This window comes from Sceloporus occidentalis, unplaced genomic scaffold (assembly GCF_023333645.1).
Source record: "Sceloporus occidentalis isolate IW3139 unplaced genomic scaffold, rSceOcc1.0.p SCAF_32, whole genome shotgun sequence".
In the NCBI taxonomy this organism is placed as follows: domain Eukaryota; kingdom Metazoa; phylum Chordata; class Lepidosauria; order Squamata; family Phrynosomatidae; genus Sceloporus; species Sceloporus occidentalis.
In genome coordinates, this window is record NW_028317012.1 from 3651579 (window position 1) to 3723667 (window position 72089).

Sequence of the window (72089 nt, forward strand, 5' to 3'; positions counted from 1 at the left end):
ATTTTAAGCGCAAGCTTAATTTGTTTGTGTTTAGGACCCAAGAGGGGATTTATCCATTGGGACCAGTATTAAATAGCGATGAAATGACGGTTGCCAGCAATGAACTCTTAAGCTCCAAAACCGCCATGCGTGAAGCCCTGCCTAAACCCCTTTATGACCAAGGTGTTTTTTCTGCTATAGGACCAGAGCAATTTTGTTTTTGTTATGGCTCTTTTCAACTGTTTGTTTTTTGTTTTGTTTTTTTAAAACATTCGTATATATGACTTTTTTTTTTATTTACAAAAACTTATTGTATTTAGTTTTACAGGTATATACATTAGCCGCAGCTAATTTTTTTTTTTTTTTAAAAAAACAACTATTTTTTAAAACATAGTTTACCCCCATCTAACTAATTCCAAAATTACATACACAAAAATCAGGGTCTGATAAAAATTATTAAAATACACTGGGCCTGGGCCTTTTTTAACTCTTCAAAAGGGCAGGTAAATGTAAAAAATACAGAGGGACTCTGTTTTCTCTAATGTTTCTGCATGTTCCATCATTGTACGTATACAAAAACTGATATCCTGTGGTTCTATTTGTATGCTTTGAAGTTTTACACTTAGTAGTATGGGGTACACCAACCTAAAGTAAAAAAAACAATTACTACAATCCATACAAATTCTATATGGGATGTCTTTTAATATGGCGTTGTGTAAGGCAGAACATGATACTTATTGGACCATGTTTATGGGAGCAGCATATTCTGATTTTTTGGTGGGTCAACAATTTCAATGCTTGATCGTTATTATTTGGCTTTATGCCAGGGACCACCAACAGATGCCCAGCCTGCTATGGCTAACTACGGCTTCAAAGATATTTCAGGGAACATAACCTGTCGGCTAACCCTGCGTAGCAAGATTGTCGATCCTTGAAAATAAAAGTATCTTGTTTGCTAGTGATGTGATTGTGATGGCTCACCAGCTGCTCGAGCCATGTTCAACGCAGACAGACAGTATTGGTATAAGTCACAGCACTTTTATTTTACATAAACATTCATATATTCTTGACACTGTCATTTTTAAGTGGCGCCATAGTCAATCTACTGGAGCACGACCACACTGCTTTTTATAGAAAGACAACCAAATAATTGTGTTTCAGCACTCCTTCTATGCCTTCTCAGTGCAGCTGGCCACCTTATGATCCTGCAGGCTATACTTGATGTGCACGGGCGTGTAACCGGGGCGTGTAACTGGGGAGTAACTGGTGCGTACGTCAATGCAGGATTTGTTTAATCAGTGGTTACAGGAAAGGAATGTGATGTCCTCTAGAACTGGAGAGGGCAGGTACGCAAAGGTGTGCAGGATGGTGACCATTTTATATATGTATTAGCAATGTCTGCGAGATTTAGTTCATACACATGCAAGCACCTCATGCCTTTTTTTTTTTTGTTTATTTTATACATAGTTACATAGGCTGAAAAAAGACATGCGTCCATCAAGTTCAGCCTTTCCTATATCTGTTAATTTGTTGCTGTTGATCCAAAAGAAGGCAACCCCCCCCCCCCCCCCCGGTTTCGCTCTTTCAAATTTTGCACTAACCAGGGAAAAAAATTCCTTCTTGACCCCAAAATGGCAGTCAGATTTCTCCTTGGATCAATAAGCCATTTCCCCATAATTAAAGATTATATCCCTGAATATTATGTTTTTCCAGGTATCTATCCAGTTGCAGTTTAAACGTCTGTACATACCATTTTTATGTTACTATGTTGCACATTTCTGTTGAGTGTCACTTTTTTACCCCATTAGTTATTCTGTCTCTAACTAATCCTTGTTCTCCCTCAATCTGCCCACTGTGGCTCACTGGCAGACTGGATGCTTTTTGACTAAGGGGCCAATTAATCCTACTGACCCAGATATCTGACTGCCAGTAGCCTTTTTTTTGTCCATAAGAAGAGGGTTGGGAAGGTTTATTAGGTTATTTGTCTAAGACAGCTTGAGACGATAAAGGACCAGAACTGCGGTAGTGCCTCTTGGGAGGTGTATTTCAATAATTTCTCTAATTACTGTAGACATGGGACAGTTATACTTCCCAGAAGGTTATACATTAGCTTTGGGCTCAGCCTCAATTTCCTGTGTGCACTCAAGGGAGAGTTAATGGACTTTTTACTCTGATGCTACAATGGATACAAATTCTGTTTTGTGTTGCTTCTGAAGACTGTGGAAAGTAAAACTGGCACCCTGATTTGTTTATGAATAAAAGGCTGGATAATTGCTTGTCAGCCCTATTTGAAGACCAACTTGTGGTGTACCGATAACATAACACTACAAGAAAATGACAGTCTACATGTTACTGTACTCAAGGGCTACCAGTATACCAGAGAAATTTGGCCACCTCCCATGGGGAAATAATGCTATGTCCATAAGAGAGTCCAGCCACCAGTTGATTTAAAGGTTATGTGTAACAACCTTACAACCCCCATAACTCCTGTTTCTATTTGTATATTATGGCTGTGTGTATGTGTTTGGTGTTTGTTAGAGTGGATGTGTGCAAGTATATAGAGTTATAGTCATTGTATGTGTATATTCTTGTGTAAATATAGTGTTATACGCTGTATGTATATGGAAGGGTTTGGAGTGTGTTCAAGTGAGTCAGGAGTAGGCATGCATCAAATGTGGAGGCAGTTAGTACAACCACCTGGTGGCCTTAAGTTTAGGCTTACTGTCTGCCACATGTGGGGTCGCTGGTTCAATCCTCCTTGCCTTGCCTTCAGTCTTGCCTTGACTGTACTGACCCCAAACTTAAACCTGGGTAGACTTTTTTGGGGGAGGATCCCGATTTACAGTTCTAAGATGTAAATCATTGTATGATTGGTGGAAAAATGGGTCCAACATTTAAGTTGTTTTGATTCAACAATTATTCTCAAAACACAATGTCTTAATTGTGGCATGGGTTTATATTTGCTTTCTTGGTCTACAATAAACAGCTAAAAACAATTCATAGGCAGGACTTCAATACCATAGAAATTAGCTTGGTGCCTACAATGGCAACCTCCAGATCTGCGGACCAAACAAACTTTATAGGAAATGCGGAACAAAACCCAGTCATAATGTGCTTGTACCTCCCTCATCCACTAATAGTATTAATAATAATACATGTAGTTGCTAATTCAGGATTCCTGTTGGCTTTGCAGCGTGTGCTGACCCATCAGAATAAGAAGCCCTTCAGTACATTATATTGGATTTCCAGTTGGGAAACAATACTTTTTGTCTGTATTTTGACTGTTTTATTATTATAAGTGAATGAGGTCCCATAGAAGCCTCCAGTCTAGACGTATCTACTAAGGTAGCTGTCTGACAGATGATGGTTCCAAGCATGACAAACGAGCAATATTCAAGAAAAAAAAAAGTTATTCAGAGCGGCGCTTTAAGGATATTTTCAATGGGAACTACTATGGGCACCATTGAGAATTATAATAGCTAATTTTCACAATATGCCATCAAAAAGCATTCATTTTTTTAATGATCAATTTATAAAAAAAAAAAATAATCAGCACTTAAAAAGTATTATATAAAAACTCCTGATTAAGGTTCAAATTCTATAACGTGCAAAGTTTATTTTTTTAGAATAAAGAATCTCGATTGAAGAAAATAGTGTTTGGGCATGCCCGATTCGTATTCGCTGGTGTGCAGATTTAACAAAATGCAGCATGTACAGAACATGGAATTTTGTCGAACGTGGACTTTTTGAGGCCTTACGCACACAGATGCCGTGTACAGCGAGCACAAACATGCATTCCCTCAACGTACCCCCCCAAGTACAAGTACATTTATGTTGTCACCTTATTGGTTTATTGTTACATAATGACAACAATCAGGAAAAAAAAGACTCTCCTCTTTTTCCTCGCTCTTACTTCTATCTCTCCCCCACCCACTGGAATCTCTAGCTGTCTGTATTTCACAAGTCTGTGCAGGGTAAATGTGCAAGAAAGTTAAAGAGAGAGAGAGAAAAAAAAGGGAGGAGGGAATTGGAGAAAATATTCATGGAAATCATGAGTGAGCAAGGAGCTGCGTATGCACCTTGCAACACTCTAAGGGTTAGTCACCCTGGGAACACCCTCCGGGGTGGGGAAAAAGAAAGAAAGAAAGAAAGAAAGAGAGGTTCCGGACTCAGTGGATCCCGGTGGAGAAGAAGGTATGTATAATATACTCTTATTATTATTATTATTGTGTTTTGGTACTTCTGTTTAATAAACTCACCTGCACGACTTACGGTATATATATTCATATGTTAAGATGACGACAGGTATACGGTAGCATATGTAACACATCTGTTGCCTTACCTGCAGGGCTTGGAGTTTTTGTAATTTTATATATGCAATGGATATACACACACGTACATATATATATATATATACATACATACATACATACATATACACACTACCGTTCAAAGTCACTTTCTAGCTGTAACACAATTGCAGAAGAGTTTTCAAATGATCAATTAGCCTTTTTAAACTTAAACTTGGATTAACGAACACAACGTGACACTATAACACAGGAGTGATGGGAGTGATAAAGGGCCTCTGCACAACTATGGAGATATTCTATTTAAAATCAGCCGTTTCCAGCTACAGTAATCATTTACAACATTAACACCTTCTGTGCTGTATTTCTGATCTTATGTTATTTTAATGGACACAATGGACAATTTTAAGTGACCCCAAACTTCGGAGCAGCAGTGTATATTATATATATATATATACATACATACATACATATATACATATACACACACACACATACACACATACATATACACACACACACACTTTATATGTATATAGTGTAGCATAGTGTACTGTACTGCATTGCTTGCCATCTATATATACTGTATGTTGTATGCAATACATGCATCACCTTTACATACATAGTAGAACATGTAATGGCATCTTGTTCCCCAGAGATGCGTGTTTTACAGAAACGTTGTAGAAGGAAGCACATTAACAGGAACATCTGAAATCCCACAATACAAGTCCAGTAGAAATAACACAAGAGATCTGCATAGAGTTCTATTCAGTAACTTTATATAGCTTGTAGATTTTAAAACATATCCATCTATACGTCCATATATCTATTATAATGGAACCATTATACTACAGATCTTACCAATTACGTAAATGTACAGTATGTTACATATACGCCGTAATGCATATGAACAATTGCCTTCAATTGCCTTCAATTTACAGTCTAAATGCACAATGCAGACAGGAGCAGCACATTAACTCCAAATTACCAATAAACCGTAGCATACAAGTATCGCAAAATAACTGTAATAAAGTTATGTGGGGGCTCGTTACAGAACATGAATGGTTCTTTGATCTAACCGATAATCTGTCTGCGTTTTATTGCAGCATGATCCTATAATCCTGTCCCTAAATTCAGATTAAGCGCCTTGTACAAAGGCTACATTAAAAACGGAACTGAAATTACTGGAATGGAGACTGTATCTGACCATTGTACTGGAGGGTATGTATTTTGTTTGTCTTCTGTATATTGTTCAGTATATATATATATATATATATATATATATATATATATATATACATACATACATACATACATACATACATACAGAACTTGTTTACATATATAGTTTGTATGCGTAAAATAGGTGCTAACTTGATCTGTGTCACTTTTTCCAACGTTATTCCCATTATTGACCTATTTGTAGTAAGAGCTTTATATATGACAGGGAAGGAAATCGATTAATCCTTAGATGAATCTCTTCCATCAACATCATTTAGTGAATTCCCTCTACATCTTCTATTCAAAATCTCTACTATGTACGCTGTATAGAACATGTCAGAAACTGCCCTAAATGCAGCTGTTATGTAGAATATGGGTAACATTCATTAAGCTAATTTAATAGTTAAACGAGAAAGCACAGTTAGTCTGTCTCAAGAGCTAAGAACACAAGAAACCTCAAGAATTGCAGTCAGAGCTGTTATCCAATTGCCGGAAAAATGTAGAGCTTACATCACTCTCCATTTAAGTAACGAGCCCACGATATTTGCTTAGTAGGTAGAATAAGCATGTTCACTGTTAATTTGTTTATACTTTTTATTATTATGCAATGCAGCTTATTCACTATTGTTGTATAATTGTTGCATGCATTACACTGGAAATGGGGGGGGGGGGCAAGTCCTCCACAATTTTTCCAGAGCATGGGAGGATTGGGAGCATTTTACAAGACTGTGCTACTGAAAGAAGTGTCGCGGCACCAGCTGGTTTTTATAGATCATCCATACTTATCACAATGTATTGTTTCTCTCTTGTAGCAACAATATAGTGGAACCTGAACCTGTGTACGATTATCCACATAAAGAGTCCTCCTGTTCCCCATCCCCAAGGGGTTCACCTACCTCCATTGGCATCACTGACCGGCTTCTCCTCACTCAAACAGTGTGGTTCCACCCAAGGGTCAACTCAGCTACTGCCCTTCATATACTACAGAGAGAGCCACCAGGGGTGAGTGTTGGGCATTTTGAAAGCATAGACAGACGTTTGGATTGGGTGTCATATCTATACCATGGAAATTCAATTGAGTTTCTTCAACAGCTTATTATGGTAGTCATATAGTGCTACAAACAGCACCATCATTGTTGGCATAGGTAGCAAACTGCAGTGGGGTGCCCAACCACTTTTGTTGAGTCTGCGTGTAGAAGGTCTGAGATGTTGAATGGCTACCTCTGTAATGTGGGGACCAAACTCCAACATGTATACTGGGCCTGGAATATTACTAAAAAAAACACTAGACAGAAGACTGGAGTATTATTAGCACTAGTGGGTTGCAAACTTTTTCCAAGGCAGTAAGAAAAAAAAAAAACGACCTGCAAACTTAGCAAAAAGTTCTGTGTACCTTGGCCACCACTTCTGTTCAACAAGCAGGAGGCTTGCTTAGAAACCCCATGGAAGGTACACAAAGACATGGCTGCATCCTAGTTGGGATTAAATATTTTAAAGATAGTTGATGAAATATTGCATTTGATTTGCTGCAACAGTGTTATCATTATCCGGCTTTGCCATTATTGGTGGTATTGGGCATTTCCAAGGTTGAAAAGCACTGATCTACAAAAACTGCTTGTTAAGCCAGTGTCACCAAGGGATACAGCAACTTGGACAAATAACAGTTATCAAATGTATACTTAATTTGGCATTATTATATGTAAATCTCTCCTGCAGACATTCCTGGTGCGAAAGTCTAGCACTCGGCAGCGAATGGTTTTATGTGTGCGATTATCGGATGACCGCGGACCAAGTTTTGTGCATCAAACTAACATACATGAGAGTTCTGCAGGTAGAAAAAGCTTATAACAAAATAACTTCTCTTTTATGTCAGTCTGTTGACTTAAATTACAGTTTTGTGAAATATAAAATCAAACGGGTCAGGCCAGCTCAAATTAATTGGCTGAAACTGATCAATTTGTCTATTAACTCAACATTGGTTCACACTGACTGCCAGCTCAGTCAACTGCCTATTCACATTCATCATAAGTCGAGTTGCTAATCAATATGAGGCATTCATATTCAATGGTTCCAATATGAGAAAAAATAAACCCAACAGAACGGGCCAGCCTGTTGACTTGACTGACTGACTTGAATGTTGACTATGACAATTCACTTGACATGCCAGTAGTTAACACAGTCAAGTTAGTAAATTGACCTAAAAGGCAATATGTTCAGCTGCAGTGCCACCTTGTGGCTTTTTTTTTTATTTTTAAATCCAGATTGGACACTTGACGCTTTTGTGTCTGTTTTATAATGCAGCTATGGACAGATATAATCCTAATTTAGCAAAGAAGAGGACCAATGCCATATCTGAAAGTGTATTAGCATATAAAAAAATGTGTGTCACATAGATTTATATAATTGGTAGTTTAGCAGAATTTCCTACAAAAATCATTGCTTTGGAAGACCTAATTCCAATTTTACATTGATTTTCACCAATGGACAGACAACAATGTTTAGAGTCCTTAACTATAAAACTTGGGAATGTCATAAGAAGGTTTTACAACAGGTTCACAGAACAGTTTAACAAGTACATGCGCTGGTCATAGTGGTTACAGGCAGCATAGCCACAAACTCTTAACACTTCACTGCCCAGCTGTAACACTCATACTTCCCCTTCATGTTTGATCTTCTAACCTCCAAATGTGATTAAATGCTCAATCCCTTTTTCCTCAAGCATGTTCTTCTGGGTTTCCCTGACAAACCTGAAGAGGGGATCAATCCATATTGCTATGTAACAAGGGTTTTCATAAGTGTATTACATATTTAGTAGTTTGATGTGTCAGTGTCACTCCTGGTCCACAATGGCTTGGGTGACGTCTGATGACACCATGGGGAGTCGCAGTGGCTTTCCACTAATCTTGCTGTTAGCCCATCTGACCTTGTGTTTTTTCTGTAGGTGTTTACCTGGAACAGTCAACACTAACATTTCCAGATCTTGTAAGACTGGTGTCTTATTACATTAGTGAGAAGTAAGTGGTTAGGTGAAGATAAACTTCACCCAAGGTCTGGTCCGCTTAAAATTTGCTAATCTTTAGCAAAGATAATTGCACATTTTGTAATTAATACATTAATACTATTAATAAAACATAAATTTAGAATGTTCTCTTAAATGTACATTTTTCATTTTAGTGTATGAATGTGATGACTGTATTCCCCCTATAACCAGCAACAAATATTGTGAAATGGAATGCAGCAAGGACAATAAAGCAGTATTTCAATTATATATCTTCCAATGCAGAGTATTTAAAAAAATAAATTACCAATTTGTATTTAGTAAAGGCTCTTCATGCCTATCAGTTTAAGCTCTAATCTTCAGTTTCACTTCTTCCTTAGTTATGTAGCTCTGTTCATTAAAAAAATATTTTTTCTTCATTCACCGAAACTGTTCAGCTTCACCTAAATTGTTATTCCTTCTATGCATGTTTCAGAGATGTTCTTCCTTATGCGCTTCGACTTCCAGCAGCTATAGAGAAAGTGACTTCACAAAAGCAGTTAGAAGCAATTTCCCACCTCGGGCTAGGTGAGTTAGCAAGAGACACATTGATGTTATTTCTTACAATAGCTACCTTTTCTTTTGTTATTTATTGGTAAAAATGATCTGTGCTCATTGCAAACAGGCTATTTACTAAATTGATAATCCCTATTATATTACTTTTCTTCAGAGTTCTGGAACTCATCCCTCAATGCTCGAGATCCTTCTGGAGTGTCAACTTGTTCTTACTCTACATCTGCCCTTCCTTTGACACCAACTCCCCCAGATCTTCCAGATCCAATCACTCCAAGTCTCCTTCCTACACTTAAAACCCGAAGCCCACATGAGGTTTCTACAGAAAGCAAGGAGGGTGCTCTTTTCTTTTTGAATCCTCTCTTTAAACCCAAGGACACTGGGGCTCTCAAACGTTCCCACTTTCAGAAAAGTATTAAGGTTAGGGTATCAACAGAAAACTCTGGTTCTCTTTCACCTCCCCTAGATCCACCTCCTCCAGTTCCTACCCAGGAGACAGTAGCAGAGGAAGAAGAGGTAGTGACTACAGTAGCATCCCAGGAAGTAGAGTCTGAACAAACAAAAGAAGCACCAGAAGACCAAGGGTATAGAAAACCTCGGCCTTCCCTTAGACAACGACTTAAGAAGAGCTTTAGCAAAGGAAGCATTGAGTTAGGATTAAAAAAAGTGCCCAAAGATGTGGGGGACTATAATGTCCCTGTGTCTGTCAAAAGATTACCAGACCCAAAGGACATGGGAGAGCACAATTCACACGATGTAACTCCTTTGGAAGAACAGGATAGTGGGTCAGTCAGCAGTGCAGAAGAAGGCACATCAGAGGATGGGGGGAAATTTTCTCCACAACTTACAAGAAGAAAAAAGAAAAGGAATGGACGTTCCTCTTTTCGAGCCGTTAGTGGGGCCTTTCTGTCTCTTCTGTCCCCAGAAAGGAAGATCCTTATGTTTATAGAAGAAATGGGGAGGGATGTTACACATGAGTTTGGAAAAGAACTGAAGGCATTCTTGAGGAATGTAGAAGAAAGTAGGTGTGTGGCTAAAAACAAGGAGACAGAGGTCGGTGAAGGTTCCCACAAAACGTTAACAGAGGTTAGAGAGTTCATGAACAAAATGAAGAATGTACTTAAGGGAAGCACAGAGTTGGAGCTCCACGTGCTTTCTTCTGAAGATGAAGGTAAATCAAAGACAAATATGGGTGCTTAAAATGTATGCTTCCACTAATAACACAGACAAAAACATGTCATCTTTTTATTGAACACACAATGTAAACATTTACAGTGCAGGATAGAAAAAACTGTCAACTGGTTGAGTGTCCTTTACAGAAATAACCTCAACCAAGCATTCTCCGTTATTCCAATCATTCACAATGGTCTGAAAGCATTTTGGACTATTCCTCTTTCAGTGCAGCAATATTCTTGGGATGTCACTCTCTTGAAATCAAACCGCAGCATCTTAGTTAGGTTAAGGTTGGGATTGGGCCACCCTAGATGGCATATTTTTTTCTGTTCAAACCACTCTGTTGTTGATTTACTTCCGTGCTTTGGGACCCTGTCCTGTTGCATCACCCAACTTCTTTTGAGCTTCAGTTGGCGGACAACCGGCCTATAAACTATTGGTTTAATTCAGGCAGTAAAGCAGTCTCAAACAATTATGCCCTTTTAACCATAGTTTTGATATTGTGTGTTGTGCCTTTTTCTCCAGAGTTGTGTGTGCCACCAAAACAACTCAAACTGAAGTTTGGTTTCATCTGTCCACAGAATATTATGCCACTAGCACTGCGGAACATCCAGGTTCTCTTTTTGGAACAGACATGCAGCAATGTTTTATTGGGACAGTGGTGGCTATCTCCATATTGTTCTTTCATTGATACCATTCCTGTTAATTGTTGAGGTACTGTAGACTTGTAAAGAGGTTTTAGCATGTTCCACACATTCCTGTAAGTCTTTAGCTGATGCTCTGAGCATTCTGTGCTGTGCTCTTGCATTCATCTTTGCAGGACATGCATAAAACGTACATGGGATAGGCGTAAAGCTACCATGAATAAAAGACATGACTAAGGACCGATTAAAGTCTGCGTCTTTACATCAGGGAAATGGGCTGACAACACGAGCTGAACACTTCTTACCAGCATTTATATGTGTTTCTATGTTAACCTTAGGTCTTCAGAGATCTATTTTATTTGAGGCATGGTTCACATCAGGCAATACTTCCTGTGAAGGGCAAACTCATTCTTTGTGAGCTGTTTTTTTTTTTTTATAGGGCAGGGCAAGTTCAAACTTTTTCTACCCTACACTGTAAATGTTTACACGGTGTGTAAAGACCTGGAAATATATAATTGTTTGTGTGATACAAGTTGATACAGAGTCTATTGTAAAAATTTTATATATATATATATATATATATATATATATATATATATATATATATATATATATAATATATAATATATATATATATCAGCAGAAGACACCCATATTATTCCTTTTCAGATAAATAATACACAAACTGTGCCATCTGATTATTCATAGGTACACAGAGAAAAGTTCAACCCGGACAGTCATGGGTTTTGAGGGGTTCTAAGCTGAGAAATTTAGAGAACCCTATTTGAATAATGATGCATAAACTAAGGAACACCATACCTGCCATGACAAGTTTTAAAAGAGATATACGGTATTATAGTGATGTAACATTATAAGGAATATTTGTGTTGAGAACCCTTCGATTAAGGGTGGTCCTTTGCCTTTAGATAGATTTAACTCTGGAAGTACTTCCACAAGTTTGTGCAGAATGTTACTATTCACTTTATTACAAGACTCTTTTAGAGCATCCAAGAGATTCTCTAGAGACGTCATAGTATTATAAATGTAAAATGTTCAATTCCATAATTAGCTAGTTAGCTTTTGATGGTTTGGTCACTTTAGGTCTGTCTAGTCTTACTTTGGATGAAAATGATTTGGTTTCAAATAAATATATAGTGTCACTACAGTTTTTACATTAAAGCAAATGCTGTGTGAAAAGGATATTCATATAAATTGCAATGTTCTTAACTGCATAGTTAGGTTTTGCTAAATAGAATGTAGATGTAAGTATACAGAAAATGAATATAAACATAGTACTTTTTTTCTCTGTAGACCGGATTCTTGAGAAGGCACTTCACCGTCTTATCCTGAAGCCACTGAAATCTCACCTTGTGAATGAAATCCAAAAAGGAATGGAGGAAAATGGAGAACTTGAGAGACTTGGTAAAAACATGCAAGCAGTACAAAGAGGGGGACCAACCCTTCTTGGTGTTTCTTTGGGATCCCCAACAATTCAAGACCTGGAGAGGATTCGACACAAGCTGCTAAGAATGCAGGAAAAATATTCTCCATGTGACAAGGTCCGTCTGCTTCTCCAAGCCTGCAGAGGGGTTTACCGGAGCATGGACTCGTTGCAAGGTCAGAGGTTTTTTAATGGCTCTGTTTATTGCCAATGAGTGCTTTACAGATATTACATTTGATTATGTTCACTCTACTAGCCCCATGTATACTTATACATTAGCAGACCCAGTGCTCATGTGGGACAATATTTTAATCTGCAAAACCAACTGGATTTTTGGGCATCCATATTAGTTACCTGGTGTGGATGGCAATGTTGCATAAAGGTTGCCAGTCTGGGTCCGATCCAAAATCTAGGGCAAGGAAATCCAAAATTTCCAGGCAGAATACAAAACAGAGTCAATACACATTGGCCTTGTAGTATTGAAGAAAATACACTAACTTTGACCAAGCTCACCGGGACCTAATAGAAAAAGAACCACAGAAGGGGTCCAGTCATATAAGAAACAAAGTCTAAAGACTCAAATGCAAACTATCCCAGAAACCTGACAAGATAAATTAATATTTGATATTTTCATGTTTCCCATAGATGATGCATGTGGTGCCGATGAGTTCCTCCCTGCCCTGTGTTATGTGCTGGCTCTGTGTAATATGCCCCAGCTATTGATACACACTCACTATACAACAGAGCTCCTGCCCCAGGACACCCTCATGGGGGAAGGTAAGAGCCGCATATTTTACTGCTGTAATCCGATTTATTCTAACATATTTGTCTTTTTAACGAGTTCTTAACTATTTTCACTATAACCTATACATACATAATGCTTTCATCTCACATACTTACTGGTTTTCCTACCTCCTTGTTGAATTTGCATAGTTATGATTCGTTTTCTTTTGTGCATCATTGTCACTACCAGGAGGCTACTACCTTACTAGCCTGTCTGCTGCCTTGTCCGTTCTGTCGTCGCTGCACACTCACCCCCAAGACACTGGGCTATCTCTAAGAGAATGGCACCGCCGGAGACAAGGTCTACCTTCACTTAACGACCTCCAGGTACAAAATATATTATTCTGAGCCTGCTACTTGATTGATGTCATAGCTGGTCATGCCAGTGTAGGCTTGAGCCCAATGTCTAAGGTTTCAATTGCTTGCTGTGGAGAGGGTGTGTGGCTCAGAGATGAGCCTAGCTGGCTAAAACCTCCTCACTCATGTTCACCTACATGGACCATCTGTATATGATGGGCCATACTTTACGTAAGCTTGAACCAGATCACTAGGAGGCTGCCCACCCTGGATGGCTCTTCCTCATTGCATGCCTCTTTGGAATACTCTTTATAATACATTAAATGCATCCAAAATGTCCTAAGGTTGGCTTTAAATTACAGCAATGCCATTTATTTAGGGATTGGCGAAGAAAGCACTTTTAACTTCACTATTAAGTCTATGAGCTTAACAATGAGCTCAGCAATTAACTTTTTCTGCTTTCATACCATTAAATTGGTTGCATATTTTGTAACATTTACTTCAATAAGTAGCTTGTTGCTTCTACAATTTAATCATACTCTTTGTGCCATTTTAAGGCTTTTAAGATTTACAGTACTTGAATATGCACACATATTTTAGGATATTTACATTTGTTGAAGCACCTTTTTGTTATTTCACATAGTGAAATATATATATATATATATTGAATTATATATTTTATTATTACTATCACTTACACCCATGAAAAATTCACACAGTTTTGGCCTATAATCTCTCCCCTTTCTGCTCCCACGTTGGGGGACAGACATCATAGAGTATTCTTAACAGTGGTGCCATTTGGTCTATGACCTGCCCCGATGCCAGGATCAGCAAAGGGGTGAGGATGAGCTATACAGGCAAAAGTAGGGTTTTTATAGAGGCAATGTATTTATTGTGTTAATTTGTTGTAATTAAACACCATATGTTTCCTTATTCTAGAACTTTCTACGAGTTGCTCATCAAGACCCAATGAATGGCTGCACTACTAAGACCATACTCCTGCGCCCTTCACAGACAGTAGCTGACCTAAGCCATCTCTGTGCCATCAAATTTAAGCCTATGGTTCCTGAGGAATATGTCATTATTCTCCACTCTGGTGAGAATCAACAAATTCTCTCTCCTGACTCTCGGCCTCAAGAAATAAAAGCAAAACTAAAGGAAACAGGATCCAGTTTCTACTTCTGTTACCAACGTGTAAAGGACTGCAAAGAAGAGGAGCTTACAAAGGATGTGCCACAGGACCTATGATATTTCATAACTTTGATGAAGAAAAAAAATCAAACCGCATAAACTAATAACTAGAAATATTCAATTGTTTGCAACAGTGCTTGAAATATCTGACTTTTTTATGGGCATCATGGGAATTTTGCCCCAGTTCTACCCACTGTATTTGACTACAATGAAAATGGCTGCTTAAAGCGCCAAATAAATCTAGGGGTAAGTCGGCGATTCTGGGTAGGTCTTTTAATTTTTACCAACACCAAGACTCAACCTATGGATGCCAAGTGATTAACAAGGTCATTCAATACTCCCAGTGAGCCCAATAAACATAGGTTTGTTGTATTGCTTGATCGGTCCCAGAGCTCTGAAGTACCAGCATTTGCAACAGTACCAAAACCGCAGAAACAAGAAAATGAACAAATATCCTTTTGCTGTACATGTGTTAATAGTGCATATGATACATGAATATAGCCCTGCACTATTTGAATTGTGCACCACCAGCTCTGCCACCTTATTTACCTGCATGGTAGGTTGGGTCCTATAGGCAACTAATTTGCATAGCTGTGGTATTTAAGGTTGTCAGATTCCATTTAGGACTCTTACGTTGTATTGTTATTGTATATATAATGTATAGCATAGCTTTTTGTTTACTTGCATACATTGAGAAATATGTTACCAAGAATATGGTGGTTAGTGTTTATATAACTGTATGGTAGAGATACATGTACAGTATACAGATCTATGAATCAAATAGATGTCAGATTCATTCTGTTTGTTTGTGTGAGACTGTCTGAGGATGAGATGCTTTCAGGCTCCCATTGGCACAAAAAGGAAATGAAATAGTTTAATAGGCAGGGTATAGGTAAAGTGAGTGGCGGATGAACAAAAATGAAAGATTCCCTCATAAATTGAGGCTCGCCATAATGAAATTATGCAGTGGTAAATGTATCGCCACTTCCCTGATAAATATTTTCCATTAAAAAAACAAACATTCATTTTTGACACAATACAGATACCATACATTTTGCAGCATACTGCACATTGTGGGAGACCACTGGGTAGTTTCACGATCAAAATGAGATCATGTGCAAAATAACTCAGTACAGATGCTACACAATTCACATCCTGCTGCACATACATGCAATCAGCAGGGTAGCTTCACAATCAACACAAAATCAAGTGGATAGACAATGCTGAAGACCAGAGAATTCAGTTAAATGAAGATAAATTGCATGTCTTATGGAAATGAAGTCACATGTTTGTAGAGTATCTTGTTAATATTAAAATTGACCAACAAAGGAAGAAATCAAACCATGCCTCTCTGTCTTTTAGCGTCTCCTTTGCTGAAACTTGTTCCTTTCCCCGACAGCTATCTGTTGGTGTTCCTCAGGGCTCAGTTCTTGGGCCTCTACTCATCTCCATCTACACTTCTTCGCTTGGACAACTAGTATCTTCCTTTGGCTTCCAATACCACTTATACGCTGATGTATATCTCCCCTCCTGATCTTTCATCCTCTCTTCTAACTGCTCATCAGAAAGGGAAAGGGGTACGTATCCTCTCCTATCATTTATAACTAGCTTAAAAAAAGTCACCTCTAAAAAGCCTTTACGAGCGCTCTAGGACACCCTTCACCCATTTCTGAAGGATACCACTGCCCTTTCTTTGGACAGGTCATGTCCCCTTCCTTCTAAGCAGATCAGTTGGACTTCTGTAAAACAAATCCCCACTGCAATAAGTCGTTCCATGTCCATACTATGTGCATGTCATGAATATTTGTCATGCTTTAGGTCTCTCGGTAATCATTATTGAACCTGATTCCGAATCTCCTTTTCCTCTCTTCTAATGCACACAAAAAGTGATTACAAAAAAAATCTGCTTGGTGTTCTAACTCATATACTGGTGCTCAGCATTAGTTCAGATGTAAATTATATTATGGAGTTCTGCACAGACCTCTGTAGTATGAATTGGCCAGCTTCTAGAGAGATCTTTAATCGCCTCAACCAGCCCACTGGGAGCTAAGGCACGTTAAGGCCAATTGTTAACAATAAAATTGAGCGACCAGGGGCTGCCATCCCCTGGCTCTTCTGGCCACTGTTAGAATTTGCCACTGTTTCTAACTCCATACTCAGGATCTTAAAACCCTAGGAAGACCCTGCTCTGTCTACATTGTATTAACATGAAACCCTCATGAGAAATTTGTTAAAGGCACAGGTTGTGCAAATTACATCAGAAATATAATTATATCTAGTGAACTACTGAAGAAATTTGGACCAAAACTTCTTAGTAAATTAAGAGAAAACACTTGGGCAGCTTGTTTCCATTATGTTGGGTTTCCAGAGTTCCTCAGTAGGAAGAAGATGAACCCAGTTCCAGCTCGACAGAAGTCCGAAGAAGAGAAAACCTGATTTTTTTTACCTCTTAGCTGGCTGGTTATTTTTTAGAAATCATTTTTTATCCCTATTTTTGTACAACCACAACAAATGATAGTCGAGATGTAAAAAAAATATTTTGTCTATTAAGATCATCCATTGTTCTAAAGTACCATACCCATAACTTTGCGTTTAGTAATAAACCAGATCATTGGTGCCTTATTTTTCTTAAATTATTATGTCTCATGGATTACAGTCCTTATTTGTTTTTCTAGTTCTTCTATTTTCAATATTATTAGCATTATATATATTAGAAATACACAATGTGTTGCATAAATACATTTTTTGTTTGCATCTCACATTTACCATCTAAAACATTGTTAGCACTTTTTTTCTTTTCTTTTTACTAGATGCAATTTCTAAAAATTGTATTCATGGATAATTCTCATTAATCATGAATATTAATGAGGCCAATTATTCAATTGATCTGGGATCATTCAGATATTTCAGAGTCAAAGGTTTATTTCCATTCCAGGCCCTGGTTTTGCAAGGTATTGTGGTCTTTGTAGTTCCATTTTATGAAACGTTACTATTTCTCTGGGTAATGGAAAGTTACGGACTTTGCTCTTAGCCTGATGATGTGGATCCTGCAATCAGCTGGGTAGAAAAGTCTGAAAACACGTGTGGAATACTGATTGGGGCCCTCCAGTACATGACAAAATGTGTGAATTGGTCAAAGTCCTACTTAAACAAATCAATACTGCTTTTTAAAGGTAGATATTCAGATTATTAATGCATAAATTCATGAATCTACCATTCCAAAGGCTAAATCATTTTCATATGATGGGGCAACTGACATGATGTTCCCTAAAATAAAGTTTGTTAACCAGTTTTATTCCATACCAGACTACGCATTAACCCTTCTTTGTTTGGTCTTTCAAGCAAAAGATTGAATTGTTTACTGTTTTATTTCAGAAGTAAATCTTACATATCAAAAATCTCCTTGTAAACCCCATTTGGGGCATCAATTTGAGAGTACGAGGCGACCTTGAGTGAGAGAATGAAGAATTTTCTCCTTTTCAGCTGTAGCTCTGGAAAAATTGACATATTTGTCCTGGACTAAATACGGGTTGGGACAAATATATTCTAACCTTACTTATACCCCGAGTCTTCTCATTGTAAAACATAAACATACTGGAAATTGGATTTGTTCCAAAACAAAAGGAATGCCTGAAGGGCCAGATCAACACAATATCCATGCTGCTCTAAACAACCAGGCCACAGGTTTTTTTTTTTTTTGTTTTTTTTTTTAGATTACCTGACATTTACAACAATGCACAGTATGTCTTTATAACTAAACCTTCTTTTTTTAGCCTAAAGGGCGAATCCTGGTATAATGCTCGTAAAATGGCTCAAAGATGTGAGGGCAAAATGCCAGCAAAATTGCCTCTGGGGCGGGACACTGGTTATCAATTATATTCAATGGTGTATTTTACTTTGAAGGTAGGCAGGCGGTTTGCCGTTAATTTAGCTTTAACAAGCGATTAAAGCCGTCTAAAAACAATGCAATACTGTGTTACTCACTTAGTTACCCAAGTCTGTCTTATTATAGAGATATAGGAGTCTTTTGTGCTTGCTCAAACATGTTGGCTTTCTTTATTCAACTGTATTGCCTATTAGAAATTGTGGATTTCAGGTGCTTTCGGTAATTTGGTCACTTTTACATTATATAACCAAAAGTATGTGGACACCCTCCAAATTATCAAGTTTAGGTGTTTCGGCCTTACCCATTGCTAACAGGTGTATAAAATCACGTAGGCAGCCATCTCCATAGATGAACATTGTCAGTAGAATGGGCCGTACTGAAGAGCTCAGTGACTTTAAACATGGCACTGTCATAGGATGCCACTTTTTGCCACAAGCCAGTTTGGCTAGATATGACGTGGTCCACTGGGCTATCATTTTGAAGCAGCTAGGAGTAACAGCTCGGTCATAAAGCGGTAGACCTCGCACACTCACCAGAGCAGGACCACTGAGTGCTTTAGAAAAATTTGTACATTTTGTAAATGATGTACATTTCTTGTCCTCTATAGCATCAATTACTACTGAGTTCCAAATTGACTCTGGCACAGGCACTGTGCGTCGGGAGCTTCATGAAATGGGTTTCCATTGATAAACAGCAGCACCCAAGCAGGAGATCAATATAAGAAATGCCAAGCATCATCTGGAGTGATGGTTCCAATGAAGAGTAATGCCAATGCTACAGTGTACCAACACATTTTGGACAAGGCTATGCTTCCACTTTGTGGGAAAAATTTGGGGAAGCCCTTGCCTGTTCCAGCATGAATGTGCCCCAGTGCACAGAGCAAGGTCCATAAAGACATGGTTGGATGAGTTTGGTATAGAGCAGTGGTTCTCAATCTTCCTAATGCTGTGACCCTTTAATACAGTTCCTCATGTTGTGGTGACCCCCAACCATACAATTATGCAATTATATATTGTAAAATGTGTTTTCCGATGGTCTTAGGCGACCCCTGTGAAAGGGTCATTCCACCCCCAAAGGGGTCGCGACCCACACCCGCTGGTGTAGAGGAACAGTCAGTATGGTAATTTCAAATGCTCCTGCAACATTTCAAGTGACCAAATTGTGATAGAAGATGTCATAAGAGTGGTGTTTACAGGGATAAGTTAGACACCCCAACTTTAGAAAAAATGCATTTTAAACTACTAAGTTTAAAATTAAATATAAATTCATACTTTAAGGAACAATCACCTCTGGTCACTATTTTTTTTTTATGGCTGCAGCACCAGAGATAAACCGAGTTCATGCTGTCAAAAGGAAGACTATATTATACCGTTATCTCCTGGCAATAGAGGTAACAGGTTATGAGGTACTTGGTTTCGAGGAGTTGTGTGTACGTGTTGCAGGTTAAACCCACTTTGCGCGGCTCTGGAGCTTTGAGACGCGGTCGCAGATTCCACAGGCCTAGGAAAGAGGCCTACTGGGGAAGCACAGAGCCAGGTGCCTGCCCGGGGTTCTCCATACCTCATTTCTTCTAGATTGTAAGCAGGGCCATCTTTACCTAATGTATCGGTTTGTCTTAATAGGTCAGTTCTAGTTTTGGAAGACCCCTTGAATGTATGGACTGTAAGAAGCGCTGTGTATATTGTTGGCGTTTTATATTAATAAATGAGAATAATAATAATATACTCTACTCAAGCTCTGCTGTGATGGCAATAATATATACTATTTAATTTTTGTGTATATATATATGTATGTATGTATGTATGTATATGTGCGGAATATGCAGTGAGGGTTTTCCTCACAGCATACAGGCAGTGCTCCAGGATTTTGGGGGTTAAATCCCTGCAGTCATGCAGTGAAGGATTGCGCCATCATCTTGTTAAAGGGACAGTCTGCAAGCTTCAGCCTGTCTGTCTCCTGACATACATTTTCTGATGCAATCAGGCTGTGTGTTTGTAACTACACAAGCTGTCAAGTGGCCAACACAATAAAAGGAAAGTAACAGTGATTTTCCACTCACCGTGTGTCAGCACAGCCTAAGACACCTTATTACAGCTGAATAAAAATAAAACGTTATCCTGGTCCCATAATAACACAGGGATTAGTAAAATGACTTTAAAAGTTGGCCTGCTGCCAGCTGAGGTGGTCTTATAGCCTCTACACAACGTAACTACAGATACAAAGCGCTTCCCCTTTAAGATGAGGCCCCATGTCTTGGCTCGTTGCCAGCAACAAACTGAATGACCCCATCCCCAGTAGCCGAATGTTATATTTACATAATCACGCCCCTAAATGATCTCATTGGCGCCCAGGCGCCTTCAGAGCATGTCTCAAGCAATCAAAGAGGCCATGGGCGTGACTAGCAATCGGCAGCCTCAGCCGTGGAGTTTACTGTAGTGACGTCATTTCATGCTAGCTGGACATTTAGGAGGCGGTGCGCTTTTTACATTATAAATAGCATATATTAGGTGTTTTTTTCTTTTCACTGAATAGATTTTGCTAATGAGGCCTCGTGGAAAGGGGTATAATAAAAACAGCAGGAGCTTTAGTCGCACACGAGTGGCAATCCACACTGTGATATATTAGGTCCTGCTAGAAGGAAAACCTCTTATTTATATATATATATATTTCTGTACTTCGATAAATAGCTTAATAGATACTATTTATAGACTTAGTCATTTTCCTTTCCTTTGTATAGTTTTAAAGAATTCCGTTGAAATTAATTTGACGTCACAGACCCCAAATCACCAACCATGGCAGACGGTAAGTGTGCAGAAGGTGGGTTGTAAGACATGAGTTGGATCTGTTGTCTTCTCAATTGATGACATTTAGTGAGGTCATCAGCATCGCTGGTAAATTATCACGGCTGCATATAGTTCATGATCTGATATTGTAATATGATGACATCAACTGCTGTGAACACGTAATCTAGCTGTCTTTGGGTTGCAGTTTTATTTATAAAAACGGGACCCATGAGAAAAATGCATGTCCTCTTTTTTTAATTTGTCTTTTTTTAAATGGAAATATGGTGACCGAAAAGATCAGAAGGGTGACATTGAGTAAGGAGAATGCTGGAATCTGGTGATACCTGATCCTGTTACAATGTGTTATAAATCATCTGTTACAATGTACCTGGCCATAAACTGAAGAGGTGGAGGGTTTTTTTTTTGTTTTGGAGTAGGAATTGTGTAAAAACAATTGACATATTTCTATAAACATATTTATTTTTATATATAAAATTAATACATTGTTTTAAAAGCCTTTGGTTGTTGAATTACAGTAGGTGGGTTCAGGAGTAATGTGTTCTACCCCTTTACATCTAGATGATCACGTTGTTATTAGTACTTCTTGCACCAGTTGACCATCATACAGCCTTCTCATAGGCCTTGCTGATGCAACCTGTTCCCTCTGCATGCATGCACATCCTTTAATTTAAAAACTAGGGTTGGGAAGAAAATATTAAGTGATGATTTTTTGCCGTTCTTATTAAATTTATTATTTGATGTTTTCCTTTTTTATTGGATATGGTATATAATAAGTAGGTGTTCACATGCTTTGAGTCTGTAGTCTAACTGTAGCACTGTATAACCCAAGATGAGCCTCTGGAATGTGCTTCTCCCTTTGCCCCTGATACAGACATCAAGCTCAAGGCTACCCCAGTTTGCCTGGCCTTAGTGACAGAGATCAGAGGTTATCAGGATAAAGCAAATCAATATAAAACCTCAACTTTTCTTAGCTGTGTATCAGGTGGGCTCTGATGTAACATCACATGTAAACCCTACCGGACGCATTATTATTTAATGATCTATATCACCCTCATGTACAATGGGGCATAGAAAACTCTCAACAGAGCTATATTTCCTATGTCAATAAAATGGCTTGTTCGATTTATAGATTACACAATGCTAAAGCTGCACTTACACTGTGTAATGATGTAGATCGGTAGAACATTGAACACGTTGGATCTTGATTGACTCTTGCTCACAGCCGGCTGTTTTCCTAATTCAGTTGTTTGTCTTAGCAGAAGCTCGTCAAACCATGACGAAGTTCTGGGAGCAACACTCTCGAGATGCCACTTTGGAAGAGATGATGCTGGACTCCAGTGCTAAGCTCTTATCTAAAGAGGAAAAGCCAGAGATCATCTCTCTATTACCCTCTCTAGATGGGCTTTCTGTGTTGGAACTTGGGGCTGGTATAGGGTAAGAAACAAATATTACAGCATAATACTGATGACACGGAACAGCTCATACCTCAACCCATCCGCCTACTGTAGTGAATTTTTAAAATTCTCAGATTTGGATAATTCTTGCGACAGCGTACCACACCATGACTTAAGAACCCTTTTCACCCACATCACTGGTCCCTGTTTTTTTAATGAATGGAACATTCTGTTAAGGTGTACTTTCCTGGCAGCTGTCTCCTGGGGCCGGAGCATGCATACATGATGCTGCTCACCCATGGACAGGCATTAGCAGAAATCATTCCTGTGTCCCTAATGCATGCTTTCCATAGCAGTTCCGAAAAAAGGCTGATAACCTCTTATAATGTTCACAGAATGTTTTTCTTTGCAATGAAAGGGTGAATGACAAGATCAGACTCTTCCTCTATTTTTCAGTTTGGATGAGGCATATAAAGTCTGTCCCCTTTCCAAAAAATACAAAGTTCGATATTTAATTTTCTTAAGAAGTCCACCAGAGTTATACCAAGTAGCACCGTTTGTCTCACCTTCCATTGATGTGGCAGGTGAGATTGTGTGCTTTGGCCTAAATACACTACCAAAAAGTCTTGGATATAATACATACCTGTGTATAATAAGGGGGTATAACTTTACACCTGTGTATAATACGCACCCACCACAATAGGTCACTGGCTGGTGATCGGTGAGACTGATCAGTGTCCTAAAGAGTCATTAATCATTCTTCAGATAAGAATTGTTAAGAACTGTTAAAATAATAATCTGTAACCACTGCCGGATCACTTCTAAGTGAAAAGTTTAGGCCACTAATAGTGGATTTGATTAATAATTGGTGACCTAAATTGTGACTAATCAGTGTTTAGTTTGTGTTTGTTGAATGTATATTTGCAGGTTTGGATTTGAGTGCTGGTAAAGCTAAATTATATATGAAGAAGAGACATGAGTTGTCACCATAACTCTACTTGAATTGGTCTCATGTGTTTCAGTGGTCAGTGTAGTACTACTCTCAAATCCCAAGCTCAGCAAATTGTTTGTTTCTGGATCAACTGTAGCTGAAGGGGACTTTTGAACATAAAAATGCCATAATATCATTTACCATAAAAACTTGGAATTTGATGGCTGATAAGAACCAGCCCATCTAATCTACCACTTTTTCCTGATGTAAAGACTGAAACTTTAATGAGTCTGAAATCAATCAAGGTTTGTTCTGCAACTTGTGCCATCCTTATCCCTTTCTTTTCAGTTAACACCATCCTGTTATTCTCTATCAGTCGTTATACAGGGCATCTTTCTAAGTTAGCAAGCCATGTGACTGCCGTTGACTTCATGCAAAAGTTTATTGACAAAAACCGTGAGGACAACGGATATCGAGGAAACATCACATTCCTGCAAGCTGATGTTACCCAACTGGTACAGCCAAGTCAGAGGTGAGGCATCTTACTACTTGCTTTGTGCCACCTTGCACCTCCAAAACATGTCCACCATACCCCAACTGGATTTTACCTTTCTCAACAGACCTCATCTCTTCTTCCATAAAGTCAACAATCCATTTTAGATCTCCCCTCCTTGCTCAGCATCACAACTCTCTGATTTTCAACCAATTCCCTGGCCTTTGGCTTTTAAAATTACCCCTTCCCTTACCGGTTTGCTTTTCAATTCCTCATCTGTTTGTCCTCCTGCGTCCCCAAAACAGTAGCATGCTAATTGTGCAATAGGCAGGTGATGTTTTTTTTTATTGAGAAGCAGGATAACATACAATAATGTGAGTAATGTAATGGAAAAATCTAGGGCAGTGTGTTAAGACTTTTTTTTTATCTCTATTTCCCTTTCCAGTTTTGACTTTGTCTTCTCTAACTGGCTGTTCATGTACCTGACTGATGAAGAGTTAGTAACGCTGATACAAAAAATGATGAGCTGGCTAAAACCTGGAGGGTACCTGTTCTTCAGAGAGTCCTGCTTTTATCAATCAGGTTAGTACTGGTAGCATTAACGTCTTGGTTCTAAAGTAGCAGTTACTCGTGTCTAGTCCTCATCCCATAATACCATGTTTGACAAAATGAACTAAAAAAAACTATGACGTCAGAGGCTTAAATGTAATATAAGGACTTTTGTCTTCACTGAGAGGTCTGTAGATGAGTGGGACAGCCTTCCAGCAGAAGTGAATAAGGCTATTACAGGGATGGAGTTTAAGAGAGGCATAAGGCTATCCTGAATATAAGAGAAGACCAAGGACCAAAATAGGTTTGAGACAAATAATTCCTATCTGCCGTCAGATTCTATACCAGTTGTGTTGGTGAAACAGAGTTAGTTGGCTTCATCTTCTCACGGATATTAGTTTAGATTATGCGAAATGAAGAATATTAACACTTGCTCCTAATAGTTAAACTAATGGATAATGATACAAATGCAATTTTACGAACAGATGAAGTCTGATGTGTCATTGTAGGGGACTCAGAGCGGACATTTAACCCCACGTTTTACCGGACCCCTGCCCAGTACAACCATCTTATTACGTCTGTAACCTCCACATCAGGAAACAATGGTTTTGAAATTGTGATGTCAAAGTCTGTACAGACGTATATTAAGGTGAGAACACATACAATGTCTTCTCTTAGACGGGCCCTCTATATTAAAGCATTTTTCTAGAGGGTATTTGATTTTCCCTTATTTTTTTGTGCTGACTTTCATTTTCCTCTCCTATTTCTGGTGATCAGATAAAGAAGAATCAGAACCAGGTGTGCTGGCTCCTGCAGATGGTCCCTCGGGTTCCTGATGCCCATCAGGGCTATGGGACGTTTCAGCAGTTCCTGGATAACCAGCAGTATTCCCGAAGGGGGATCCTCCGATATGAGAAAATATTTGGGGAAGGCTTTGTTAGCACAGGAGGCCTTGAAACCACTAAGGTGAGGGCTGAAGTGAATTGTGATAAGAGTGAATTTAATATGGTACAACTTGAATCAAATACTGTTCTCTTGTTCATGAACATTTTCTCATTCATGAAATAATATTTCTATCACTAATCTGCAGGAGTTTATCTCAATGCTGAATCTGCTTCCTGGTCAACGTGTCATTGATGTAGGCTGTGGTATTGGTGGAGGAGACTTCTACATGGCCAAGGTAGAGCCCCTTTATATGATCAATGAGGACAGCCTAGTTCCTACAGTTAGAACTTAACTGATATTAGCAAGAGATTGTTCAACTCTAATTAAAATGCTGCCAAGTCTTCATACATTTATAGTTAATCAAGCAACCCAGAATAAAAGATCCTTAGATGAGTAGATTTTCCCAACCTAGTAGAGTTCTGTTATGACAATTAGCATACAACTTAACAGATCAAATACTAATTTATATCCTCAGACAATTGCCTTTTTACTCTAGTAATGAAGGTAAATTCTGTTTTTTCCCCCCATCCACAGATGTATGGGGTAGAAGTCCTGGGGATGGACCTGTCATCTAACATGGTGGAGATCGCCATGGAGAGAGCCATTAAAGAGAAGACCCCTCTTGTGAGTAATTGTGTGTAGCTGTTGTCATGGAAAGCTTAGCCCAACCAAGCATTTACTTAACACTTATAACTGAATCCGTTACCTACCCAAACTATTCATGAAGAGGGCTAGAGTGATCACTGGTGCAATAGTCAGCACCACTCCAGACATGCGTCCTCAGAAATTATTTTTTTCAGATAATTAATATTAAATTACTTACAAAGTATATGTATTCTTTGTCGGTCTTCCCATTCAGGAGGCAGCCTCGAGGTAAGCATTTTTTGGTGGCCATTTTCATACCAACCTTTAATAACAGGGCTTGCCAGGTTTAGTACACCAGAAGGAGGTAGGGTGACTGCATTGGCCATGTATTTCAGGATACATCATTTTTACATATTGCTGACTAGCAAATAAAAAGTGCTGCTCCCCGCAGTATGTGAAATGTATAAACTCATGGAAGGGAATCGGTTACTCTGTTATAGATCTCTTACACTGCAGGGCAGCACCTAACCCATGCTGGTCAGCGGGAAAACATGGCCCATGTGGCCACCCTAGCAGGCGCATAGAAAGGAAAAGCTGGCTCTGTATAGGAAATGTTTGTTTGATACGAGAACCGAGTCAGTATACAGTCAGTACAGACTACTTAAATATGCATTCTTGTATAGTAGAGGTGTCTGGGACATTAGACCGTCCCTTTAACTGGCTTTGAAGGCAATCGGTTGTGCGTAAATAATAGGGGTTGACTGTGGCTGGCAGCCAGCAACAGCCTTTTCTGCATAGCACTCACTTTGAGTAATCCTGTTTATTTTGCAGTTTATATGTTTTATTTTGGCCTGTAACATATGTTTATCATGTATGACCTTTCCATGTCTTTCCTATCATTCTGTGTCGGCATCCATCATTATACACCTTTTCTTCCTTTACCCTACACAGGTGCAGTTTGAAATTGGAGATGCCACAAGGAGGATATTTCCCGAGGCATCATTCGATGTGGTGTACAGCAGAGATACCATCCTTCACATCAATGACAAGGGTGCCCTATTCAAGAGATTCTTTGTAAGAAACGTGACATTTTGACGGATCACTTTTCTCATAGTTTTATTTTGTCCTGCTACTGATAAGTCTAGTGCGGGAGATCTGGAATATTGGTGGGGAAAATCTACACTATAATATATTATATTATATATATATATATATATATATAACACTGTTTTATTCTCATCACTCACAGTCTTGGTTGAAGCCAGGTGGAAAGCTCTTGATCACGGATTATTGTTGTGGGGAGCGTCCCTGGTCTCCATTGTTCCAGGAGTATGTGAAGCAGAGAGGATACATTCTGTATACACCCAAGGAGTATGGACAGGTACATAGCATTATGGCTTTTAAATGGACATGAATGGGTGTAACCGGAAGCGTGAGTGCTGGTGCTGACCATTATCATGCTTGGTGGCTTGCACCACTGGCTGCCTCGTATCTAATCCTGTATGTAAAATCATGGCTGGTTAGGTAGTCTTGTCATAGCTTGGTATCTTGTTTAAATGCGAGATTGTAAGTGCTGTTTTTGCCATGTTAGTGTCAGTCTGGTGTTATGAATGCATGTCATGGTTTAGTACAATGCAAGCATGACATATGTTCACCTAGCAAACATGGAGGTAAAGTATCGGTCATGGATGTGTTTGGGCACTGGCCTGCAGTTGCCTGTCCTGTTATGTCAACAATAAACTTTGCAGTTCAATTAATACAATGCACACATATGGTGGGGATCATAGGGACCTTGTAGACCTCCATTGAAGAATAAAAATATTTTACTTTATAATTTGCGGTAGATGTATGTCACATATTCAGAATTTTAGTTTGCATGCAGCCTATATTGTGGGTGTTATTTAAGGGAAAGTTGTGGCTGGTTGAGCTATTCCAGTGGCCAGTATTGTTTTACCAATCTCTCTACTGCCTTGTTTTCATATAGTTCCTGGAGCAGGTTGGCTTTGTAAATGTTCAGGCTCAGGATCGGACAGAACAATTTGTACAAGTACTGAACACAGAACTTAAGCGTACTCATGAGATCAAGGAGGAATTCCTGCAGGTAAACAGCATGGCCTTTGGGATCAATGGGGAAGAGGTAGTCTTTCATGTGGAATAGTACGTTCTTGAGTTGGTACGTCTTGGCCAGGTGGAAATGGTTTAGAAGACTGTAGCCTACTCTACAAGTCCTAGAGGTAGTCTGGTATCTCACCATTTACCTCCCTTTCCTCTGTTCGCTCTGCAGGGTTTCTCTGAAGAAGATTATAACTACATAATTGATGGCTGGAAGGAAAAACAGCATCGCTGCAGTCTTGGAGATCAGCGCTGGGGACTCTTCTATGCTGAAAAACCACTAGATGCCATTTTATAATTATGTACATTCCTCCTTCATATCAAGGTCTTAGCCACGGCAGGGAGAATCATTTGAGTATTAAATTAAACACATTTGTTTATATATATAATGAATATATGCCTTGGTTTGTGTCACCTACACCATGTGGTTGCAAGGAATCTGTTTCCAATTTCTAGTGATACTTTGTGACCAAAATGGGCTTTACAACTATCAATGAATAATATGCGGTGAGTGCCATCCAGAGGATAATGCTTATATTACAGTTAAAGATGTGATGGAATCATAGCGCAGAATATGCCAGAGGCAGTAGATACTGGAATATCAGTTTTAGGTAACAATTCCGGCTGTCCAAGGGTAAGTAGCGTGGGTGTTGTAGATTCAAACTACAGAATTAGACTTTTAGAAATGCCAAGTCTTAATTTCAGCAGCTTTTTCATCTTTTTTTTATCATATTTTTGGAAATTACTACTGACAGATGCCTAATGTAGGAGTGAGAGGGGTGGCAGACCAGCCACAGCTTCTGTACCCTGCACTGATCTCCTTGATGTGATCTCTAATGCAGCAAACATTGAAAAGAGTCATACACTGACAGTCTGCCCTGTACAGTTACCAGAGGGTGCAAGAGATGATTTGGGCCAGAAGAGGCAGAAATACTGCCTTCACCTTAATGGACCACCTCAAGTATTGGGGATCTCTTAATTTATTTTAAGTGGGGCGGCAGGAGGAATCTGGGAGATGCCTAGGGCAGCGCCACAAATGTATCAGCAATTAGAGAAAAAAAAAATACCAATGCACAAGCCTTTTGGGCTACCAAAAGAACAGTGTCTGGTCTTTATGAGATATATACAACTGCTATTGTCAATAAAAGTGATTTATAAATTTATTAGTTATGTATCGCAACTATTAATGTGTAAGTGGATTATTAATGAAATCATATAGTTTGAAAATGCCATTTCAGGAAAAAACAAACATGGTACAGACATATCAAAACACATCAAGTGAATAGTATCCACTCCTGAGGCACAGAAGGCAGGATGTAATATAAAGAATAAAAACATTAAGAGGGCAGTCATTAACGTGACTTCCTATCACCCTAGTTACCATCACGGTGTTATCTATTAAAGAACGGGAAGATGAACATTTTAGGGTTATTATTTACAAATGGAGATTTGATTTCGCTGTAGGAGAGTGTTTGGGCTCCAGTGATCAGTCGGTGTGGTTAAGAGGTGAACTGCCGTAAAGTCTGTTTTTTTCTAAAATAGAAACATATTTAAGAAGATTCTTTGACAACCTTGAGATTTTAAGTTGAGTCCAGAAATTGGATTATTTTACTGAAGACAACAGAAACGTTTAACTTGCCAGAATGTGCAAAAAGGAAATCAAAGGAATACTCTACATGAGTGGCAAATAAGTAAAGGAGAAAGGGGTAGCATTTAGGAAGTAGAAGCAGATTGGAAAAATAGTCCTCAGAATTAAGCTACCCTTAAGAAGGTAAAATGTATTAAATGCGCCAGAGCAGAGGAGTTTTAAAGTACTTTAGTATGTATTCTTCAAACTAAAAAAATAATTGAGTTACCTTAAGGAGCAGCTGCAGTATAAGGCCACCGACATGGTCTAATTTTCACACCACTGAACCAAAACCCTTGCAGAACTCTACTGGAGCCGCCCGGCAGACCTTACTGTTTATTAGGAACCCTACTCACTACCCAAGAACCCCTTTAACAGGACTTTTATTTGACTTTGAGACCTACTACCATCCATCAGATTGAGTAGGACATCTATAAGAATAATGTATTTTATTTCCGTAATGTAACTTATAAAGCACGTTTCCTAAGCTTTCTATATACATTAGTTATTTTTGGGGCTCTAGAATGCTGATACACTCATACCCAAACAACATTCTGAGCTCCGTGAAAGCAGGGGAGGAAAGAGTAATTTGCGCCCCAAGGAAAAACTTCTCAAAGTAAACCGGAACACTTTGGAAAGGTATGGTGTAATTAGGGCGGATAACAAATCTTCTTACACCCTTAAAGTGCCTGAGTTGCATTGCAAAAAACTTCTGTGGCACTGGGTATTTCATTAACTCATTAGCAACCAAAATATCTTTTTTTAAAACATTTAATTTTATTTTTTTAATGTTTGCGTTTCATATTGCTTATACTAACTGCATACAGTTTGAGGGCTTCATAAAAATAACCAGACTCTAGCTGTACTAAAATATATTTTTGATTACTCATCCAAGTTTTATTGGAGAAACACTTTTTATTTTAGTAGTTTAATAAGTTGGCAACATATTGCTAAGAAACAATTAGCCTTTTAAAGTTGTTATAGGATTGTTTTAGCAATAAGTGATTTCTCTACTTTTATTAAAAAACATAATAAGAACACACTATAGCTATATTACTTCACTGTACTGTACTTTTACTGCACATTTACTGCACTTTTTTTTTATACTGCAAACCTACAGTTGTACTTCAATGTACTGCAGCTTTATTGCATTTGTACTTCCTTACAAAAATACCTGCAGTAAACTTGCAGTACAGTGAAGTACAAATGCAGTAAATGTGCAGTAATACTGCAGTAAAAGTGCAGTATTGCAGTTTTTTCATGTCCAAAAAACTGCAGTATTACTTCAGAAAAACTGCAGTAATTTTTTCGTAAGGGATGACAATTTTAAGCTCCATCTTAATGAGGGAAAATACTCGATATATCATTACTTAAAGCACAAATTATGATTTCAAAAAGCAATAATGCTTAGGGAAGTATGCTGATTTATTGGCCCAAAATTGACATAGAAGCCCCTAAATGCGAGCAAAATCTGCGTATTTCTGTTTTACATGAGCAAGAGCTTCAAGTATTGTATACTGCACTTAAATCATCAAGCCAGCTATTTAGTTAATACATTTCACTGCACACACATGTACTGAAAGACAGAGGTTTTGCAGTTTCAAAGAATGCTTTTTTAAAAAAAGGTTAAGACTATGGTACCACTGGGGATCGAACCCAGGACTTTGTGTGTAAAGCAGATGTGATAACCAATACACTACGAAACCTCAATGGCTTGTAAGAAGGTGACATCACAGCCCACGTGCTAAGAGATGAAGAAACAGTTATACATTAATAGGAAACAGTTCTAATTCAACTTTGTATCTGCTCAAGTCCAGACATTAAAGTTCTAATGTTAGAACAATTATGTTGTAAAGGTTCCAGTGCCCAGCAGATGGTGTGGATCATTAGTTAAACCTCCCACATGTATTGGTTACGAACCATGCTTTTGAAAAGCAAAAGTTCAAGAACATGGTCTCACTGGGGATCGAACCCAGGACCTTCTGCGTGTAAAGCAGACGTGATAACCACTACACACTATGAAACCACGACACTATGAAACCACGACACTATGAAACCACGACACTATGAAACCACGACACTATGAAACCACGACACAGCTAGATTACCACATGCTAAGAGGTCCATAAACAATTATGCATTAACAGGAACCTTCGGGCCACCCTTGGTCTGACCTAGAGCAGCCACCTCCCCCTTCATGGTCGAGATTTCAGTATAATAAAAGGAGCTGTGCGCCTTTACAAAACAGAGTGCCGGGATATGATGTCATCCTGGATATGGGTCACAAGTACCAATCCCAGCAGGTGGTGTGGATCATTAGTTAAACCTCCCACATGTATTGGTTACAAACCATGCTTTTGAAAAGCAAAAGCTCAAGAACATGGTTTCACTGGGGATCGAACCCAGGACCTTCTGCGTGTAAAGCAGACGTGATAACCACTACACTATGAAACCACTACACTATGAAACCACTACACTATGAAACCACTACACTATGAAACCACTACACTATGAAACCACTACACTATGAAACCACTACACTATGAAACCACTACACTATGAAACCACTACACTATGAAACCACTACACTATGAAACCACTACACTATGAAACCACTACACTATGAAACCACTACACTATGAAACCACTACACTATGAAACCACTACACTATGAAACCATACCAGTATACATGCAGTGACATCACAGCACACATGCTCAGAGATGAAGAAACAATTATTCATTAATAGGTAACAGTTCTAATTCAATGTTTGACATTACAGTACTAATGTTATTGCATTAAGTGGACAATAATGTATTAAAGGTTGTAGTGCCCAGCAGACGGTGTAGATCATTAGTTAAATCTCCATCACTTATTGGCTTTCCACTATGGAAGTCAACTGTACAAGATATGCTAACATTGTTTTTCTCCAACCATTTTCATGTAGCTTGATTGCCAACAATTTATTTTATACATTTCCCTGCACATACTAGTGCCAGGTGTTTTGAAGATAGTATAAACTTGCTGGAAGACAAAGCTACTACAGTTACAAATCATGCTTTTGAAAAGCAAAAGCTCAAGAATATGGTTTCACTGGGGATCAAACCCAGGACCATCTGTATGTAAAGCAGACGTGATATGAGACCACTACACTATGAGACCACTACACTATGAGACCACTACACTATGAGACCACTACACTATGAGACCACTACACTATGAGACCACTACACTATGAGACCACTACACTATGAGACCACTACACTATGAGACCACTACACTATGAGACCACCATATGCTAAGAGGTCCATAAACAATTATGCATTAACAGGAACAAATTATGCATTAACAGGAACCTTTGGGGCCACCTTAGGCCTGACCTAGAGCAGCCACCTCCCCCCTCCATGGTCGAGATCTCTGTATAATAAAATAAAAGGCTAAGGAAAGTTACTTAACTCAGGTTGCTTACGCAATACCTTCAAATGCTGGACAATTCCCGTATGGGTCTGGTAGCATGACGGGCACCTTCAACAAGCTTGGTTTTAATTGTAGAAGACTCTCCTGAACAGGTCTGTTATGTTTTGTGAAAACCATACCTACAATATTCCTTGATATAACTGAACTCTTTAAGCTAATATTTTCATTATTTTAGATATATCACAAATTTAAAACACATACTCTCCAATCAGTTGCAGTGTAGTTTTTCGGCCTTTTCTGAAAATTCTGTCTACATATTCATCTCCAACCTTTTCTGATCTTATCCAACCATTTTTGTTTTAAGTGTTTTAGTATTTCCCCTCCACCATCCTTTTTTTCTTTCCAACACCAAATATAAATTTATTGTTAAAGTGACTGTTCCAATTTGAACTAGTATTGCTCAGTACTATGGCTTCATATACTGCGCTTCTGACATCAGCTCAGTGCGTACTCACCAAGGGACAAGGGGCATTGAGCTCTAGGCTATCCAAAACAGATACTGGGTAGTTTGGAGCTCATTTACAATCATTAAGGCTACATGTGTCTTAGACATACACAGTTAAAACACAATGCTGCCTGTGCACAGTGTAATGCACTGGGAATAATGTGAACTAAAGGATATCCATACAAAACTTTATGCAAGTTTTCCTTCTCTATACTAAACATCGTTTAATTCTGCACATGCCTCAACTCATAATTAATGTCCCAAAAAAGTAACAATAGCATATAAATGAGTCAGTATCATGTGAATGATTGGGTGGGATTCAAGAACTTAACTGTTTTTTGCCCTTAGCTAGTACACACGAAAACATTAAGGCCCTTAAATTAGTCCACATATTTCAGCCAAATGTGTCATTTAATTTGCCTGCTGTCTTTTAGATTACATTCAGTTTCATATACTCAATTGCATAACCAGTTTCAAAGTTCTGTTTAGTATTATGTATTCCCAGCACCCGGTAGGGTTAGTTATTGCCAGAAGCATGGATTATATGACTCATGAACATAGTGGCCCGAAAGACATTTGGCAAGCAAGGTGGGCAATGCTAGGGTTGGCACATTCTCACTGGTGTAACTACAGGGGTCGTAGTGGTCTGACCCCTGCGACCCCTTCTTCCTGTCTCCTAATACTGGTTAAAAATTGTTAAGAAAGGGCCCGTCCAACCTGGACCACACCGATCCAGGGCGGAAGAGCCCTTTCTAAACTATTTTGAACCAGAACGGGGAGACAGGAACATATCAGGGTCACATTACGTCACGTGACCCTCTGTGTGCAGTCAGAGAGAAAGATGCGTGTGTGTGAGAGCATGGATGTGTACTTGTGTGTAAGCATGGATGTGTACTTGTGTGTGGACATGGATGTGTAAGTGGGGTGAGATGGAATGTGTGTTAGTGAGTTTGAGTAAGTGAAATTTGTGGAAGTGTGTTTTGTTGTAACAGACTAGCTGTTGAGGTTGGAGGGTCCCGGGCAATTTTCGCACCAGGACCCCATGGTTTCTAATTACGCCCCTGCACATTGTCCATAGTTGCCGTACACACAGGGGAATGTTTTAGAGGTCCTAAGAAAAAAAAATAAATTTTTTCCTATCTTAAAGACGATAATAAAAAATTATATTATATTATATATGAATACCACATACTAAGAGATGCAATAGTTATGGTTACAATTTGTTCTGACAAAAAAGACTTACATAACATTATGAAGAATCTTTGTCACGTTTGTAAAGATGTCTTCCCTTCGTCTTCTTAGGGCTTAGAACAATGGGAGAAAGGCAACTCCCTAATCTTCCTATGTGTTTTATTATCATTGCTGGGCAATACATGTAAAGTCCTTTGGTTGGGGAAAGGCAAGAGAGAACAATATGGAATCTACCAGAACATTATAAAGGGGTATTGATGGAGTGAGATGCCTATTTGTTAGAGTAAAATTAAAATGTATTATAGCAGTGTTCCATTAACCATTTTGGAATTTTGAACTGTCATTTTACAGTTGATATATGACATCATATAGGAAGTGTTAAATGCTAATGGACAGAACATGCTCCAGTGTTCCAAATGCTGTAACAACTGGAAGACACTGTGGTATGATTGACTATGGTATCAGTATGATATGAGTGGGTTATGATGCTTAGAATTATCAATTTTAATGCAGGTATAGAAAAATAAAGTATTTTTTTTTATTAAATCCGTGTCCACCTCTCTAATTTGTTTTACTTTGTTTTAATCCTCTAAACAATAAGAAATACCAGCCACCCCTTCCAAAGCAGCCTGTCTTTGCAGGGTGATTCGTCACTTGATCGAAAATTTTCTGAATAATTCCTGCTCTGGAAAGGTCCTGATTGTCACCCTTTCCCTTTTAGTGTCAAAACATATTTAGGCTTTTGTGGTATGCAGGAAGATGCAGCTGTAAGTCATAGGTCAGTGAAAAGCTCACATGGGAATGTGTAGTCACTAGTCCCCAAGCTCTGTAACGTCCTAAAAGAACAGCAAGTCTTCTGTTAGCTGCTGCTGCTGCACAAATTCCCACAGAGGCAAGAAAGTAGATTAAGGCCCACACACCCTTCTACCCCCTGATACTGCACCTTTCAAAACATTGATCTTAAATCAGGCGAGGACAGGCACCCTCTGCTGGGTGTTTTCCGCACCACTATACTGATAAGCTTGGGAAATAAGTGATTTCATAGCTAATCTGAATATGTTATATGTATGTAGGGAATAGTCTACCTATTAATTAATTTATCAGACATCAAGGCTGCCACCCGACTTCCACTGCCAGTTAGCCCCACATGCAATGTCAGCAGGGACCACCCAATGATGTCAGCGGACTGCCTACCCGCATCCCCAAAAGGGAGGGCTACAGGTTGACGTTCCCAGGTATGCTACTTGCCCTTCTGGAATGCCCGGCCAGGTCCATCAGGGTCCTAGTTCAGAAAGCAGGAATGTCAAAGGTGATCAAGACACATGGAACATGGGGGCAATAAAAAGGTGGTGCAGAAACACTTCTCCTTTTCCATGATTATGTCTGCAAAATTCTAGCATTTTGGAGTACTTCTGCAAAAGGATGGCGTCAAGGTGTGCTACACAAGGACCCTTTTGCAGAAAGACCTGGATAATGGAGCTGATACCAGGGAGACAGGAGAAAAATGCTAGAAGAACAAGAAAAGGAAAGAAGAAACGAAGCTGCAGAAAAGGAGACAGGGACATGGAAGTGGTCGACGGGAGCAGTAGGGAGACATTGACAGAGAGCATGTGAGAGTGAGAGAGTGAAAGAGTGTTAGAGAGAGCATTTTTTTTTTTATTTTTCCCATAATAATAATTATAAACATATTATGAATAATAGGGTTGTCTTATATTCAGGCCTTTTCTGTTTTTTTCTTTCATTAAGATCCAATGTTTGGAGAGTTGTCTTATAATCAAGGTCCTACAATCAAGTAAATACAATACCTGTTCCTTAAGTCTATCTGGGAAAGGTTGAATGAAAAATACTTGTGTATAATTTAACCTTAAAGTGCTCTAATGTAATTTTGCCTACAGCGATACACAAAAAATTTGTTAACACAGGGCAACTAATCACTGTAATCATTTAGATTTTAATGGTGTACAGTACTTCAATTATATCGTTTTGTTTAATAGCTTCCTACTGTTAACTGATTAGTGGCTTAGTGCAGTGGTATGCGGCGCATATGATTTGTGTTTATTTTTGGAGTCTGGTCTGGGAACTATTTTCAGTGAATGGTAATTCTAGCCACTTTGTCTCCAGAAACTACAGATGTGTTGGTATCACATGAGTAGTGCAAAACATGGGGAGGATGGCATACCTAAAGGTGGGATGATATGATGTTCCAATATAGGTAGGAATACATGCAAAAACTGTAAGAGCATTATGGGAGATGAAGTCCACAACATCGGGAGAGCCAAAGTTTGCCTACCCCTGATGTAGGCCATCACAGGTAAGCATTTCAACGGCAAGGAGCGGCCATGACAGTTTAATACTGAAATCTTCTGCATGACGAGAGCGCAAATGCATGCCTCTAATGCCCATGGACGTACCACATCTTTTGCACATGAAGCAAACTCAACTCAGCGCTGATTTCTTGAAGACAGTCAGCAGGCACTGGTTAACGAGCTGTGTTTCTCATCTACTTGTGTGATAGAAGGTTGGAAAAACACAGGCATGACTGCCTCTAACTAAAAGCCACTGGATATAACACAGAAACAAAATTAGATTTTTCAACCACAGTTAAAACTTTGTCTCCCTTTGTATTATGAAACCAAACTTATGTTCCTTGGTGTCAGAGACTGTTATTTAGTCAGTAAAATAAAATCATGCCATGGAAACCCCTAGAGCCAGGGTGTGGTGGCTTCTAAAAATGTTTATCTAGATTTTATTTAACAGTCTATAGATATTAACTGAATAGATCTGCCTAGACCCTAAATTGTATCACTGTTTTTAACCCCTTAATGACAAAGCCCGTACATGTATGGGCTCAAAATGCATTGTTTTCAATGGGTTTAGGGACCATCCATTGTCCTTAAGGGGTTAAAACTTTGGAATTCAAATTCAAAATTCAAAATGAATTCTGATGCTGCTTTAAGATTCTCCATCACTCCCCTACAAGATGATATGATGGCTTTGTGTCCACTTTTTGTCTTTGGTTTTGGAAAGTTAATTGTTTGCTCTATATATGCTCTGTAATGCTCTATAGAGTATGTTGGTGCTTTGCAATCTCTATTGTCACCTCTAGGGCACAAATGTATAAAAAATATTGTGTCAAGGCACAAATAAACCTAAAGCCACATCTTTGTGGTTGAAGAATTCTACAATGTGGCCATTGAAACCAATTAGTAGCATTAAAGTTGTGTCTAGAATGTTTTAAATTGTTTTGAGAGGCTGCCAGAACTTTGTCGGGGATGAGGCCAGAAGAAAGGCTTTGAAGGGAATGAAAGAAAAGCTTTGGAGGTTCGTGTAAACATACACCATGTGGAAAAATAAAAATGGAAGAATACACAGAAGGGTTTTTTTTTTTTTTTTTTTTTTTTTTTAACCAGCTATGAGACATAAGGTCCCAGTTATCAGTGGAAAGTTCAGTGGAAATCATGGCTATACTTAAGAGGCTGCTCATCTGAAATCTTAAACGTTACATAAATACAATATGTTGGGATGATTCCTTTTGGTTTCTGAATAAGTTCAAGAAATATCCGTTAATTGTGTGGTATGTGGCAGAACTTTGGTTGGACCTATCAATCACCAAATATCATTGGTGAAATTGTTCCTGAGCAGTCAAAGTCATATTTACTAATTTAATGCTTAGCAAGGGTGGATTTTCATTTTTTAAGATTTAAAAAAAAAAAAAAAAAAAAAAAAGATATATAAAAAAATTCATTATGGAATGGTACAAAAAAACCAAGTGTAATTCCTCACTTCTCTGGGGTGTGCTAGCTCTCATATCCAGAAAGAATGATCCATGACGGAATGATCCATGGATTGCATAGAAGGAAAGGTAGACCCCATCCAGCTAGTGAGAGCTATAAGGTTAGTGTTTGTCCTAATGCAGGATTATGAAATTTGGCTACACACATCTAGAAACTAACTTGCAGTTTATTGAATCTAGAACAAAGCAACTTTTCTGGGCTGACAAGAGACAGTCGGCCAATTCTTTTGGCATATACTGATCACATCTTACTATGCCAAAGGTAGGCAATAGACAGCTTTCCAGTATGTGCTGAACAACCCGTGAATCTCTACAAGCTTTTCACCAGATGAATGTTGTCAAAGGCTACTAGGAATTGTATTCCTACAATTAACTTGAGAAGAAGAAATAAAGACCAAAGCCACATTCTTTTCACAATCATACGCATTTATTGCAATGAGCCTTAATGTTTCTTCTATGGAGAGCCATCGGAAAGCTATATCACTATAACAATTTTGTTTTTTTCTATACAGATCACACACTTAAGTCTACATCTGTACATCCTGTGTTCCGGCACAGACTCCCTCCCACATCTATCCCAAGTTCCCACCGCTTGGGGGTAGTGAGAACATCTGGATGTGATTTGGGGGTGGGGGTGGACGTCATTTGCTGACATAGCATACACAGGGATAGGGGTGAGACACAGTCACCTCTTTCCTTTTTCGAATGAACAGAACAAAAGAAGGGTGTGATTTTGTCTACAAATTTCCATAACTATACAGAGTCTGTGTTCATTTAAAAACCTAACACAAACTCTTGTATGTTGCATCCTGTAACTTAAGGGCTTAAAAGGTGCTGTTCCAACTACGTTGCTCTATTTAACAACAATGAAGCAGAGAAAGCATATTTCCTAGTGCTATTGAACGCCCTCCCAGAAATATATCTTCAATCCTTTAAAGAGTTAAGTATGGTCCAGACATTTATTTTCAATGATCTTGGAAATTGCTTTATTGGGATGGAATTTAAATTTACTTTCCATAAATAAGCAGCATACCTGCGGACAGAAAAAAGTTACTCTGCAGAGTTCACATTACTCACGTTACCACAACCTTAGTTGTCTACAACTGTAGCCGCATATGATCCTATGGCTACATATAGTAAAATTTCTAATTCCCATCATAAGTACATAACAGAAGTTATTAGTAATTAGGAATACTTTATTTCCTTGTCTATATATAAACATGTAGCCCTATATTATACATGTTCTCCACTTCTAGACAGATACTGTATGTAACATACCAACTTTTCAATAGCCCACTTTTGGGCACGTCTGGCCTCATAGGCGGTATGATGTCATGCCATGCGGTGCTCATGATATAGATCTCTGGCTGTTACTAGTCTACAACTCTGGTTACAAATTGATGAACAAGGGTATAGACGGTTTGTGAAAGATGTAATCTGAATTAACCCCATTGAAAACAATGCATTTTGAGCCCGTACATGTAGGGGCTTTGTCATTAAGGGGTTAAAAGTTTGATTTGACCACCCTGACTCCTATTTCTTTGTCTCCATCTCAATTGTTTCTGCTAGATCCAGATTCTTTACAGTTCCATTCTACTTCAAAGCCCCCCCCCAAATCTTTTTGGGAGGTCCATTCCATAGGTTGCAGATACTAAATCTGTGTACTTACTCACCTCTCTAACACACAGCAACATCATTTAAAACCCAACAATGTCACATTTTTCCAAGATTATGGAATGTGTTACTGTGACCTTATTTCTGCTGTTTTTACAGCGTTCGGCTGCATCATGAGAATTTCCTGCCTTGGAACATGGGGCCTAGTTTGTCTTGGCTGGTGTTCTGTGATGTAATCGACAAACCTGTTGGTCTGTTATTTTAATTCCCAATTATTCGCCCTTGCTCTAAAAATGGCTTCCCAAGGGGAGAGAGTGTGACTCGTAGCATTTACGGTATAAAAAGTCTTGTTACATACTGTATATTTAGTTGGCTTGTGCCGGGGGTCTAAACTTCTAACGCAAACCTAACAAAAGTGTGTTCGCAAAGAGGTCTATAAGAGGTACCAGAAAGCAGTGAGAAAATGCAACGTTACGGACTGGGTAGTAGGTACCAAGAAAAACTTTCTGGAAGAAGCATGGGCAAACACAGTAAAGAAATTCAAGAACGTGTGCCATGTGCACAAAGCTATCATAAAGAATTAGTAATAAAAGGCCGTATCAAAGTGGGCAGACAATGTACTATGTATGTGTTCATGTAAGTGTAAAGTGCACAGCTTCATCTAGCCTATGTCAATGCCACTCCCGTATCGCTGCGGTAATAACAGACCTTTCCTAATGATGTCAATAATTTCGCCCCAATACAGATGTTTTTGTGAACCGAACATGAACTTTGTTGCTTTGTAATGTCCAATGGGACATCTAGTACAAGACGTTCTGCTTTCCAGCTCCCATTACTTATGCCATAAAAGCGATGCTCGTGCAGTCCTGTACCAGTCCTACTACTTTAAAACATTGTTTTGCAGCCATCTGTACTATTCTGTAATAGACGGCTGTCCCGGTACTCTCTATTGCTAGATCCTCATTTGTACTTAGTTAACACACCTTGTCCTCCTCTGTATCATCCTCTGCTACTCTTGTATTGCCCCCCCCCCCTAAGTCTCATATGCCCCCTGCCGTTCCGGTAAAGAGTTAAAGTGATTGGCTCGGTTTTATAGTAACTCCACCCAGACATCTGGGGCCCGCCCCTCCCTCTAGGCAGGGTGGGACACACAATCTGGTTTAGATTTGGGTGGGTCAGCTTGGTCTGGGTGTAGCAGAAGCCGCATGAAATCCGTGTTACTGTCACACAATACTTTTGTCTGCAGTATTTCTTTTTTCCCCTCTATAGATCCGAGTCCGCTCATCTTGCCTCTGTGTACTATGTGTCACTCTACGAACATATATAACAGTTTTTATTATATATAAGTTGTCTCCAGTTCTTCTTTTTAACAGTTTGAAGTCTAGCATATAATTGAGTGCTATATGGAGATCAAATACTGTTACTGCTTTTCCAGAGCATTTCTACCTGCCTTATAATTCCATCAGCTACACTCTAAATCAATCACTCAGTTAATCATTCTTTTCAGGGAGTTGCAGGGCTCTCCACACGCACTCCCCTCTACCCTGTCCATGTTTCCCTGTTTTGTTAAGCATACATTAGACATTTTTATCTTTTATCGTACATGAGTCTTCTCTCAGCCTCCCCTTTAAATTTTTCCTCGCCTCTCTCTCTCCTGTTTTTCTACTTTTTTAAAATCTTCATTCATTCATTGCATTTGATAGCTAAGAATCCCTCTTGCAAGTGCATTGGGGGGGAATCGGCAGAATCCCCCATGCGGATTTTACATGTAGCAGATGTGTCTGCCAATATACTTGCTTACAGTCTGCTCCAGAGCTGAGTCAGCAAATGTTGCAAGGGTGGGGTGTCTACTGAGCCCCCCATGCGCATTCTTTCACTAAATGGCTGCCTTAAGCAGAATATTTAGACAATGTAGGATACAGGGGTTTTTCCTCCCAAAGAAAAGCCCTTTGATTTTTAATTTTTTTTTAATTTGTACTTTCACATGCATTCTTCTTTGGGGATGCTGTCTGAGACATTAAACTGTCCCTTTAATTATCTTCCATCAAATCTTTTAACATCCCCTTTTTTCTCCAGATCAGATCATGTTTACTTAGCTTCTCATTTCCTTGCCCCCTTTATCACTCTATAATTCCAAAATAATGTCCCAGCGGGGACAAGGGTAAGTTACAACTAAAACTAACCAATCCCGTTCCCGGGATCAAAAATACCCTTATTGTTACCCCACCCTAAAACATCACTTTTATTAACGTATTTGTTAAGAGATTTAACCAAAAAAGAAGTTTAAGAACACCAGTGTCACCAGTCCTACCGTAAAAGGTATACGTCACTGTGACATGAGGGCATATGCCCACAGTCGTATAACACTAATAATATCACATAATATATACTGTTGATGGCTGCAGTCCTAACAAGAAGACTAACTGAATTATGACCAGTGACACAGGCTTATTAAAAGCTCAGACAAATAGCCCCCCTGACATGTTTTGCTCCTCAGAGCTTCATCTGAGGTCTGGGCTAATGGCTTCCAAAATGGAGACTGTTTGGCCTTATATCTCCTTTGTTGATGACATCACGGATTAGGGGAGGGGACAATCATATCCAATGGTTACCGATATATTAGATGTGTTGCCAAACCCTGCCAATTGCTTTAAAGGTAACTAAGCATGACATCACCCACATAGTCCAATAGAATTCCATACACATGATGGGCAGCGGTTCTCTCCAATTCCCAAAAGGTGAACAGTCAAGGAAGTTGACTGACAGTTATTCTCACCAATCATTGATGTTCCTTGCTGCTCAGAACCACTCCTATTACTGGATCTCCTACCCGTTGTAATTCGTATTACTCACATTACACCCGGTTCACCAACAAAGCTTGCTGGGCAGCACAGTGGCTCAGTGGCTTACACTGCTGCTCTGCAGCACTGCAGTCCAGGGTTCAAATCCCACCAACAACACCAAAATCCATCAAGGCACCACATATAAAAACACCAGTGCCACTTGGCTTCCTCTTTTAATAGTAATCGATCCAGATTCCCTTTTTGTGGACCAAGTTTAAGTTGGGAGATACCCCAAAACTTCAGACACTCTAGATCTCCACCATGGAAAAAATTAACATGACGGGCCAGAGATGTTTCTTCTTTCCTCCTAATAGTGCCCAAATGTTGGGATATACATCTACGGAACTCCTGGATGGTTTTCCCTATGTACAGTTTATCACAGCTACATTTAGCAGCATATACAATTCCCTTACTTTTATAATTTATGACTTGTCTGACTTCATAATTCCTGCCATCCACGGGATTCCGAAATGTTTTTACAGTAGGTAGATATTTGCAAAAACTACAATTCCCACATGAATGTGAGCCAACTAGTTGGGATTTCAGCCACGTTCCTTTCTCTTTTTTACAAGCATGTCTTTAAGATTAGGGCCATGTCTGTATGTAATCATTGGTCTATTTCCGATTACATCTTTTAGGTCTGGATCCATGGTCAATAATCTCCAATGCCTCTTAAAAATTATTGACACCTCAGTAGAGTAGCAGTCATAAGTTCCAATGCACCGTATCACTTGTGGGGAACCATTGTCTACATTGTCTTCATGGAGTGCCCGATCTCTGCTGGTATTCCTTGCCCTTCGAAACGCTTTCTTTAGACAGTTGATGGGGTATCCCTTTGCCATGAATGTAGACTTTAAATTCTCACATTCCTTTTGGAAAGTGGATTCCTCAGAGCAGTTTCTCCGTGCTCTGAGGTATTGTCCTACAGGTATTCCTCTTCGTAGTGGTTCTGGATGATACGTGGTCCAATGGAGCAGATTATTGGTAGAAGTAGGTTTTCAATAGATGCCAGTCTGTATTTTAAGACCGTCATCTATCACTCTACCCCAATTTACATTCCCTTTCCTCATTAGCATTCCTCTCCTTTATCCTTGTTTTCCATCTCATTCTTCCGCTATGCTCCAGTTCCAGATTTCCAGATTTCTTACAACAATTCCATCTCAAGTTTTACCCCTTTTGTAAAATTTCTAGGGATAGCCAAGTTTATGGTCTGGGGGCTTACATTTATATGATGGCCACAGTGTCCCTTTAAGCCACCTAAAAAGTGTTTGTAAAGGGCTACCACTAAACCAAAAGTGTTCCTCTTTGGCCATTGGAAACTTTAAGGTATTGTGTACAATATGAATGGGCAGAAGTCCTCAAGGAGGAATATTTCACACAATCAACTCTGTCCTAAAAAAATCACACTTTTTAACTAGGCATGATTTCAGCAACATGACAGACCATTATGCTTAAAGTTTCAGGAGATATCAAGGGCCGTGTTAGCGTAATTATTCTTTTTGTTGCGGAACAAGTTAGAAATATTTAAAATAGTGTAAATATAATAATGATATGTACGTGAAGAATTTTTTTTTTCTAAAATTTACTAGTACTTTTTTTAGTACAGTTTTTTAGTCTTTTTAATACATTGTTGATTAATGTATTATTATAATTATTGTTTTATATAGCGCCTTCAATTTCCGTATCGCTGATGTAAAAGTCTTGTTGGTGCTGATTTCTCTTTAAATACGGTTTTTACATTTTTACCAATTTTTTCTTTATTCCGCTGCTACTCGCTGCCTGCTAAGTCAATCACGTGGCTAGTCTGTAGTCTCCCCCCACCTACTTGTCTCACTAAAGGATTCTGTGACCAGGACATATGTAGAAATTCAGAGCCTGTCTGCTCCCTGTGGGGGTTAAATCATTACCAGCGGAAGTTTAGCATTCCTTCCATATCAACATCAAATCTTCTCCTGGGTTAGATTGGTTCCCAGGACTCTATGACTTACTCTTTCTGTTATTAATGGGTTTTTATCGCCCCCATTCTCCTCTTTCCCTTTAATACCAAAGATATAATGATGAAGTTTATAAGTGCTGTGGACTTTCCTCCTTGACGTTTGATGTTATATTTTTAGTTTAAATGTAAAAAAAAACAAAAACAGAAGTCATATACTAAAAAGATATCATATACGTCCTACAGATAATCCAAGCACTGGTGCACACACGATTTCCATGATTATATAGTGCAGGAAATTCATTGCCCGTGTGATTTCCTTATATGTCGAACAGAAGCTGCCTCCTACTTACCCTGGGCCTCACTAAATGACATAACATTAGTGTGGAGACACAACCCAGACGACAACATTGCCAGCCTCCCCTCACACTCTTCATCATGACATGTATGTACACGGCAGCCATACCATGGCATGGATGTCTTCGCCATGATTTATATGTAGGGTGGAGGAATACTGCTGCTAATGCCACCCCCCCCCGCCGCTTCGAGTCACATACGTATCCATTATTACATCTACATGGATGTCTCTTGGAACATCCATATGAGTGGTTATGGAGGAAATAAACCAAAATGACCAGATGCTGAAATAGGTTGAAAGTAGGAACATAATTAATTATGGCACCTTCTGCCAGTCCAGTGATATTTCTGCCAGTGCCCATGGTTGTGTTTACTTTATTTTATGTATACAGTAGGTTGTATAAACTAAACCAAACTATTAACACTACAGTTCTACAGTTATGGAGCCTCGGCAACTGAAGCTTGGCTGTGGCAGGCAATTCCATGCAACCATGGTGTACAGAGTACATAAGACTTTAGTTGGCATTCTGTCCTCTGTATGGTTTTTTATGGGTTTTCTATGCAGTCGCTCTCAGTAAATCAATTGGATACTGTATATTGAATATGTCGTGGACCAAATGTGCTTTAGGCTTTTTTATTACTTGCCCAATTGACGACCCTAGCCTGGCCCAGGGTACCTTTAGTTCTAGTTCTAAGGGTGACTGCAAAAAGATCTCAATACTTTAGCGTTATGAGCAAGTATCATTCACATAAAAAGCATTTATATAAACCATTTTTCTTATTACTTATTATAATTTAATTGAGATCTGTCACTAACATGCCTGTGTTTTAAACCGAAATGACTCTTTTAGTGAATCAATTTACTAGCCAAATTTTCCAAAGTTAACACATTAAACACATGGACAAGACCATATTTTCTGCTTCTTTATGGGACCAGCCATATAACATATCACACATGTCGCTGTTATGAGGTCATAGCTTGGTACTGTTTATGGCTACATTCCTTCATTCATTATGATTGGTGCTGCGACAGCCAGTGGTTCTGGCATCTGCAACCAATTAAAGGTGAAGTTGTATTTAATTTCCCCAGGGATCCTACAAAAACATCAGAACCAACTATTTGAGGAACCCGAAAAATGTATGGGATAAAGAAAGGAGAAATAGCTGTAGGATCACACTTAACCCTTCCCTGCCCCGGGGAATACATTCCATACGTTTCCATCTCATTTTATGTATCCTATCCTGATTATTGCATTTTTATCTATATATATTTTATTTAATTTTTGTAAATCTCATGTAACCTTTCACTATCTTTTTTTTTTTTTTTTTGTTGCTCTGTTTCAGCTCTTACTATATCACTTTGCTATTCATTTTCTCTTATAGTCCTGCCTCTTCATTGATTTTACGAATTTGCGTCCTCGGAAATGTTTCCAGGTGGAAGGGTCGGGCAAAGCCAGAATGAAACATCTAAGTATCCTCCCCACACATAGGCTTTCACCATTTCACCCCTTTCACCATTTTACCCCTTCCCTTCATTGGTCACAAATTCCTATAAACTTAAATTTTTCCCCTTGAACCTCCCCCTTTTCTTTTCGTAAATTTCTGCCTTTTTATTCTTTTCTTGTTTTTAGACCTCTTTATTTCTCAAACTCTGTTTTTTTCCATTTGGTCATTTAAAGCAACCAATTTACAGTGACTACTTCCTTATTATTCAAATGACACCGCAGGGCAATTGCTATTGAAACTAATCCTACTAGAGAAGAAGACCCCTTATATTGCTCCTGCCTAATGATGCCTGTGTTTTCTTTTTGCCTCTCAATACTTGCCTCAGTATGTTTTCTCTATATGTGAAAAAAATAAAATTGTGAGGAAGAGACCTAAGCACACACCTAGTATGCTTGCAAAGAGACATTTATACTTATATATTGTTGTCTCGCTACACTTTCCTACCGATTCTCTCTCATTCCATTTCTTTCAATCTTTAATTGTGCCTCTCTCTCCTTTTCAGGCTCGTCCCTCCCTCTCCATTTTTCACTCTCTGCCAAAATTGAAATATTTGCTAAATCTCAGGGGGCATGAAACCAGGAGTAAAACAGAGGAGGAAAAGAAAAAAAATAGAAACAAACTTTGTCCATACAAGGATGAAGAGGGGGAGGGAGCCTAAGGAGAACATGTGGGAGAGGGAGACCTCCCTCCTAAATCCAGAGGCAAAGCCATAGAGAGAGAACTTTACTTTAGGATATCCCTGTCTGTGAAAAGCATCAGACTAGAGGCAACTACGCTGTGAGGAAAAGCAGAGAAACTGTGAAGAAAGGAAAATTGCTTTCACCATAGGACAGACTGAAACTGTTCACCAAAGAAAAAGTAGGAGACAAGGAATCAGCTAAGCAGAGCATAAGACGATTGTCTATAAAAAGCAGCTGTAAACGCTATTTTCACAAATACAGAATTCATTCCGGGTGAACCCTCTGGCACAAGAAAGAACTGTGATACGCTATACGTCTGGACCTTTGGAATGAAAATTGACCTTTAGCAAAGCGATGCGACCTAAGGTGTACACCTCAATAATAAGCTGAAGATTGAACACAAAAGTATTACTGACAAAATACTTAGTGACTCATCTGGGTTTCTTCAAGTACTAAATCAGAAAGTAAGATTTCCTGATTGTGGTAAAAAAAGAGCAAGCTATTTGACAACAGTCTTGGAAAAAGACCATGTTCAAGGCCATCTTTCTGCTACCCTTACTAGTGTCTCTGTCATCCGGTGAGCTCAGAGAGCAGGATGCGCTCTGCGGGCCAAGTGATGCATGCTATGCTGTCTTCTACAAGCGTCATGGTTTTTTGGAGTCATGGAGAGCATGCAGAGAGCGAGGAGGCAACCTAGCTACTGTCAAGAATTCCCAGGAGGCTGCCCTGGTGGAACAGCTTTTAACCTCATCTACAGGTTCACGTGGTGATAAGGATTTACTCAAACTCAGGCTTTGGATTGGCCTGCAACGTCAACCAAGACAGTGTGCCCCCCAGAAACCCCTTCGTGGCTTTACCTGGACTACTGGGGATCAGGACACAGCATTTACCAACTGGGCCCACCAAGCGTTAACTGTTGGACCACCCAGCTCTTGTTCAGCCCCAAGGTGTGTTGCTCTAGGTCTGGGCTATGGTAAACCAGAGGATGACTTCAAATGGCTTGAAGGTTCTTGTACCTTGCCTGTTGATGGTTTTATATGCAAATTTCGTTACCAAGGAATGTGTGCAGCACTAACTGAAAGTATTGTCCGCTATTCTGTACCCTTTGGCTACCAAGGTACCTGGCTTGACCGCCTTCCTTTTGGCACAGTGGCAGTCGTATCCTGTGAGGGACAACAGCAGGATGTATCAGTGCTGTGTATGTTGAAGGAAGATGGCACTGTTGGCTGGAACATGGATGAGCCCTTGTGCCAGCCTCCTTATTTCAGGCAGTGTCAGGGTTGCCAGCACCTGTGTGGAGATGGAGGCGTGTGCTCTTGTCATGAGGGGTATCGTCTCCAGGCAGATGGGCGTTCATGTAAGCCAGAAGATGAATTAAGCTTTGAAGACCATGACCTAGATAAAGGATGTCCTTGTCAATACCAGTGTGTAGGCTACAGTGGCATGGACAAAGGATATCAGTGTATATGCCCAGAAGGCTATCAGTTGGCTAATGATGGGCACCACTGTGAGGATCTCGATGAATGTGAGGAAGGAGATGAAGGACCGTGTGATAGCATTTGCCAAAATACCCCTGGGTCATATGTTTGCTCCTGCGACCTTGGCTACGCCATCTCAGAGGATGAACCTGGGCATTGTGTGGATGTGGATGAGTGCCGCATTGCTCATGTGTGCCAGCAGATGTGTGTCAACTATGATGGAGGGTTTGAATGTTTCTGTAGTGAAGGGTATGAACTTGATGGTGATAGAGTAAGCTGTAGACTCACAGGATATGACCCCAACCCACCAGTGACCACCTCTGAAGAAAGGAGTGAAGAGCATACAGATGAGTGGTATCCAGATGAAAATGGGGGTTCGTTGGAGGATAGATTTGAGTCTGAATGGGAGAATACTGGTACATCTAATGTAGGGAGAGAGGAAAGATGGGATTTGATTGATGTAGTGGAAGAAGAGGACGAAACCACCACTAAGGATGAAACAGTAATGAAAACCCCCTCTTCTTTTGAAATGTGGTTGCAAGAAGAGACAACTGTGTTCCCAACTACAGATGAACAGACCAGCACATTGCATTTTGTTTTGTTGAACTCTGAGAAGGATGGAAAGATTTCAGAATCTGCCGGTAGAAGGCCAGTTCAAAAAACAACACTTCCAATTCAGTTGCAGAAAGATATAACAATGAATGTCCAAACCACAACACCTACATTATTTTCAATGTCTTCAACAGTGGCAGCAAGGTTTTCAACAGAAAAAAGTCCATCTGAGAAAACTAAGGTTACAACACTGTTAGAGGCCAAAGTAACCTCAAGCATCTCCTCAACAATGGAATCTAGCACCACCCAAAGTTCATGGGTTTTTACTAAGAGTTCATCACCAGCTTCAAATTGGCTTGTGAGTAATCCAACTAGGGATATGGAGGAAGTGGTACCAAATAAAGATTTACCTTCCATTTTATCAGAAGATAATGATTCTAAGGATGCTGTAGTAATATCTTCTGCTCCACCTTCTGCTTCCTCAATACCACAAGAATCCAGGGGTAAGAGGGATAATAGATGGTTGATAGTTGCCTTGCTGGTGCCACTTTGTGTCTTCCTAGTGATTATGTTAGCAATGGGTATTGTTTACTGTACCCGATGTGGAGGTGAAACTAAACCTCGCAGTGTGACTGACTGTTATCATTGGGTGACTGGCGGAGGGCCTGAAAAGGGTGTTCCACCAACAGTGGTTGAAACACCTTCCTATCAGGCAAGTGTTTGAAGAAGGTGTATAGTGAGATAGAATGTGAACTGTTGGGATAGTGTTGGGTTCCTTTTTTTGGTTTGAGAGCTTTATGTATACAATTAATTTTAGGGAGTTGGTGCAATTGGGGTACTTGGATCTTAAACGTGTGTTCCAAAACCTCCTTGTCTCTGTTGGTAGTCTTCTCTATTTTTTTTACTTCTGTCTGCTCCATCTGACCTTGTTGAGTTTCTTTAGTCTGTACTCTTTACCTATATCTGCCCAGTATATCTTTGCTTTCACATTTCATGTACTGTCACCTTTTGTTTCGACACATCTTTATATCAGCTTGCCACAGAATATGTATAATTAACTTCTGTTAACTTGCATACATTGATGCACTCTCTGCTTCTCCTTCTTACCCCCGATGCACCACTTAAGTATAGAACCTTTTTCTCTTAGGCAGTGCTGTTTAATTTATTAACCGATTCACCGACAGAGAGAAAGAATAAGCATTGCAGTGCAATGCATAGAAAACTTCTTTCTTGGCCTAAATGAGTTAAAGGGGTTTACTACGGTGTTTTTAAGGAAACTATGCAACAAAGGTGCAGCCTTTGTTCTTTTGGCTGTCTCCTCAAATATCACATAGCCACAAACAGACAGAGCTCAGAAAATGTATTTTCCTGTCCATGTTTATTTAGTTCGGTGGAGATTTCAGTTTGTCAGGCTTGGTCGAAAATTCTTCTTTAAAGGTGTCCTCTAGTGTCTGTGCAGCACATTCCTTGGAGAGGAAGCAAAAAGCTAAACTGAACAGGGGTATTGTGTTGTTTAGACAGTGTTTGGTTTTTCCAGATATACATATCTCCTTAAGATATTTTCATCAAGAGAATTAGAATTATCTCAAAATAATATGCCATCTGCAGCAAACTAAAATGTTCAGTGCGCTGGCAGATTCATATGGAAATATACTATTTAACTTGAGGTGACAGCTACCTGATGTAAATATTCCTCTGTAAACTTTACAAACGCGTTGGCTCTTTTAAGCTCTCTTTAAACTGTGTTAATCACTTAGTCTATATAAGGGATTTCAACCACTATAATGAAGTCTGTGTGCAGCCAAAGTGGAGACTTTTCATGAGTCATGATGAAGCAGGAGGTGAATTAAAATTGAAATGTTACCTCTGTTGTAAATCTGTTAGTAATTTCTTTAATTGGTAAACAGATACCCCTGTATATTCCATTCATCCATATGTATCATATTGTCAACACTTGCAAGCACTCTGTTATAATATAAATATGCATTCAAAATGTATGTTGTAGGTACACGTTACCATTCACTGGAAAGGGGCAACTTGAGTTTGGGTGAACCCTTAAAATCCCATTAAAATGACAATAAAATGAAATGAGGGCAGGGTGTGACTTAAATAGTGCCATGTATACTGCCCAGAAAAAGCCCCCATTTTGATGTAAAGCAGATCACCCAACAATGGGGTGCAGTTGGCAATCATTTGGGTTCCTGCTAGTATTTCATTATTGTTCCTCAGTTTTTGTATCATTTATCCCCGCAATGTGTCTCTACATTTACTCATATGTCTCTTTGGTAAAACCTTTTATAATACATTTCTCCATTCTATATATTAGGATGCAGTGCCTGGCATGATGGGCTGTTTAGAAAATGTTAATTTTTAACATATGTTTAATGTTCAATGATCTGTTTTATTACTTGGCATGGACTATGTGATTTATCTTGGAATGTCTGTACTACACACAGAAAAAAAAAGTGTCTGCAATGCATTATACACAGAGCAGTGTATCACTTTTCAACAGTTCATCTATATAATGTGCAGAGAACAGGATCTGTATACCTTCCAACCTTCCTGTGTTTGGTTGGATTATACTATGTGGAGGTTTGGCTGACACTCCAGTGTTCTATGACTGGCCTAGCCCACCATGACCTGAGTCATCTTTCCTAACAATATTGGCAGGGTTTGTACCTCTAATGTACAAAGAGCAGTGTGTCTGTATAAAGCACATAGAACTAAGTTTTATTCACTGAGTAGTAAAATACACTGTGTGCAGAGCTGTGGCCAAAAGCAGAGTAATATGTTTGTATTTTATCTGCAGTGACCTGTACTTTGTGATGTACAGAAAAATAAACTTGGAGACACAGTAGACACTGTATGCAGCGAGCTCACAGTTCAGAGTAGAGGCATGGCCGGTGCATTCTATCTATCACACAGAGATGAGATCTATACAGTACACAGAAGAGGTATGGTCAGGGTATTCTATCACACAGAGATGAGATCTATACAGTACACAGAAGAGGTATGGTCAGGGTATTCTATCACACAGAGATGAGATCTATACAGTACACACAAGAGGTATGGTCAGAGCATTCTATCACACAGAGATGAGATCTATACAGTACACAGAAGAGGTATGGTCAGGGTATTCTATCACACAGAGATGAGATCTATACAGTACACAGAAGAGGTATGGTCAGGGTATTCTATCACACAGAGATGAGATCTATACAGTACACACAAGAGGTATGGTCAGAGCATTCTATCACACAGAGATGAGATCTATACAGTACACAGAAGAGGTATGGTCAGGGTATTCTATCACACAGAGATGAGATCTATACAGTACACAGAAGAGGTATGGTCAGAGCATTCTGTCACATAGAGATGAGATCTATACAGTACACAGAAGAGGTATGGTCAGAGCATTCCATCACACAGAGATGAGATCTATACAGTACACAGAAGAGGTATGGTCAGAGCATTCCATCACACAGAGATGAGATCTATACAGTACACAGAAGAGGTATGGTCAGAGCATTCCATCACACAGAGATGAGATCTATACAGTACACAGAAGAGGTATGGTCAGAGCATTCCGTCACATAGAGATGAGATCTATACAGTACACAGAAGAGGTATGGTCAGACCATTCTGTCACATAGAGATGAGATATGTCCAGTTCAGGGAAGAGTACCATATAGTGAGTCATCAGCTAAATTCAGAGTTTGGTTTGGTACACAAATTGTTACACAGATAAGTGAATGATAGCCAGCAGTAACAGAACATCACCCTGTACACATTGCAATGACTGTTGCTTCACACACAGCAGTACATTATGTAAAATTAAACACATAGCGGCACTTTACGCAGCATGCGAACACAATTGTTTTACACAGGGCAATGCGTAAAGGAAAATAAAGAGCAGAGAAGTGTCTTGTGTATAGAGACATGCTAGGTTGAACAATACAGATATGAGTGCTATATACAGAGACATGCATTATAATGAACAGTTGAATAGCAGTCTTGGAACAGTTCACATCAGAGTTTATTTGATTTTAAGCACAGACACTGTGCAGCATCTTCAACACAAAGCGGGGCATTGCCAGCCCTCACCCAGTACATCAGGGATTTCTATTTATTTCTCATGTAAATGATATAATTTGCCATTTGTTTTCTCTTTGTGACCAATGTCTTATAAATAAAATTGATTTAAAAAGAACGAGAAGGCCTTGTGTTTTAAATTTTATTGGGTATTCAGCAATAATGAAATGGAACCACTTTATGCCTTCTACTAACCAGGCCCAATGTCTTGGAGTCTTCGACTCAAACCTCTCCTTCATCCCTCGCATTTAGTCCCTCACCAAATCCTGCCTCTTGTACCTGAACAACATCTACAAGAAGCCACAAAATCCCTGGTTCATTCCCTTATCGTTTCCTGACTTGGCAATCGCCTCCTCCTATGTCGTTGATTTTAACGTGACTGCCTACTAGGAACAGGGGCCTGGCTGTCTTCACAGGTCTTAAGGTCCCCCCACCCTCTCTCTGTGTGAGCGATCATGAGGGGATACAGGGCCTGGGAACATGTCCCAGTACAGCTCATGTTCCCGTAGCAGATCATTTCTCTGACACCTCTCATACTGCAGCTTCCCTCATCTACCATCTCCCAATTCAATGTTCATTGCCCCTCATGACCTCACTCTCCAATATAAACTCCTCTCTTCCTGTTATTTCAGATTCCCCTAGTATTTATATGAACTCCCTGCATTCTCTGTGATGTTTGTTTTTATGTTATCAACTCTTTGTCCCTGCTCTACTTTTCTCTCTCTCTCTGTTCTTTGGGCCACATGTGGGAAGCAAAAGCCATTTTAACTCTTGTGTTTCAGTGAACGGTAACTATACAAGAACTGCAGATATATGTAATAGATATTTTATTACCTTCCTGGAATAAGCTGTAAATAGGCATCCTCTTTTATAACAGATTGGGGAATTAATTCATTTTGTCCTACATTGTCTAGCAAGTCTCCTAGACTTTTCAATACTAGTAGTTTTGGTAGGTACGAACAGACCAGTGGTAATCAATGGTTTGCTCATGGATTGCTGTGGTAACGAGCCACTAAACATTTACACTAACTTAAAAATAAGATTGTTTTGGGTTTGCTGATGGAATTAAAAAAATACGTGTATGTCCACCTCATTTTGTAAAGCTGTACAACAAACAGCTTATCTGCTGCAGACAGGTGCAGATAATGTCAATCTTCTCTTGCTTATGTGTAAAGATTGCCCATTTTGGCCCATATATATATATATATATATATATATATATATATATATATATATATATATATGTATATACAAACCAAAGGGAGCGGCTGCACACTCAGAAATATTGTTAATATACACAGGCTTTTATTTGCCCGGGTGCTCCAAAAATAGCCAGGCACATGTACCCAAAGAAAAATGGCCACTCACGGGTCTTTGTAGCAAAGTGCATTAAACACTAGTTTATTTCAATCAGCACGGCCTATATATATATATATATATATATATATATATATATATATATATATATAATACGTCCAAAATGGAAAATAAGCTACACAATCAAAAGCCACTAAAGTTAAACAATACAAAACAACAAGACAAGATAAAACACAGAACCTGTTTGGTCAAGTTAAAAGGTATTGTTGAACAGCCTTTATTGAACAGCCTTCAAAGTACATTAGATCTTGAAAAAGTCTCAGCTGCATATACAGGACGATCTCCAAGAAATAAATAGGTATAATGCTTACTGACACAAATATTGCTTTTCAAACTTACTTAAAATAGTTCCCCTGTGACTATAACTAACACAAGTTGTAAATAATAATGGAATAATATTTGTTTAAAGCTTTGGGCTTTAGTGGTGTTCAGTGCATGCTTTGGGATATCACTACAGTGTTAGACATAAAATGCTTGCACATTAGGCAACATAAAAATTTTTTTTCCCTAAAAGATTACTCAGAAAAGTTCTTCTACATGATAAGCTATCTTAGACTATCTTCCAAAATTGAGTTATGCCCCGTGGGCAGTGCGGGGGGGGGATCATGAGCCACTTTCCTTTTCTGCTCATGCAGCAGATCCAGTGCTGTAATGTGCAGGCTTGATACACAGCCGCACGCTACAAAAGTATAAGAGACTATCATATTCTCGTGCATATCAAACCGCCTTAAAATACCAGGGCTGCTTTTCTAACCCATTCTGGCCCTGCTTCTGACAAATAGTAATTGGGGATAGACGCCTCAATTATAGCATTTGCCAACATTGTTCTTCAACATTGTTTCGTGAGGCTAATCTAAGTCTTAAAATCCCACAGAACTTTATTAGCATCTATCACCCATTAAAGTTTTTTGTTCCAAATCTTACACATCTTAATTACAAATGACTTTCCAAACTAAGTAATGTACTAAGCACTAATGGAAACACATTTGTGTTGCAAAAGATATCACAGACACAATTAAGTTTGAAACTGATATTTGTAGACTGAAACTCTCCTGGTGAAGCTCTGCTTCCCCCGGTCTTCAGGTCCCTCTGCTCTTTCTCCAGGGCAGGGGAGAGTTGTTTAGCTTGACCCACACCTTGCCCAATTCCCTTAACACTCCAAGACAATTGCATGCTGATTGTAAGCCGGGCTCTCTCCGCCTAATGTATCGGTTTGTCTTAGTCTGTCAGTTCTCATCTTGTCATACCCCTTGAATATATGTATTGTATTAAGCCCTGCGTAGATTGTTGGCGCTATATAAATAAAAGATGATAATAATAATAATAATAATAATAATAATGTATGTGGTTAGCTTTCCCCTTGTTTAGCCCCTGAAGAGGGAGAACTCGGGGTAGCCTGACCTGGGAAGTTCTCAGTTATGCCACATGGACTACATCTCCCATACTCCTCAACCAGCCCCTTAGCTGAATTATGGGAGATGTAGTCCTGCAGCAGGTGGGGGGCCGCAGGTTGGACACCCTTGCCTTAGAATATAATCTTCATCTGTTTTAACTAATAGCATACATTTTTGTATTGTTCTTTAATCCATAATTCAAACATTTATGGCGGGGTAGAAAAAGTACTGCCCTCACTTTAACATTGCTGTTCGTCTGACGTTTTCCAAAGACCAACTTGACAGTTCACAACTCTACTGGGAAAATCTTTTGTGGAATGATGAAATTAAGTTTGAATTGTTCAGGAAGAACACGCATTATTTAGGGCTGCCTCAAGGCCTGGACAGCTTGCCATAATCAAGGAGACATTGCACATTAACACCCCCATATTCATTTAGCTCACCTCTCCTAGTCCATATTCTACAATACTTACGTTAGTGTGGCTGGTCCATCCCTTACAATGTCGTTTTTACCTTTTACCTACTGTGTAATATTCCCTAAATCCCTCTAGATTGTAAACTCGTTTGAGCAGGGCATTTCATACTAGTAATAAAAATGGTGGGGGGTTCAATTAATGTTTTATGCGGGATAAGTGGAACAACACATTTAATCATGTTTGCCTTCAACATATATAATTATCAGAATTTTATAGTTTTTTTTTATTATACATAATGGTTTATTCGCATTTCAAGTGAATCGGGTAGAAGATAAAGCAATGCTTTTTGTTTGTCTCTTCAGATTTTATTTAGTAGAAAATAGGAAAAAAAGAGACTTCATACTTTGAAATCTAAAATTGAATGATTTCACTCCTAAGAGAGCTTTCGCCTTGTGTATCGCATCTCCACCCCGAACTGCTGGCTACAGTAACGACAGCTTATTGTCTAACTACGCAGTAATGAATTGCATATTGTGGCTGTTCCAATTATATCTAAATTTAATCATGCGCATGATTTCATTAGTCATTAAAGGCTATCTTCAGCTCTCATCTAAGCAGTCATGTAGCAGACATTGTAGGCATGTTTGAGTTTTACATTAAGGAACCACACATCTTGTCCATCCAGACTCTGCACAATGATACCTATGCATCATACCTGATGCGGAGAATGCCTCGTCAAAAGAGACTTGGCAACAGCTGGATGAAAGTTGTGCTGCCAGAGAGGAGGAAAAGATTAGCAACACCCTTTTATCCCAAGTAGAGAATGATGTGCTCATGAAGTCTATCGGGCCAGTTTATGATAAGCTTCTTGGCTAGTCCACCAGGACAACATTCATTTCTAAGAGAAATGCCATCTGGATCAACATACAAATGTCTGTGTCCCCTTAATCCTAGAGCATACACCTATTAAAAGAGGACTTCAGACATCGAGAGGAACGTAAAGAAGGAAGGGAAAGCATAGTGAAAAACAAAAAAAAATCACTGAATACTTTGGGGTATGCGTAAAGAACAGCGTCACTCATTACATCACTTCTAACGTTTTGTTCCAGATTTTTTCTTAATACGTAACCCTTGATAGGGTTTATTTACTAAAGGGCGAGCTTGCCAAGATGTTTTGCAGGAAAGTTTTAATTTCAACAGCACAAGAAGGGCTGAACAGACCCTGAATAATGTATAAATCCAATGGATGAGGAGACCTTGAAGAAATCTTACTTATATATGCATTATAATGGGTCAGCCACACACTTTCCTCACCTTTTTTATCTTCTTTCCCTTTTTTTAATCTTACTTGTCTGCCTTTTACATTTTTGTTAAATTAAGTGCCAGGAAGTGATGTCATTTATGGGCGATCAGTATCAGTGAAGGAGGTTGCCTATGGTAAGACCTGATTGGATTCCTGCTTCTTGGGACAGTTGAGTACCTCTCACCTGGACCAGTAAGAACCTTAGAGACCTGGAGCAATTTTTTGTGTGCTTCACTGTTAACCCAGCATTGTTTTTCTCTTATGCTCAAACCCCATCTGTCCTTGGATTTATTGCATTGAAAAAGAACCATGAACTTTTTGTAGAAAAGACGACTCTATACTTTCTAATGACCACTTGGTAGGTCTTTGGTCCACTTGTATGGTTGGAGGTTTGTGCAAAAAAAATGCCTCTCTTCTTCTTTAGTTGGACACCTTCTTCTACCTTCTATCCCATAGAGGGGGCTCTAAACACACAAATTTCTAAAAGGAAGGTCAATTGCAACAGTTTAAATCTATCTCAGAAGGATTTTCTCTTATCCATCCAAGGATGTTTTACTCGAGGGAGGGCATTCATTGGCATGCAATTATTATTTAAGTGGTTTTGATGCAGAGAGAAACCTGACTGGCAATTGGAGTTAGCGACGTTTTAAAAAGGTTGAATTTGAGGAACTCTTTATTTTTAACCCCCTTAGTAGTAAATTATACCAGTGTCACTTTCATAGAGTATCCTCCTCCAGTTCTGATTAAACTGATGAAGACTTGGTGGTTTAGTTAATAAATTTTTTCTTAGTGGGTCTTGGATTGTTTTTCACAGAAATACAAATATTGTGAATAATATGATCTGTTGTAATTCCCTTACTTTAAATTTCTGAGAGATTTATGGCGATGTCATTTTTCAGAGCTGTGACATTTTGCTGATATTGCTTAAAATTGTAGGAATACTAGTGTGGAGGTTTCACTAGCCTGATGGAATCTTGTGCCACCATAGAACCAATTCCTTTATAGAAAATCTATAATCTTTACATTTATCAACTAAGAAACGCAACATTATGTAAGTAGTCTTTAACGCACAGTGACTATATATTCTATTTCTATGATTCACACAAGTTGCTATTTGAGAAGCTGGTTCTTGTGATCAGGAAGTCTGTTGGAGATTAGAACACAGCAGCGATTGTTTAGCATGTGATGCAGTGTGCGGCAAAACCACGTATGTAATTATGGCACATATGATATCAAACATTTTTCCGCAATCCACGTATTGTCACAATAAAAGCAAAACACATATGTATTCATGGGGTACATGGCTTCAGATGCCAACTCTAGCATGGCCTCTTAGTGTATAAAGTCTAGCTAGGAAAAGGGACACACAACAGTAATAAATACAGTATTTACTGTCTGTAGGTCACACTGGGGGGAAAAAACAGGCATGCCCATGCAAAACTGAATTTAAATACCAAACACCTACTTCACATACATTGTTAGGTATAGGTACCCTACTGACCACATAAAAATGCCACATACACTGAAATAATGAAAGGGTTAAAACCAACCCCCAACGTTTCATATGTTCCTTCTTTAACAATTCCCAGATGTGTACTTTCCTTATACCATTCATCTACTTCACAGACACCTTTCTCTACATGCATACGTGATGTTTCCCCCCTCATGGTTCAACTTCCCACACACACATTCCTTCTTTCTCTCATACATTCCTGTCCTGCACATTCCAACTCAAGTTCAAGTATACTTTATTAGATATGTTTTGTATACACTATTTGCCTAAAACACATTAGTAGTAGAAACCATTAAACAAGAAAAAGGAAAGGGTGAAAGGACGGTAGACATACCGGGCATATGGATTCGGTTTTTTGTGGTCAACCTTTGACACATTTTACCAGATTATTATTTATACCTGTAATCTAATATTTTTCCATTGAGTGTGCACATTATTTGGTATATTTAGCTTTTAGAGATGTTTTCTATAAATATGTTACAAAGAACTTGTTGGACACTCTTATAAAGAACATTTGTGAGGCAAAGCACTAAACACAAAGCTATCACAGGGTACCTTTTACTGGTTACAATGGTGGCTGCTTCACATCTATACTTTCCCTCTAAATTTCCTCTTTATACATGTGACCCAGTTTATCACTTTCATATCATCACAACTGTAGTGGGAACCAGGGGTCTGCCTGGAGCTCCCTGGTCATCAACGCTACCCTCCTCATAGTCATTGATGTATTCTGTCCTAGGGTGGCAGGACCGGGGAGGGGGCAGTTCCCATGTTGCCAGACTGGGGGCTCCACAGTGTCCCACTGCTCAACAGGGCGATAACAGGGAAGATCTTGAAATTTCCCAACCAACCCATTTACGCTATAGAGGCCATGTCCATTCAACAAGACACAGAGGGAAATAATGCATATTCCAACGTTCCATGTCTTAACGGCATGGCACACATTTTAATGTTGTGAAGCGGCTGACCAAGGAGGAGGAGGCTGGGCGCGCTACTCGTAGTGTGAGGTACGTTATAGTTGCAAAGGGCACAACTACAAACTGGTTACAATACACAATAAAAAACACAGTCAAGCAATAATACAACAACAAAAAAAATTACAACGGCATCAGCACATCACACCTGTCCCTATACCCCGAGCCTCTGAGGAAAATGCATAGATCATCCAAGTTTGTGTAGATTTGTACAGAGAATCTTGGCGACTAGTTTTGGAATTAAAGCAAACTAATAAAATAACAAACACTGGCAGCCTGAATTCTTGAATTAAAAAACCCAGGGGGGCAAATGAATTGTCCCTTTACTAGCCCACCCATGCAAATCCTACTGTATTGCTATGGTTAACTACAATATACTACTCTAGTTCAGCTGTATAATTTTGCGTCTCCACATACACAACTTAGTATAATTCTAACAAAATTGTAAATAACAATACAACCTGCACCGACTTACACCCTTTGTCGGGAGATCATTTATGCCTCTACATTCTATGCCTTTGGAAGTGAAGAGGTTCTCTGTTTGAAGTTTGTCTGAAACGTAATATTTTAGGTCCTCTTGCCCAATATCTACGTAACAGTTTTTCTAGATGTTTCCTGGAAATAAATACAGGCAGTGAGGTTGCTGAATGGATCAAGGCTCTCATACTTTTCTATTTGTTATTATTATATATGCTTATCTAAAGCTCGTTGATGTTGTTATTTCAGTCGTAGGATACTTTCAAGTGTGTCACAATCCTTGAGACCATAGAGAGTAAAAAATGGTCAGCTATGTGCATTTTGCTCGGGAACTAAACAAGCAGCGTCTCTTCGTGAAACGCTGCTTGTTTAGCAGAGAAATGGAGATCAGTGTGGAAAACAGTTCAGGTCTGTTTCATCAAACTATTAATAAAAATGTAGCCCTGGCTGCTTCTTTTAGGTAAGGAGGAGATCCAATAGAAGATGATGAAAAGACAAACCAGGAGAGAAGTCTAGGCTCAAGCAAAGAGACATAGGTTTGAGCATAAAACAGTGAATTAAACTGTCTGGAGAATACAAAAAGAACAATACGGGCCAATGAAATGATCCAAAGAGATCATACAATGTATACAATATATACCTCACACAGACAGTTTCTTTAATTGCCCTCCCTTGGCGTATAGCTCTTTGAATAACAGTTTAATTGACTCTGTACATATGTGCAAGGCTGAGTATTACTTCTATACTGTATACATTCTCTGTGATGACCAATGATAGGAGAGGATGTGCATTAGCTTTCCCTTTTCCAGTTGACACATGAGATTTGGCTGATAATCACAAGATATTGATTCATAGGTCAGGGCCACTCCCAAAAAATGAATTGCCCCGGAGTGACAATACAGCTCCAGTAACTGTGTTTATGGAATTTTCTATTAGTCACAAACGTCTTTGTTCTATTTGTTTTGGAAATGTGTTACATGTTAATCATTTAGTATAAACATCTAGGCTTTGTCAGAAGCAGTGCATCCACAGGGGCCCTGTGTTTTTATGTCCCATGCACCTACTGTGAAGTGTGAAGAGGCAGGGGGTTCCTTCCCTCGAAGCCTCAATGGCCATGCTGTCAGTGCTTGAATGTACAGGGATATGATGTCATACGCAGATGCCCTCATCAGATGCAGCAGAACATCACAAGTGAACATGGAAGAGAAAGCTGTACCACTGGTGACATAGAAGTCCTGTTCCCTCACAATATACAACTATTCAAAGGCTTATACATTACCCTATCCTATGTAATAAAAAAAACTCACAATGGAAGGGGATCAGTAACTATACATGGATATTTAATGTAGAGCAAAATACAGAGTTGATGGCTGATGCTGGTGGCTAACCAATACATTATTATTACCATATTGTTTAATGGGGTTAATACACACATTCTTATATGCGCCAGGCCTCAGAAAATGTCGACATGGAAAGAAGAAAAAGAAGAATTTACAGTAGTTACACAAGTGTCAAGTACAGTATATATACATACAGATATATATTGGGATACCATCAAGGAGACCTGTTTCTAAAACTGGTATAAACTGTGAGTTTTTCCTGGATCATGACAACATGAATGACATTAATTTTAGGATTTATGTTAAGATTTAGGCCTTTTTTTTATTTTTACTGCCCTCTGTTGGATTCTATTTTACAATACAACCAATGTAAAATAAAATTGGAATTGTACAGCGCTGCATTATTTGAAGGTAAAAGGTAATTGCTTCATGTGCTTCATAAAACTAGATAAAAAGGTTTTGTAGCCATTAAGAAAACAGGAGAAAAGTATAGTTAAAATGATATCATAAAACTAGTTAGTATCAAAAAGAAGAATCTAGACCACATATCTTTTTAACCAGCGTTTTTATGTAAAAACATTATCCTCAGGTCCACACAAATTTGAACGCAGCACTGAAGCAAACTGTATATTTTTGTATTGGTGTAGGAATTGAAAGCAAAAATCCTGGAACGCTGAGCCATGTGCTCTTTGATGCACACATATGTGGAATAGCTAAGATACCTACACATCTCATGACGTGTAGCTGCGCTGTGTCCGCAAACCCTTTAATGCAGCCTTCAGATACTTCACGTATCATGAATACTTTATACGTTTACAACATGGTTATCCTCTCATGGTTTTAACAGCAAATATGATGAATTAGCACGGTATTCATGAACTTTTTACATATGCATAGTCAAGCTTACATAAAAGATAATTAACTATTATACATGCAACCTGTAGAATCTGAAAAATATAAATGTCAAAGACATGAGAAAAGTCTTAAAATGTATATATATATCTGTGAAGATTTTTTTGATTTTTTAACCCAAGAAAAAGCATAATTCCCACCCCAATAAATAGACACGCACTTGTTGGGTTGATTGTGGTCAGAGTTATCATGTTGCTCACACCTGTATTTGACTTGGGTAAAGAAAGCAACATTGTGCCAGCGTCAGAAATAACTCTAATTGTTATGTAGAGAGCAGTGTAGAGAGAGAGGGATAACTTGTCATATATCTGTTTTGCATCTGTAGAGCCTGACTTCTTAATAAGTGAGGCATAATATAATTTGGGATCATCGAATAGTGGGTTGGATTTTATTAAATGAAAGATACAACACATTTGAATTTGGTTAACTTTCATACAGGCTCATATCCATATAGTCCCGCACTGACGATCATGTCCAAACTTAAATATACATCCATATACTGCCATCACCATGAAGCACATACACTATAAAGACAAAAGTATTGGGCCACCTGACCATTACACCAACAGGGTATTTTATGATATCGCAGTCTAAGGCGTTCCACAAGATTATGGAGTGTTTCTGTGGGAATTTTTGCCCATTCACCCAGTAGAGCATTTGTGAGGTCAGGCACGGATGTAAGACGAAAATCTCGCATCAGTGCAATCTCTGTTGCAGTTCATCCCAAAGGCGTTCGATGGGGCTGAGGTCAGGGCTCTGTGCCTCCAGTCAAGTTCTTCCTTATTAAACTCATCCAACCATGTCTTTATGGACCATGCTTTGTTCACTGGTGCACAGCCATGCTGGAATAGAAAAGGGTCTTCCCCGAACTGGCCCCACAAATTTGGAAGCATTGTCCAAAATGTCCCCTATACCATACCCATTGAACACCTTTGGGATGAAGTGGAATGGAAATTGCTAGCCATAACTTGTAATTGTACCAAAACTTGGTACTTTATACCATTATACCCCAGATCAGAGTTCTTTCTTTAACCCATTTAGCCTAGTTATACTACAGAGGTCTATGCAGAACGCGTATTGTATAACGCGTATTGGATTAGTGCTGAGATAAACTACGACGAGGAGGAAAGTTGGATTACCCCCCTTGTAATGGTAGAGTATAAATCCATTGGTTCTGGCAAGTTTATATGACTTAAACACATTTGTTCATTTGTATAAAAGTTAATATATGTAATTATTTTATTTTGTATCCATTTAGGGAGAACCCTTTCAGTAGGTATATAGGCACAAACTCTTGGAATCTACTGAGCAATTTCTCAGTAACATTCCCTAATTCCTCGGTAACACTTAAATAGTCTAAACCATCATTTCAAGATCATTTCATTCAGATTGAATGTTAGACTGCAGTCAAAAGGTCATACTTCAAACAGGAACCATGTGATGGATAAGAATTTTGTTGATCGTTAGAAGCTAGGAGGTCAACCCATGTTAGTATGAGATGGAATACAGAAGTCATTATATAGAATCTTTACTGCATGAGAATGCACATCCAGTAACATCACTGGGGAGGTCTTGCACTTTCCATATAAACAAATAGTAGCCTTGTGTTGATTCACTGCTCCTCCTATCTACTATTTTTACAGGGGATGCTGTAAAAGTGTCACTGGCAAAGACAGTAGATGCATACACAGCTGTGTGACCGGTTCTAGGACATGCCACCACTGCCTGACTTCATCGCACAGCCACCAACTTTTATATACATAAATCTTTGGAGCCATACAGTTTAACCCCTGCTTCACCAAAGACAGCAGGTCCGTAAGCCCCTATTTCAAACGGCATGTCTACGCACGTGTAGAAAACCACGTGAACAAATTCTTAAAGAACACTCCTATTATCATACCTTACAAATGTCTGGTAATATCTATTTTTAATTAAAGAATGCATATTAAAGTAGTTGCAAAGTGCTTTTATATGCATTCTTTGTTGGCGAGGCTGCGTAAAACACTAAACTGTGCCTTTAGGGATACACTGAGTTGAGCTAGGATATCCAAAAGGCTATGCATGGTGCAGCTGCCTGGGGTTCCAAATGACAGAAGCGCAGACAACTACTCTCCAACGATTGGTCCACTGTGGAGAAGCCTCTATCTTTAAAGAAACTGTGTGCTTATAAAGGAATACGGGGAGGGACCCACAGGTTCCATATTTTACTTATATTTAATTTAAAAATATTTTTAAAATCGGAAATCCCAGTTGGGTCTGGACTCTCCTCAAAAGTCCTCCAAGCAGCTGTCTCCATTGACACCTACTGGAAGAGAATGCTGATCGCGTGATCAGGCTTTCATATTATAACAGTATGCTGGTGCTTGCATTGAGAGCCGTTGTACCCAATCTGTCATTAGACAGCCTGAACATCCCTGCCACCGTGAAAATACCTGGACATAGAAAATCGTCCATAGGGTAGCCAAGTGCTTAAGAATAATTAAAAACGTATGGGCTATCATTAAGGCCAGACTTGCAAAAATTAATTATTTGTCAAAGGAATGCCTCGTAGCCAATATGGTAAATATGAGGTTTGTTGGCAATGAAGTAAAAAATGTGCATCAAGATGTGAATTCAATGCTAAATTATGCAAAACAAATTACTACATCTAAAGGAAGATGTGTTGCTTGCTAAAACGTATTTAAAAATAAAGGGTTAAAAGTCTGAAAGTTAATAAACATAATTATTTCACTTTGATCCAATGAATTTGCACATCATTGTGTAGCTCGCCTGAAATTTATTTTTTGCAACAGTGCTACAATAGGTGTATTCTTTTGTAACTTAAAGTAACTTTGTAACAAAGTACACAATACAAAAGTTAAAAGAGGTGAAATAAGTGTTCACCGCATACAAAAAACACTAAAGAAAGTATAGTTACATCCTAACTAAAAACAATTACAACCAGTGAAAGACTCTAAAAAAAAGTGGCGTAAGGAAGAGCAATAGAAAAGATGAGACACGCCAGGAGGGAAAATACTGTTTTGGTAAGGAAAGCTAAAGAAACACGTCTCACAGGAAATCTTTAGCCTAACTGAATATATTTCCGGCCATGTAGACCAAGTTGCATTTGTTTGTATACTAATACATATACAAATCTATATACATACAGCAACATACTTATACAACAAGTAATAAATCCACCCACGATTCCAAAAGTGTCATCTAACATCCAACATTAATTTCTATGAAGGAAAATTCTTTAGTTTCAGAACATTCAATATCCGGTGAATATATGAATAGGCTATGTGCCTATACTCAAGCTTGTTTTAATCATAGCCATCTTGGCTGGGTAGCTATTATTCTGCAACTTTAATTATTATTCGTCTGCTTAACACAGTCATCATCTGATATAAATATGTATATATAGTCCACAAGAGGCACGCACTCATGGGTCTTCATAAAGTTTCTATAGACTTATAAATCAAATGAGTGCGTGCTATTTATGGTTATGTATTTATGTACTGGGAGGGACAAGCATTATATATATATATATATATATATATATATATATATATATATATATATTAGAGCAGGATTGCTTGTAAGACATTAGGATTGATGTCAGAATGTGTTTTGAGCCTAAGTGCTTTCTCTGAGATTCATTCAAGTCGAGGGATGTGTATTGGAGTCATTAACATGCATTTAGATGGGGCGGGAAGGTTGTATGGCAAAGAGGAAATGTCCCTTAAACCTTCCTTTTTTAATCCTTCCTGCCCTCTTACTCCCCCAGCTCCTGCAAGGTGTCTGAATACACATCAATTCATTAGCACATCTGCAGTTTCACTGACACTTGTCTACCCCCCCCCCTTACTTTCTTTTATTTTAACTCACACTTGTATGTCACTCTTCTCTTACTTTATGGTTCCTTCTCCTTTCCTCTCTTTATCTTTATTTAGTTATCTATGTTCTGTACTTTCTTCACAGGTGATCATTTAAAAAAAAAAAAATGTCAAACTATGTATAATCTGTTCTCCACATCCCAGGCAGTCCATCTCCTGTGCCGGCTTTGGAGGTGCTACAGTTTGCATCTTTTGCAGCAAACACATATCTGAAACTCAGCTTACAGAGCCAACTTTAGAAGTGCTCATTTTTTTTTTAATTAGAAATATACATAGTCGGAGAAAAATTTAAAAGAAGGGGTTTGTAAATTTCCAGCATAAAAAGCTGGGTTTATGTGCACAGTGTGGCAGTCTTAGCGGAGCGAAGATTAGCATGTTAAAGAGATTCAAAAAAGTTGAGACTAGATGCAAACGTGCTTACGTTTAGAGCCTTACAGTTTGTGTCAGCCTTCTGCATCTCCCATAGTTATACAAGATATTGTATCCCGTGTGTGTTATAACAGTGTATATCCGATTGTCCCAGGTCTATAACTTGAGTGCAAAACCATGAGGTGTCACCTACTGTATTTCTAATACTAGGTATAGAAATATACATTTCAATACGCATATTACATTAAGAAATACAAAGTTGTATGTCCTATGTTGTACACCTACAGGTATGCACATCCTAATGTTTAATATTACATTATACAGTATATAGATATTGTGAGAACCCACCGCTCATCGAAATACTGCAGCAGCTATAGTGTCTAACGTGCAAATAAATACAAAATACAATTGTCCACATGCGCTTATTGAACAAAAAGAGTTAAAAGGATGGTAGTTCCCAAATATGTAAAAAAGAAAACCAGGTATACTGGGTTTAAGGGAGCGCCCTAGGCTATGATTTATGGGATAGAGGGATGCGATTACATAAAGACATATCTTACCAAATGTTCGGAGATATACAGTATGGTCAGCTTATATTTCTTATGGTGCAAGAAAGACAACAAAGGAAATAATCATAGTGTATGCTGTATTGGGGTATACTATGATATATTTGGAATTGCCCTTACAATAAAACATATAAAAAAGTCTCATCTAAGGTCGTCAGTCCATATATATGTTTATTTTTGCCAAATGAAAGGATCTGTTTTCATTTAGTTGTAAAATGTAAGGTTCAGTCCACTAACGCGCTTCTCAGAGTGGGGATTACATTATTTATAGCATGAAATGTTTATATTGCTGAATGCATGACTTTTCTCAACTTAGTCTGACTGGTCTAGAGTAGACGAGCGTAAGCCACATTATTTTGGGCCTTGTTGAGGTCCTACGGCTTTCCTATGGTTCCTAATGTTGTGGGCAACTATAGCTTGAGAAGTCTGGCTGAACTTGTGCCATCCTAACACCCGGCCCACCCACTGGCCCACCAACCTCATGTTAGAGAAGAAGAAGCTAAAGTATTAACGCTGGCCATGCCTTATAGCCCATCATAAACCTGGTACTAATCTCATTAACATATCAATACTATACACCGCCATTTCCAAGTATATGAGTTGCATTGAGCCTCTCAAAACCATTGAGGGCAAACCAAAATCACCGCACAACTTATTTTTAATATGTTATCCATGTTATCGCATTCAATACATTTTAACAGTTTCATGTATAACCAAAATTAATAGCAACAACGCCTACAGGGGCGTCTCTGTGTTCTTCAGAGACCTTAGAACAGGGGGGACACAGATTACTGTTTGTTTGACATGAATTGTAGTAACCAGTATAGATCGCTGCTATACATTGTCTAATTTGTAGATGATTGGTGTGGGTTCTATGCATCTTAATATATATATATATATAAAAAACCTATAGGACTTTCATAATATTTTAGTGCATTATTGACAAGTATGTCTGTGCTGCCCTCAGGGGCTATACTTAGTTTTTCAACTAAGTATTATTTATTATTTATTATAATATAAAAATAGGAGCACTCAGGAGTTTGTAATAAACATTTTTTTCTTTACGAGTGCTCCTATTTTTATTTTTTATGGTATTGCTGATGTTGCTTGGGGGCTCTGAGTGCTGGGGCCTTCTAATATGTATGATATATACATATGTAATATACCTAATTCTTTCAGTTCTTTATAGATGTGCCTTGCCATGGGCACTGCTATCCATGTACAGACATGTGTCGTACTCCTCAAGACGCAGTAATTAAAGGAAAAGGTTTGATTGTTGATGACAATTTGGATCACGCTTAAGGAAATAAATATGGTTCCCAAACCGTAAAGCAATTTAAGATGAATACCATGCGTGATAAATGACATCCACATATCTGTCTGCGGATTTTGTCGTTTAACCATTTTTATTTCAGTACATCTGTGTATTAGGTGTCAGTCTGGCCCTCACTATCCACCTCCTTTTGTATTTCTGGCTGGAAGAGGTCTGCACATATAAAGACCCCCTGTGTCCTTGCTAATTTTCTGTATTCAGGAAGACCCCATAATGCTGATATGCTCAGCAGGAAGCCATTAGGAGCGCATACAAGACCTAAAAACCCATCCCACTCAATTAGGATGCATTTAAACAGCTGGGTGATGTGTGTGGGACAGGAGGGGATGCTTCCTCCTCTGTAATTTTAACCCTTTTTCATTTCTTACTTTTTCACCTTTTTTCCTGCAAAGAACTGACCCTTTAACCTATTAAACAAACCATTGTTGATTGTTTTTTCATTGAAAAAATATATATATTAGTATAGTATATTATAGTAGCTTGAAAAAAAGACTTCAGTCCATCGAGTTCAACCGTTTCCCACCTACTTCTAAAATATCTAAATATTAGGTATTTTCAGTAATCTATAACTAAATGCAATGTAGGCTTTGGATGTATTGTCTAATTTTTATTGTCTAATAATCTTTGCTTGTACCCAATGTGTATTCAAGAATCCAGAGTTATCCAGGATTTGATATTTTACAGATGCATATATTTGTGTAAAGCAGTTATTCTCAAACTAGTTGTCAAGACCCCATAAAGGTTGGCTGCTAATGATACCTCTATGTACAGCGGATCAGATAGTAGTTCCATCTGACTGGCTTAATAGAGGTAGTAAAAATATTACTTAGTTCTATTCTGGAAGATTTAAAGTCCTATATTTTGAAAGAACTCTTCATATATTTTAAATCTCTAAGACATTGTTCATAACATAATATCATCTCTATAATGTGTATATATATATATATACAGATCAGTCATAACATTATGACCACCTGCCTAATATTGTGTCGGCACCAGGACATTAGCAGATCCTTTAAGTCCTGTAAATTGCGAGGTGGGACCTCCATGGATGCATCCCGGTGCCATGTGTTCTCCAGGTAAGGGACGCATCCCGGCCATCCACGTGATATGAAAGAAAACGTGATTCATCAGACCAGGCGCTTCTTCCATTGCTCCTTGGTTCAGTTCTTATGCTCACGTGTTTATTGTAGGTGCTTTTGGCAGTGGACAGAGGTCAACATGAACACCCTGACTGGTCTGCACCCCCACAGCCCCATACGCAACAAACTGCAATTCACATTCTGACATCTTTCTATCAGAATCAGCATTAACTTTTCAGCAATTTGGGCTACAGTAGCTCGTCTGCTGGATTTGACCACAAGGCCTTTGCCCCTACGTGCATCAATGACCCTGTCGCCAGTTTACCTCTTTTCCTTCCTTGGTCCACTTTTGATAGGTACTGACCACTGCAGGCCCGGAACACCCCCACAAGAGCTGCAGTTTTGGAGATGCTCTGACTTAGTCCCCTAGCCACCACAATTTGGCCCTTGTAAAAGTCAACTTTGAGGACTGCTGCCTAATATATCCCAACTACTGACATGTGTCATGATAACAAGATTATCAGTGTTATTCACTTCACCTGTCAGTGGTCATAATCTTACGGCTGATCGGTATATATATATTATATATATATATTTACAAATATCACAATATAATTTTAAATACATATACATATTATATAAAATTTTATTATGATATTTGTATATATATATATATATATATATCTCTATAGTCACAAAATCCAGACTCACCAAAACACTAATTGGGTTGCCGTATTTTAACATCAGTTGCATCTGTAAAAAGCCAGGTTTTAAAATGTTTTACCCCAATAAAATACTAGTTAATCCAAGTGACTCACTGGAACTATTTAAAGAAGGCAGCGGATGGAATCGGTCTCTCTGGCATCAATAACGCTATTTTGAAGTGAACTCACTGGTTTTACAGCCTGACTCAGAGAATGTTCCCTAAAATGATAACAGTGAGTTGTGATAAGTGAGAAGTGGTGAGAAAGGAAACGTTTCACTGCTAATGGAGTGCTGTAGAGAAAATTTAAGTTAACCTGAACTCCATGGTTCTGATATTGACCAAATCAGACAACACATCACAAAAAATGACATGTTAATGTATTTAATTATATGCTTTTTAGAAATTAAAGTGAATATATATTTAATGTAAACCAAAACCTCTCATTTATATTATGTTTATATATTTGTTGCCAACTTTATTAGGGTGAGAAGCGCAGACAGTATTTTGTTTTTTGTATATATTTAATGTTGTTCATTGTTATCCAATCTCTTCCTAATTCATTGTATTTAGACTAATT

General features: G+C 38.8%; 3 protein-coding genes and 3 non-coding genes across 6 annotated transcripts; 3 read left to right on the forward strand and 3 right to left on the reverse strand.

Moving 5' to 3' along the window:
• Positions 1–4030: 4030 nt before the first annotated feature.
• On the forward strand, positions 4031–14643 carry LOC149298539 (ras and Rab interactor 1-like). The gene is made up of 11 exons (XM_089487309.1): positions 4031–4173; positions 5424–5507; positions 6320–6509; positions 7224–7338; positions 8449–8521; positions 8981–9072; positions 9215–10228; positions 12186–12491; positions 12961–13092; positions 13289–13425; positions 14335–14643. Exons 1-11 carry the CDS (start codon positions 4031–4033, stop codon positions 14641–14643), a joined length of 2595 nt encoding a protein of 864 aa, XP_089343435.1.
• Positions 14644–21264: 6621 nt separating this feature from the next.
• LOC149298540 (uncharacterized) lies at positions 21265–28583 on the forward strand. Its single transcript, XM_089487310.1, has 12 exons — positions 21265–21274; positions 22536–22710; positions 23978–24133; positions 24540–24676; positions 25153–25292; positions 25421–25609; positions 25734–25823; positions 26123–26212; positions 27125–27247; positions 27423–27554; positions 28158–28274; positions 28458–28583. The coding sequence occupies exons 1-12, from the start codon at positions 21265–21267 to the stop codon at positions 28581–28583; spliced, it is 1485 nt and encodes a 494-aa protein (XP_089343436.1).
• Positions 28584–31863: 3280 nt separating this feature from the next.
• TRNAV-UAC (transfer RNA valine (anticodon UAC)) lies at positions 31864–31938 on the reverse strand. Its single transcript has one exon. It is a non-coding gene; the product is annotated as a tRNA-Val (tRNA).
• Positions 31939–32293: 355 nt separating this feature from the next.
• Positions 32294–32366, reverse strand: TRNAV-UAC (transfer RNA valine (anticodon UAC)). The gene has a single exon. It is a non-coding gene; the product is annotated as a tRNA-Val (tRNA).
• A 630-nt stretch (positions 32367–32996) lies between these two features.
• TRNAV-UAC (transfer RNA valine (anticodon UAC)) lies at positions 32997–33073 on the reverse strand. The gene has a single exon. It is a non-coding gene; the product is annotated as a tRNA-Val (tRNA).
• Positions 33074–48278: 15205 nt separating this feature from the next.
• Positions 48279–50504, forward strand: LOC149298544 (endosialin-like). The gene has a single exon (XM_089487311.1). It carries the CDS (start codon positions 48279–48281, stop codon positions 50502–50504), a length of 2226 nt encoding a protein of 741 aa, XP_089343437.1.
• The last annotated feature ends 21585 nt before the right edge of the window (positions 50505–72089 follow it).

Excerpts from the sequence above, each read along its gene's own strand:
- LOC149298539 (XM_089487309.1), top strand. The coding sequence starts at position 4,031 with ATGAGTGAGCAAGGAGCTGCGTATGCACCTTGCAACACTCTAAGGGTT. Across the intron at positions 5,508-6,319 it reads TCTGACCATTGTACTGGAGG|CAACAATATAGTGGAACCTG; the intron begins GTATGTATTTTG and ends TCTCTCTTGTAG. Across the intron at positions 6,510-7,223 it reads TACAGAGAGAGCCACCAGGG|ACATTCCTGGTGCGAAAGTC; the intron begins GTGAGTGTTGGG and ends TCTCTCCTGCAG.
- LOC149298544 (XM_089487311.1), top strand. The coding sequence starts at position 48,279 with ATGTTCAAGGCCATCTTTCTGCTACCCTTACTAGTGTCTCTGTCATCC.
- LOC149298540 (XM_089487310.1), top strand. Across the intron at positions 26,213-27,124 it reads TTAAAGAGAAGACCCCTCTT|GTGCAGTTTGAAATTGGAGA; the intron begins GTGAGTAATTGT and ends TACCCTACACAG. Across the intron at positions 27,248-27,422 it reads CCCTATTCAAGAGATTCTTT|TCTTGGTTGAAGCCAGGTGG; the intron begins GTAAGAAACGTG and ends CATCACTCACAG.